This window comes from Helianthus annuus, chromosome 9 (assembly GCF_002127325.2).
Source record: "Helianthus annuus cultivar XRQ/B chromosome 9, HanXRQr2.0-SUNRISE, whole genome shotgun sequence".
Lineage (NCBI taxonomy): Eukaryota > Viridiplantae > Streptophyta > Magnoliopsida > Asterales > Asteraceae > Helianthus > Helianthus annuus.
The window spans coordinates 27,566,172-27,638,260 of record NC_035441.2 but is presented as its reverse complement, the minus strand read 5'-3'; the positions used below and the strand labels follow the sequence as shown (position 1 = coordinate 27,638,260).

At 38.2% G+C, this 72,089-nt stretch overlaps 4 protein-coding genes across 5 annotated transcripts; 2 read left to right on the top strand and 2 right to left on the bottom strand.

Moving 5' to 3' along the window:
- The first annotated feature begins 33,183 nt into the window (after positions 1-33,183).
- Positions 33,184-36,600, top strand: LOC110877353 (receptor-like protein kinase FERONIA). Its single transcript, XM_022125499.2, has 5 exons — positions 33,184-34,207; positions 34,409-34,638; positions 34,721-34,856; positions 34,948-35,102; positions 36,042-36,600. The coding sequence occupies exons 1-4, from the start codon at positions 33,211-33,213 to the stop codon at positions 35,004-35,006; spliced, it is 1,422 nt and encodes a 473-aa protein (XP_021981191.1). The 5' UTR covers positions 33,184-33,210; the 3' UTR covers positions 35,007-35,102; positions 36,042-36,600.
- Positions 36,601-46,568: 9,968 nt separating this feature from the next.
- LOC110877352 (receptor-like protein kinase FERONIA) lies at positions 46,569-54,339 on the bottom strand. 2 transcript variants are annotated; one of them, XM_022125497.2, is made up of 6 exons: positions 53,218-54,339; positions 52,790-53,055; positions 52,496-52,619; positions 52,263-52,414; positions 51,915-52,124; positions 46,569-46,929 (listed from the first exon to the last, which is right to left on the bottom strand). In XM_022125497.2, exons 1-5 carry the CDS (start codon positions 54,245-54,247, stop codon positions 51,942-51,944), a joined length of 1,755 nt encoding a protein of 584 aa, XP_021981189.1. In that variant the 5' UTR covers positions 54,248-54,339; the 3' UTR covers positions 46,569-46,929; positions 51,915-51,941. The 2 variants fall into 2 exon arrangements, with proteins under 2 accessions (XP_021981189.1, XP_021981190.1); XM_022125498.2 differs by having other exon boundaries at positions 52,790-53,046; positions 53,218-54,336.
- LOC110875433 lies at positions 50,436-51,197 on the bottom strand. The gene has a single exon (XM_022123631.1). It carries the CDS (start codon positions 51,195-51,197, stop codon positions 50,436-50,438), a length of 762 nt encoding a protein of 253 aa, XP_021979323.1.
- A 16,275-nt stretch (positions 54,340-70,614) lies between the features above and the next one.
- On the top strand, positions 70,615-71,262 carry LOC110875434 (putative receptor-like protein kinase At5g39000). Its single transcript, XM_022123632.1, has one exon. The coding sequence runs from the start codon at positions 70,615-70,617 to the stop codon at positions 71,260-71,262; it is 648 nt and encodes a 215-aa protein (XP_021979324.1).
- Positions 71,263-72,089: the final 827 nt, after the last annotated feature.

Genomic DNA, 72,089 nt, shown 5'->3' with positions numbered 1-72,089 from the left:
AATATTATCGGTCAACTTTATGAGTCTGACATAATGTCCATCGACCCAAGGAGATTATAATTTTGTCGGCGATTAGGTTGGTATCAATTAATTCTGAAATTATTTTAGCTTTAACAGTTGCGTGTGATGATATAATAGGCCAACCGATCGGTTAAGCTTTGACTTTTAGTGCCAACCGATTCAAGTTTGTTGTGTAGTATTCTCATACGGTTAGCCTAACCGTTCGGCTATACCAACCGATTGGCTAGCATTTCTGTGTGAAGCATTTTCCAATCGGTTAGCCCAACCGAACGAACAGCATCTTGTCGTTTTGTGAATCTATTCAATACGCCAACCGAACGGCTATCCTAATCGTTCGGCTACCCCAACCGATCGAACATCAAGTTGACTTTTTTGTTGACTCACTCGATCGAACAGCGTTCCCGACCGATCGAACAGCATTCCCGACCGATCAAACAACTTTCCCGTCCGATCGAACAACAACCTGTTCTGTTTGACCGATCAACCTCCCGTCAAAATTAGTTGTTTGATATTTTTAAACTAATCGTTTGTTTGATTGTTCGTTTGCAGGTGATCTGAGGTAATTCAAGGATATAAAATCATGAAAAAAATTGTTCGTTTCAAGGATACCAGAACAGAAGAAGAAAAATTCATCAACAGAAAAATAAAAGCTCAAACCAGGTTGCTCAGAATCTCGCGTACATTCAAAGAAGCTAAGGAGGCGATGAGATGGAATACTGATAGAAAATGTTACCTTGATCCCAATGGAAACATTGCAGTTGATCCAAATTCCATTATTATTGATGCTTTCATCCAGCAATTTGCTAAACAAGAAGAAGCAAATAAAAAATTATGGTGGGGTGGAGAAACAGAAAAAGTAGAAACTGATAAAAAGGACAAAGAGAAAGATGTTTCTTGGATAAAATTAGAAAATAAAGTGTTAAAAGAAAAAGAAACAAATTTCAAAATCAAATAAAATGTTAGAAAATGAAAAATCAGTTTTTGAAGAAAAGAAAATTGAAAATGAAAAGGCAATAAATTCTCATCTTGAGAAAATCACTCAACTTGAGAAAGAAATTGAGAATTCAAGAAATAAAATTGATGAGCTTGAAAAGAAATTGAAAGGCTTTGTGACTTCGTCATCATTACCAGATCTTGTATGTCCAAAACCGATCAATTATGTTCCAATAAGTGACAATGTCACTGTGACAACTCGGACTTTAGACTTACTTTGTGTAACGATACGTGTTTATGAGAACGTTATAAATTGAATGAATACTTGGTATGTTATGTTTATGTGCATTATGTGTGTATGTATGTTATGTGTTGCACGAGCCCAAACCACACACCAAAACCCAAACCGCACATTAGTACCGGTCACACAAGCCTTTTGGGCCACACCTTGTATACGGATCCATTAGGCAGCCGAGTGGGCTCGGCCCACTCCCCACTCGCAAACACTAAACCCTTTGGTAAGGGTTTGATTCTCATTGTTGTTACAAAACTTAGCACTATCACAACAAGAAAACCCTACTCTCTTTCTCTCTCTCTCGCTAAAACTCGACGGCACAAGGCAAGGCAACGGAAGATCATTCTCTTATTCGGATCACCCTCTTACTACCATTAATCGGTTAGTGTGTTTATGGTTATGTTCATGATAGATGTAACTCGTTGGTATGTTATATGTTTGGATTTCAATATGTTGTGTGTGCATGGTTAATCGGATTCTAGCTAAGATTGATTGTAAACTGAATGTTTGATGATCTAGACCAAATGCATGATTAACCGATTGGGATGTGATTGATTGTTAGTCGGCTGCTAGGGTCATTGGATGGGCTAATTCGATGATTGAAAGGGTTACAATCTTGTGTTTCGGGTTGAGTGTTATGGCACATGTTCGTGAAAATCATTATGTTATTGTTCATATGTTTAGGTTAGGGTTCATGTAAATTAGCAATAGATTGTCTTGTTTGATCGTTGATACGCTGAATGATTTGTTGGAAACTGTTAATTGATTGTTAATCATGGAAACTGATAATGATAATTGATTTTCTTAAAGGCGTGTAACTGTTGTGCATGAAATCAGGAAAGTTGTTGCAGATCGATAGACTTAGCATGGTTGCGAGTCCAATTGCGACTCGGAACCTCACACACAACAACATCAGCCGGAACCATGGTTGCGAGTCCCGTTGCGACTCGTAACCAGACCATGACGAGCCGAGACCGTCCCTTGCGACTCGTAACCAGCTGTTGCGACTCGCAATCTCCTGTTGCGACTCGTAATCTCCTGCTGTGACTCGTAACTCCCGGTTGCGACTCGAGATCCCTGGTTGCGACTCGAGACCACCTTTGCACGTACATCTGTTTGGGCCTACACTGTCACGGGCCCAACCGTTTGGGCCAAATGATTGAATTTGTGAACTGTTTGTTATTGGACTAGTATGCGTTTACTATTTGGGCCGGGTTATGTTGGGCCAGGGTTAACACGCACAAGTATGCTCTTGACTGCTAATTGGACTGCTTAGCTGTTTGGGCCGACTACTTGGACTCGTTATATGATTTGAACTGCTATACGTTTATGTGATTTGCCATGATCATACTCGATACCATACGTGATACAAACGTGCTATATACGAACCTGACTTGCATAATAACCATGATAGGACGTGGTTGACCATTTACTTGCTACCTGTACTCTTTGTGTATCTGCCGAGCAAACCAAGGTGAGTTCACACAGCCAAGGCATGGGATTCCCGGGTTGGGAATTGGGTTGGATATGTTATTGTTAAAAGAGTTACTCGTACTTACGCATTCTCTAGACTATAGACCATCGTCCTCAGGTAGTCAGAACACGTTACGTAAAGCCTACGTAACCCAGTATAATTGCCATTTGTCTCCCGGGTCGGGAGGACACGTTACGTAAAGCCTACGTAACCCAATACCATCTACTGGCTTCCAGGTCGGAAGGCCACGCTGCGTAAAGCCTACGTAGCCCCCACGCGTACCATGTCCTCGGGGAAGGGCACGTCACGTAAAGCCTACGTGACCCTGTACGTTTTCCTGTTCTCGGTAAAGAAGAACACATGGTCGGAAGTTAGTCTAGTAAGTACCACTGATGAGAAGCCCTCATTGGTAAGGATAATCGTGGGAAGCCCCCACCAGTAATATGAGCACAAGGTTTGGGAAGCCCCCACCTTCAGTACACACTAGTATGGGAAGCCCCCACTAGCATGAACTTACTTTCTGTGAACTCGCTCAACTAGTTTGTTGATTATTTGCTGCATGCCTTGCAGGACCTTAGGTACATTATGGAGCTTGCACAGGGAGGAGCAGGTCGTTGTGGGACTTGGATCATGAACGATATTTGAACTTATAACTATTTCGAGATTACATTACTATGCTTCCGCTACTTAAACAATGTTTGGTTTTGAAACATCAATCATGTCTTGATGAACTACCTTAACTACTTTTATTATCATTAAATGCTATGTTTGATGTGATTGATGGCTTGATCCTGGTCAGTCACGCTCCCAAGCGGTGATACTCCGCAGGTGGATTTTGGGGGTGTGACAGATTGGTATCAGAGCCATTGGTTATAGAGAACTTGGTTTTAATATGGGGAAACGTTTTTATTAAAACCGGACTATAACCAGTACAGTGCTCTCAACGATCCACAACGACACTTCGCTCCACGTGCAAGACTCGACATCCTAGGTAATAAGGTTTACGTTTATTGCCTGTTTGCTAGAACTGCTTAGAACTTTGCTCGCATTACGTTTAGATACACATGATACTATAGCATGAGAATCCCTACGTGCTTACACTTTTCTGTCATCGCCCTACTCGCGAACCACTCTCATTTACGTTACTTTTACTATGAAGATCATGTCTGGACGAATCAACATGACACAAGCCCAGCTAGAGGCTCTCGTTCAAGCTCAAGTTGCTGCGGCAGTTGCAGCAGCTCAAGCAGGTAGTATATCCTGCAGTATAGGCACACACTAGGATCTTTAGATCCTACATTAACTCTCGTATTTAACTCTCGTCCTATTCGTACACAATAGGTCAACACGCGCAGCAGCCTGTCTGCACATTCAAGAACTTCATGGACTGTCGTCCAAGTACCTTCAGCGGCACAGAGGGGGCAGTGGGACTCCTCCACTGGTTTGAAAAGCTAGAATCAGTATTCAAAATGTGCGAGTGCCCTGAGGCTCGCAAGGTCAAGTTTGCCACCGGCACCTTGGAAGGAATCGCGCTAACCTGGTGGAACGCGCAGGTGCAAATTCTTGGGTTGGCAGCTGCTAACGCCACACCCTGGAACGATTTTAAGGAACTTATAAAAAGGGAGTATTGTACACGTGAAGATATTCACAAGTTGGAAGACGAGCTGTATAATCTGAAAATGGTTGGATCAGAGATCGAAGCGTATACTAAACGGTCGAATGAGCTGGCCGTGCTATGTCCAACTATGGTGGACCCTCCATACAAGCGCATTGAGATGTATCTCAAGGGGTTGGCACCAGAAATCCAGAGCCACGTTACCTCGGCTAACCTCGACAACATCCAGGAAATCCAGCGTCTCGCTCATCGCATCACCGATCAGGCAGTGGATCAGAATAAACTGCCTAAGCGTGTCAACGCTACTGCTACAGTCACTCCTTCAGTTACTCCTGCTACTACTAACGACAGCAAAAGAAAGTGGGAAGGAGATTCTAGTAAAGGATCAGCATCCGTTCAGTCTCAAGCTCAGCAACAGAAGACTGACCACTACCAGAGCCCCAGTCAGCAATCATCTGGTGGTCACAGACAGAGGAGATATCAGGGAAGTCAACCTAAGTGCCACAATTGCCATAGACATCACAATGGCCCGTGTAACAAAGGTCGCTGTCAAAGGTGTCTTAAGATGGGTCACGAGGCCAAAGACTGTAGGAGCCCACGGCCTGCGAATCAGAATCAGTAGCCTCAGCTACCAGCTCCACAGAACCAGCAGCAGCCACAGCGTGGAAACCGGGGATGTTTTCAGTGTGGGGCTGAAGGTCATTTCAAACGCGACTGCCCTCAGTTGAACCAGAATCGCAACAACAATAACCAGGGCAACGGGAACAACAACGGTGGAAACAACAACAATAATGGCAACGAAGCTAGGGGACGTGCTTTTGTGCTAGGTCGAGGTGACGCAGTGAACGATCCCAACGTTGTTATGGGTAAGTTTCTCCTCGACAATATTTACGTTACTGTTTTGTTTGATTCGGGTGCGGATACAAGCTATATGTCTGTGAAAATGTGTCAACTGCTAAAACGTGCACCAACACTTTTACCCACCAAACATGTAGTAGAGTTAGCTAACGGTAAAAGTCTAGAAGCCACGCACGTAGTTCAGGGTTGTAATCTTATCCTAGCTGGCCAAGCCTTCTCTATTGATCTCATTCCCATAGTTTTGGGTAGTTTCGACGTCGTGGTTGGGATGGATTGGTTATCCCAACACCAGGCAGAAATCTTATGCAGTGAGAAGATCATTCGTATTCCACGTTCTGGTCAAGAACCTCTCGAAGTACAAGGCGACAAGAGTGGTGCAGTGGTTGGCATCATCTCTTTCTTAAAGGCGCAGGAATGTTTACGAAAGGGGCACACTGCCATTCTGGCACTCGTTACAAACGCATCAGCAAAGGAAAAGAAATTGGAGGATATTCCAATTGTACGTGACTACCCTCAGGTGTTTCCTGAAGACTTACCTGGATTACCGCCTCATCGTCAGGTCGAATTTCAAATCGAGCTCGCTCCAGGAGCAGCACCCATAGCTCGCGCGCCATATCGTCTAGCTCCATCAGAATTGGAAGAACTGTCTAAGCAGCTGCAAGAGCTCTTGGAAAAGGGCTTCATTCGTCCAAGCTCTTCGCCTTGGGGAGCTCCAGTACTTTTCGTGAAAAAGAAAGACGGTACGTTCAGGATGTGCATCGACTACCGTGAACTCAACAAGGTGACGGTGAAGAACCGTTATCCTCTTCCGCGCATAGATGACTTATTCGACCAGTTGCAAGGGTCGTGCTACTATTCGAAGATAGACTTGAGGTCTGGTTATCATCAGCTGAGAGTCCGGGATGAGGATGTCTCCAAGACAGCCTTCAGAACTCGTTACGGTCACTACGAGTTTCTTGTCATGCCGTTCGGGTTAACGAACGCGCCTGCTGTATTTATGGATCTTATGAACGGGGTGTGCAAACCCTATCTTGACAAATTCGTCATAGTGTTCATCGACGACATTCTGATATACTCCAAGAGTCAGGAGGAACACGAGCAGCATCTTCGCCTTATTTTGGAACTTCTTCGGAAGGAACAGTTGTACGCCAAACTTTCTAAATGCGACTTCTGGCTTCGTGAAGTCCACTTCTTAGGCCACGTAGTAAACAAGGATGGGATCCATGTTGATCCATCCAAGGTAGACTCGATCAGAAACTGGCCCGCACCGCGTACACCAACGGAAATACGCCAATTCTTGGGTTTGGCAGGTTATTATCGGCGGTTCATCAAAGATTTTTCAAAGATCGCGCAACCACTCACATTACTGACACAGAAGGGAGTTACCTATCGCTGGGGAGAGCCCCAGGAGACTGCTTTTCAGCACCTAAAGGATAGACTTTGCAGTGCACCTATCCTCTCTTTGCCAGAGGGCACAGATGACTTCGTGGTTTATTGTGATGCATCCATTCGGGGACTGGGATGTGTGTTAATGCAGCGCGACAAGGTTATCGCTTACGCCTCCCGTCAACTCAAGACTCATGAACGCAACTACACGACGCACGATCTAGAGCTGGGAGCTGTTGTTTTCGCGCTTAAGATATGGCGACACTACCTGTACGGTACCAGGTGCACGATTTACACCGATCACAGGAGTCTCGAGCATATCCTTAAGCAGAAGGATTTGAACATGCGTCAACGACGATGGGTCGAGTTACTTAACGATTACGAATGCGCTATCAAGTATCACCCAGGCAAAGCCAATGTTGTGGCTGATGCCCTCAGTCGAAAGGACACCTTACCGAAGCGCGTGCGAGCGCTACAGCTTACGGTTCAGTCTAGCCTTCCAACACAGATACGAAACGCTCAGGTAGAAGCATTGAAGCCCGAAAACGTCAAGGCTGAAGCCTTACGCGGCTCACGACAGCAAATGGAACAGAAGGCAGACGGCGCTTACTATGTAACGGGGCGTATTTGGGTCCCACTTTATGGCGGTCTACGCGAACTTGTAATGGGTGAAGCACACAAGTCTCGCTACTCGGTACATCCAGGGTCGGATAAAATGTACCACGACATCAGCACTACTTATTGGTGGCCTAGCATGAAGGCCCACATCGCTACGTACGTTGGAAAATGCTTGACCTGTGCGAGAGTCAAGGTGGAATATCAGAAACCAGCTGGCCTACTTCAGCAGCCTAAGATACCTCAATGGAAATGGGAAGAAATTTCCATGGATTTCGTTACAGGCCTACCTAGATCCCAGCGGGGGAATGATACTATATGGGTGATCGTGGATCGACTCACCAAGTCTGCACACTTCCTACCCATAAAGGAAACGGATAAGTTCTCTACCCTCGCAGACGTCTATCTTAAGGAAGTTGTTTCGAGGCACGGGGTGCCCACGTCTATTATTTCGGATCGCGATGCACGATTCACATCAGAGCTTTGGCAAACGATGCATAAATCTTTCGGCTCACGATTAGACATGAGCACAGCATATCACCCTCAGACGGATGGGTAGTCTGAGCGAACGATCCAAACGCTTGAAGACATGCTTCGGGCATGCGTTATCGATTTCGGCAACGGCTGGGAAAAACACCTCCCTTTGGTGGAATTCTCGTATAATAATAGTTATCACACCAGCATTCAAGCCGCTCCATTCGAGGCATTGTACGGGCGTAAATGCCGGTCACCCCTCTGCTGGGCAGAGGTGGGGGATAATCAGATTACGGGTCCAGAGATTGTAGTGGACGCCACGGAAAAGATTGCACAGATACGACAACGCATGGCGGCAGCACGCGACCGTCAGAAAGCCTACGCGGACAAGCGTAGAAAGCCTTTGGAATTTCAGGTCGGGGACCGGGTTTTATTGAAAGTCTCACCCTGGAAGGGTGTGGTTCGTTTTGGCAAACGGGGCAAGCTGAATCCGCGATACGTCGGACCATTCGAAATCATTGAAAAGATTGGCAAAGTAGCATACAAGTTGAAACTACCAGCTGAACTCGGGGCAGTTCACAATGTTTTTCATGTGTCGAACCTAAAGAAGTGCCTATCAGATGAAACCCTCATCATTCCTTTTAAGGAACTCACTATCGACGAGCGGTTGCAGTTCGTCGAGGAACCAGTTGAAATCACGGACCGGGATGTGAAGGTCCTCAAAAACAAGAGAATCCCTCTTGTTCGAGTTCGTTGGAACTCCAAACGTGGCCCAGAGTACACCTGGGAACGCGAAGACAGGATGACAGAAAAGTACCCCCAGTTATTCGAAACCAATGCTACCACTACTGAGACTGAAGCTACAACTTCGGAATTTCGGGACGAAATTCCAGATCAACGGGGGGAGGATGTGACACCGCAGGAAAACCAGTGAGCAATACAGTTTACCTAGCTTCCTCAGTGAGTGCATACCAAATTTCGGGACGAAATTTCCAATTAGTTGGGGATAATGTGACAACTCGGACTTTAGACTTACTTTGTGTAACGATACGTGTTTATGAGAACGTTATAAATTGAATGAATACTTGGTATGTTATGTTTATGTGCATTATGTGTGTATGTATGTTATGTGTTGCACGAGCCCAAACCACACACCAAAACCCAAACCGCACATTAGTACCGGTCACACAAGCCTTTTGGGCCACACCTTGTATACGGATCCATTAGGCAGCCGAGTGGGCTCGGCCCACTCCCCACTCGCAAACACTAAACCCTTTGGTAAGGGTTTGATTCTCATTGTTGTTACAAAACTTAGCACTATCACAACAAGAAAACCCTACTCTCTTTCTCTCTCTCTCGCTAAAACTCGACGGCACAAGGCAAGGCAACGGAAGATCATTCTCTTATTCGGATCACCCTCTTACTACCATTAATCGGTTAGTGTGTTTATGGTTATGTTCATGATAGATGTAACTCGTTGGTATGTTATATGTTTGGATTTCAATATGTTGTGTGTGCATGGTTAATCGGATTCTAGCTAAGATTGATTGTAAACTGAATGTTTGATGATCTAGACCAAATGCATGATTAACCGATTGGGATGTGATTGATTGTTAGTCGGCTGCTAGGGTCATTGGATGGGCTAATTCGATGATTGAAAGGGTTACAATCTTGTGTTTCGGGTTGAGTGTTATGGCACATGTTCGTGAAAATCATTATGTTATTGTTCATATGTTTAGGTTAGGGTTCATGTAAATTAGCAATAGATTGTCTTGTTTGATCGTTGATACGCTGAATGATTTGTTGGAAACTGTTAATTGATTGTTAATCATGGAAACTGATAATGATAATTGATTTTCTTAAAGGCGTGTAACTGTTGTGCATGAAATCAGGAAAGTTGTTGCAGATCGATAGACTTAGCATGGTTGCGAGTCCAATTGCGACTCGGAACCTCACACACAACAACATCAGCCGGAACCATGGTTGCGAGCCCCGTTGCGACTCGTAACCAGACCATGACGAGCCGAGACCGTCCCTTGCGACTCGTAACCAGCTGTTGCGACTCGCAATCTCCTGTTGCGACTCGTAATCTCCTGCTGTGACTCGTAACTCCCGGTTGCGACTCGAGATCGCTGGTTGCGACTCGAGACCACCTTTGCACGTACATCTGTTTGGGCCTACACTGTCACGGGCCCAACCGTTTGGGCCAAATGATTGAATTTGTGAACTGTTTGTTATTGGACTAGTATGCGTTTACTATTTGGGTCGGGTTATGTTGGGCCAGGGTTAACACGCACAAGTATGCTCTTGACTGCTAATTGGACTGCTTAGCTGTTTGGGCCGACTACTTGGACTCGTTATATGATTTGAACTGCTGATACGTTTATGTGATTTGCCATGATCATACTCGATACCATACGTGATACAAACGTGCTATATACGAACCTGACTTGCATAATAACCATGATAGGACGTGGTTGACCATTTACTTGCTACCTGTACTCTTTGTGTATCTGCCGAGCAAACCAAGGTGAGTTCACACAGCCAAGGCATGGGATTCCCGGGTTGGGAATTGGGTTGGATATGTTATTGTTAAAAGAGTTACTCGTACTTACGCATTCTCTAGACTATAGACCATCGTCCTCAGGTAGTCAGGACACGTTACGTAAAGCCTACGTAACCCAGTATAATTGGCATTTGTCTCCCGGGTCGGGAGGACACGTTACGTAAAGCCTACGTAACCCAATACCATCTACTGGCTTCCAGGTCGGAAGGCCACGCTGCGTAAAGCCTACGTAGCCCCCACGCGTACCATGTCCTCGGGGAAGGGCACGTCACGTAAAGCCTACGTGACCCTGTACGTTTTCCTGTTCTCGGTAAAGAAGAACACATGGTCGGAAGTTAGTCTAGTAAGTACCACTGATGAGAAGCCCTCATTGGTAAGGATAATCGTGGGAAGCCCCCACCAGTAATATGAGCACAAGGTTTGGGAAGCCCCCACCTTCAGTACACACTAGTATGGGAAGCCCCCACTAGCTAAACTTATGCACTATGTCATGAACTTACTTTCTGTGAACTCGCTCAACTAGTTTGTTGATTATTTGATGCATGCCTTGCAGGACCTTAGGTACATTATGGAGCTTGCACAGGGAGGAGCAGGTCGTTGTGGGACTTGGATCATGAACGATATTTGAACTTATAACTATTTCGAGATTACATTACTATGCTTCCGCTACTTAAACAATGTTTGGTTTTGAAACATCAATCATGTCTTGATGAACTACCTTAACTACTTTTATTATCATTAAATGCTATGTTTGATGTGATTGATGGCTTGATCCTGGTCAGTCACGCTCCCAAGCGGTGATACTCCGCAGGTGGATTTTGGGGGTGTGACAGTCACAAATTTTGACAAAGTCAAAATTGAAGATTGTGATGATAAAACTGATGATGAAAAAGAGAAACTAGAAAATATTTTTGGAATTAAAAGACAAATTTAAAGATACTGTTTTACATTCTCCAGAAGTAGGTGAATGCTCAAAGCAGAAACCTGTTAAGAAGAATGTAGAACAAAAGCAAAATGTCAAAAATTCTAAAAATTCTCAAAACAACAAGAAAAGTTCATCAGTTCAATCATCCAATCATTCTAAAAATTCACAAAAAGTTGGTAATATTTGGTGCAGGTTTGACCACAGTGCTCAAAAGCCAAATCCAGCTTACAGGAGAAGATGGGATGTAGATTCCTCAAGGACAAATCATTACAATGATAGAAAACAGAGAAATGGTGATTACCACAAGGCAACTCAATGCTATGATCTAAGTGTGTGGTATGAAAATGGTGTACGATATGAAAGTGAGAAAAGGTATGATAACAGAGTGTGTTACACTTGTGGCTATCAAGGACACATTGTTGTTAATTGCCAAAGTCAGTGGTTTGAGACGAGAAGATGCTTTGAATGCCAAATCAAAGGTCATGTTGCCAGAGATTGTCCAATGAGATCAAAGGGAAGATCGAGGGTTGTTTCTCAGAAATTGGCAAAGAAACTAGTCAATGTCAAGCCCAAAGCACAGAAAGTTCAAGAACCTAAAGTTCACGAACAGAAAGTAAAGCTTTCACAAGGGCAGAAAGACAAACTGAGGAAGAAAAGGAAGAAGGCAAGAGAGTATCTGGAAAGGATTTTGTTCTCGGATACAACAAGAAAATCAGAGAAGAGTTTTGATAAATCGTCTTGCTCTCCAAAGAATAACAAATCAAGCAAAACGAATTCATCAGATACAAATCTGAAGACACAATGGAGTATTAAGAAAGAAAAAGTTCCTGGCGATGAATTTGTTTCTTCAGAAGCAAAGGAGCCACGTGTTGGCGATGAATCTGACTCATCAAAGTAACACAAGCCACATTCAGGCAATGATTCTGGTTCGTCAAAACCAGAAGAGCCATTTGTTGAGGTAAAAACTGTCAAACCCAAGGCTGGTCAAGCTTGGGTGAATCTGTTCAAGTAAAATCCTGACTTGCCGGAGTTCCCAGGTTGGTAAGTGTGGAACAGGAATCGGCATTTTTCTTGTGAAATTCACAGGTTAGTAACTGTGATATTTCTTAGTTCAAAAGACTAATCAAGAACATTAAGTTGTACTTGATTTATATTTCCGAAAAGTGATTAAAGGAAAACAACGTGATGAAAGAACCCCAAGATTGTGAAAAGACAAACAAAACTAATTTTCCAGAAAAAACCATTTTAATTAAAACAAACTTAAGTGTTTTGAAATCTAAATGGGAAAATAGTTTGTTGTCAGGGGGAGTTCTGATTGTTTATGCCAAGTGAATGGCGAATTGAAGCGATTTGATATCAGTTGTCATGTTTCGTGTACAGTTTGTTTTCAAATTTTCCTTGAAAATCAAAATTGAAACATATTTTGATTTTAGGGGGAGAAAAAATTTTAAAAAATTAGAAAATTTGAAAATGACAAAAACATTGAAAAAGCAAAAATGAGTTTTGTTGTGAAAAGAGGAAATGATAGTACATCAGTGGACTATCACAGCATGCTAAAGATATGAAATGTCAAATGTGATAAACGATCTCACTAAGGATGTGACGATAGGCTCAGCTAGACTAGTAGATTTGCGATAACGATACAAACTAAATGAAAAAGCCTAGTTCTAGTGGGAAACATGGTTGAAAGCATAGTACTTAGTTTTGTCCTTCTTGATTGTGTACGTACTCAGTAATCGCTGAATGCTAAAAGAGCATAAAAACCGGTCAGTTTGTGAACTTTCACAACTTGCTGAAAAAGTCGTTGTGATTGTGCATTTTATTTTGCAAAGATTTAAACTTGTTTTATTTCTTTATTTTGTTTAAGCATTGGACATCCTCTGCGTATACGTGAGTATCGACCTAGATGTTATTGCCTAAACGTTCTGCTTTATTTTCTTTGGTGTTTCGTTTAAGCTTTGGATCACCTCTGCGTATACGGAAGTATCGACCTGGTGGTTAAAGCCTAAACAACTTCAACTTGTTTTATTTTCTTATTTTGTTTAAACATTGGACTTTCTCTGCGTATACGGAAGTATTGACCTGATTGTTAATGTTTAAACATTCTACTTTGTTTTCGCACATATCACAGTTGATGAATGTTTAAAGGCATTACTTGAGTTAGTGTATTGCATGATGAGGGGATATGCTGAGATCATGGGGTCCATAAGAATTTAGTGCAAAATTAATATACCTTAACATATCGGTAAGCATTTTGAAAGTTTTTAGATTGAGCTTAAGAGGACAACTATATCGTCAATCCACGTGAATCGTTTAGAACTTAAAATGATTAAAGCTTAACGGTGCTAGTTGTTTGTCTCAAAAACTGATATGATCCTCTTACGCAAACTCACAAAAATATTATCTGTATATATTTCTTTACTGCATTTCTATTAAAAAAAATCCAAAAAGATTTTCGGAGTGTTTTAGCATAAAATTTTGAAAATTCAAAAAGATTTTCGACAACTGATGTTGAAGAGCTGATATTCAAAATTCAAAGTGCTAAACATAATGAATTGGATTGGGAAAGTTTGTTAAAATCTTTGAATGTTATATACAAATGTTTTGTAAGATTGTGTGCTTAGTTAATCAAGGTCATTCATTTGAATTTGATGTAACTTTACAGATTAATGAATGAATGATTTCTACCAGTAAGTTTCTTAAATCTAAGTGTTATAAATTTGTGAAACTTATGTTGAGGTAGAGGATGTGCAGGTTAGACAGGTTTTGAATCCTGAGCAGATGCAGAATAGAGCCATGAATTGATTCTGAACTTATAAACCTGTGAAAGCCAGACTACGATCCCGACAGCTGAGTCTAAGGGGGAGTCTGAAGACGAGCTCAACGCAAGAGGAAGCGTGGATTCTAAAAGCCAGATAATTATCCTGGAGGAGCTTGTATTCGGAAATCCAGGTGTCGATCCCAAAAGCACGGAAGCTTGACAAAAGGGGGAGCCTGAAGAGTTTATCGAAAGGGGGAGCTGAAGCTGAATACAGATCCACCAGGATTCTGTTCAAGCAAGAGGGAGTCTGTGTTTGCTGAAGACGTCAAATCTTCAAGAAGACTCAGAGAGAGAGAGAGAGAGAGAGAGAGAGAGAGAGAGAAAGACCAGTCGCTACGAGTTTGACTACGGATTGACTGCGGCAATATCCAAGGGGGAGTCTGTTAGTGCAGTAATGTCTATCGCCTCCGTCAATCCACTTCGTAGCAGAATCTGAAGAAACAAAGCTTTATATTGTTATATTTTACTAAAAGGCAAGGTGGCATTTGTGTAAATAAGAGGGAATCTCTTATAAGCCTTGGCCTATAAATAGGAGCCTTAGGGTTTAGATTTAAGACTTTTGCCACATTTGAGACATGGAGCTTTCAAGGTTAGAGAGAGAGTCTAGAGAGAGAAAGTGGCAAAACGTGATTCTTGGAGCTTGTAATCGTCAGATCATCAATAGAATCACCGATTATTGTACGTCTCGTGTGTTCGGTCACGCACGTTCACGGATTCCGCACGTCGAACGTGTCGTTACGCAATCGTACGGTGTCAAAACCGGGACCTACAAGTGGTATCAGAGCATAAAAAATTAGAAAATTTGAAAATGACGAAAACATTGAAAAAGCAAAAATGAGTTTTGTTGTAAAAAGAGGAAATGATAGTACATCAGTGGACTATCACAGCATGCTAAAGATATGAAATGTCAAATGTGATAAACGATCTCACTAAGGATGTGACGATAAGCTCAACTAGACTAGTAGATTTTTGATAACGATACAAACTAAATGAAAAAAGCCTAGTTCTAGTGGGAAACATGGTTGAAAGCATAGTACTTAGTTTTGTCCTTCTTGATTGTGTACCTACTCAGTAATCGCTCAATGCTAAAAGAGCATAAAAACCGGTCTGTTTGTGAACTTTCACAACTTGCTGAAAAAGTCGTTGTGATTGTGCATTTTATTTTGAAAAGATTTAAACTTGTTTTATTTCTTTATTTTGTTTAAGCATTGGACATCCTCTGCGTATACGTGAGTATCGACCTGGATGTTATTGCCTAAACGTTCTGCTTTATTTTCTTTGGTGTTTCGTTTAAGCTTTGGATCACCTCTGCGTATACGGAAGTATCGACCTGGTGGTTAAAGCCTAAACAACTTCAACTTGTTTTATTTTCTTATTTTGTTTAAACATTGGACTTTCTCTGCGTATACGGAAGTATCGACCTGATTGTTAATGTTTAAACATTCTGCTTTGTTTTCGCACATATCACAGTTGATGAAAGTTTAAAGGCATTACTTGAGTTAGTGTATTGCATGATGAGGGGATATGCTGAAATTGCGGGGTCCTGTTAGTGCACCTACGTCTGCTTACTACATCTTCCATCAAGTCTTGAAGATTGAACTGATCAGAAATGGCACGGAATCCTAGAATAGGTTGTTTGTATAGGAATTGCTTATATGTACCTATTCAGGGTCGCTTTTGTGTCATGTTAGATCTAGGATCGCCTATGTGTATATGTTAGGATCGTTTATTCGGTAAATGTGTAGGATCGCTCATACGGCATGTCGTATGAGCGACCCAAGCTTGTCTATAAATACTAGGGGCGATCCAACACATAGTTAAGAGGTGTATTCTTCCGGTGAGCAACGAAGTGCTGCCGAAGTGCTGTCAGAACTTGTAATTGTGCTTGAAAATCAATACAACAGCAATATTAGAGTGAATACGGCTTCAATTGCACCAGATTATTAGTTTCCGCCTCTTAATCTGGACGAGAGCTTCTCTGAACGACTCATCGGGTTAGCAAACGATCCTACAAGTGGTATCAGAGCTCAGGAGGATGAGTTCTTGCCATTGTAGCTGCTATTCTTCTGTTCTTCTACACTTTCTTCACTTTTTCAAAATTTTTTACGGTAAAACAAGCTCAAAATCACACAGTGCACTCGGAAACATGAATTAACAAATCCTTGAAGTTTTCAGAACTAAAATCAAAGTAGAAACAGAGATTTTAGGTGATTTGTTCATTCAGGATCGTTCAAAAGATGATGTCAGCATCTGGACCGCTCCAAGTTACTTGATTGAACCGCTCCAAGAATCAAATTGGTCTGGATCGCTCGAAATTTTCAGAATTGGATCGCTCATCAGTACACTATTGAACCGCTTTTAGTGACATATCTTGGACCGCTCATCCGTTAGTCCGCTCGTACAAACAAGTTTTGGACCGCTCGAAATAGACATTGTGTTTGGATCGCTCCAAAACCAAAAGGTTGAACCGCTTAAAAGGATCTTGTCTGAACCGCTCGAACGGATCTTGTGAACCGCTTGAACGGATTGTGTCTGAACCGCTCGAACGAACTTAGTCTGAACCGCTCGAACGATCAACTGTCTGGATCGCTTATTTGGAACCGCTTATTTGGACATTTAGTCATTTATTGGACCGCTTTTGTGAACTGATTGATAAAAATTGAAAATCATTGTGAAACTGTGAACAATTTGAACAATGGACTCGGAATTTTATAATGCTTTTGCTACCCCGGCCTCGATTACCCAAAGTGCTTTGATCGAAAATGAAACTGGAACGTCTCAAAAACCACCGAAACTTCTGGATATTGATGATTACAACGTGTGGTCGGAACGATTCGGAAATTGGGTTGAAGCTTATCATCTTGATGCGTGGGAACATACTGAAGTACCATATACTAAACCCACAAAAGACAATGTTGAGAATGGTACTCCGCTAACACTTAGAGAGATGAGTACTGCAGACAAGAAGAAATATCGAGATGAGAAACTTATGGTAAGTCTACTTCAGCAGGCGATAAAAGAAGATATTCTGATCTTACTTCAACATGACGGAACTGCATATTCAATTTGGACAGAGTTGGAAGCAAAATTTACGGGAAGTGATGACATGTTAAGGAACAAAATGTCTCTCATGAAAAAGGAATTTGATTTGTTTCGAGGATTGAAAAATGAAACCACCAAACAAATCATTGATCGATATTGTAATTTGGTGAGAAATATGACAAAGTTGGGTGTTAAGAAAGATACTGATGAATTAGTTGAAAAACTTGCAGATGCGCTTCCATATGAAATCTGGGGAACATTTTTGATGATGCTGAAGTCCAACAAAGCAGAATACAAAAAGATGAAACTAGGAGACTTCATAAAGCATTTAGAAGCCCAAGAGATGGAGCAGAGAAAGATCGCTAGGATGAAGAACTACGATGGAGAGCAGGATATAAGTCTGTACTACAAACATGGTGCTACTGATTCAACAAAATTTTCGCCTAAGATCGAAACTGCTTACAGTGTTAAAGATTCTACTGAAATGAAGACATCTCAAGGATCAAGCAATAGCACAAGATTCTCATCTTTTGATCCTAACATCTCTGTAACAAAGAGTGGTAGAAAACTTGAGTGTAATATAGTGTTAAGTCTTGAAAATGATCAAGATTACACTGAAGATATTGCTAAAAATCAAATGTCTTTGTTAGGGATGATTTTAGAATCTTTAGTTGTTTTGTTGCAGGAAAGATCGGAAATCCAATGCTCACAAAAGAGGATTACGATCAAATTGATGCTGAAGAAATGGAATTAATGGATATAAAATGGTGTATGGCGAGTGTGATGAGACGCGCTGAAAAGTTTAAACAAATTACCGGCCGTGATGATTTTCGTGATGCAAATGTTTCAGCTTTAGGTTTTGATAAATCTAAAGTTACGTGTTTTCGTTGCAGGGAGAAGGGGCATTTCAAGAGGGAATGCAAAAATCGTGAAGCTACCGGTGCCCAGAATCCTTTCGGAAACAATGATTATCACAAGAAGGCCATATATCATCAAATCACACAACCAGCACAGCAGCATCAGGCACAAACAGCTCATGGGAGAGATGTGGTTGATAAAAAGGCATGTGTTGTTAGTCAGGGAAAGTATGATAATTTCACATGGGAAAAGTATCTTCTGAAAGAAAACAAAGTGTGCTTAGCTGAACAAGATGACGAAAAGTTGGCTGAAGGATTTACTTGGGATGATTTTTGTCCAGATCAAAACTTTATGGCCAAAAATACTGCTCATGCTTTCTATGCTAATGCTTATGATTTGAAATGTGCAGAAAGATGCAGAAAAGTCATAGAAGCTGCTGAAGAGAGACGAAGAAAGATCCAAGAGGAAGCTGAAGAGGAAAAGAGATTGAAGGAAGAAGCAAAAGCTGAGAAATTGAGAAGAGCTCGTTTTTTAAATTCAAGCAAGACAGTCAAAGAGGTTCCTGGATTTGAGATTAAAGTAGATGCTGAACCGGTCATGGTCCAAGAGAAATGCATGAACTGTGATTCGCTGATTAAACAGAACAATGAGCTGTTGCACAACATTCACAAGTTGAAAGAATCGTATGATACTATGAACAGAGAAATCAACAAATATACAGATTCTGATGGTGAACAAGCTGAAGCTATGAACACTTTGAAGATAGCTTATCTGAGACAGCTTGATACAGCGAACTATAACATTAAGAAGTGTGCAGATCTCGAGCTTGAGTTGGCAACACAAAAGACAGAAACTGAGAAAGTCAAGAAATTGTTGGATAGTTACTCATGTTCTACCTTTGTTGTTGACAGGATTTATCCAGTGGTGAAAGATTTGAAGATTTTTGAAGAAGTGAAGATTGTTGAAGAAGAACAATCTGTGACAAAAATTGAAGAATTATTGAAGACTTCTGGTAAGAAAACAAGTGTGGCTTATAACAGATGTCCGCCCCCAGTCGAAAATGGATATTCACCTCGAAATCCAAATTCCGAAAGAGTCAGTAAAGCAATCAATTTGAAATGGGAGTCTGAGTCATCGGTTAACTTGCCAGAAAGTATTGATGTCACGTACACTTCATCAGACACTGATCATGAATCAAAGTTGATAAAAAGTGTGGTTGATCAGGTGTTAGACAAAGATGACAATGAGGAATCAAAACCCGAGTCAAAGTCTGGGTCCAGTGCGTCAAGGCAAACAATCAAAAAGGACAAACGGGTTTATGATAAAGAGTTTTTACTTTCAAAATCTAATTTGAATAATGAATCAGTCAAAGTAGCTTATACTTTGAAAGGTTCTGACAAATTATATTCAGATGAAAGTTTTCCAATAAGAAGTGTCAGAATTGAAATGATTCAAAAGGTTTTCAAAGTCACAGAAATTGATATTTCTGAAATAAAAGATTTAAATCTTAATGGAAAACCTAAACAATACACTTCAAGAGACCAACAAAGAATTAACAAGAAAATGGGTTACAATTGTGGTTATAGTTTCCAAAAGAAATCAAACCATAATCGTAATTTCAAAAAGAAAGGTCTTGGTTTTATTCCACCGAAAAATTATAAAAATGAGAAAATATATAAACCAAAAAATGTGTTTGTTTCAGGGAAAACTTCGGAAGCTGAAAAAGAACAATCATTCAGAAAGCAGACAAATCAGGAATTCCTTGCCAAGAAGCAAGAAGAACTAAAGAAGAATGAAGTTCCGAAGAAGATTGAAAAGAGATCTTGTTTTCAGTGTAAAGCTGTGGGTCATGTTGCGAAAGATTGTCCGAAGACATTTCGACCAAAACAAGAAGTCTCAAGAAAAATGAAAGAAAAAGTTGTTGAGAAAACTGAACTGTCAACCCGGAAGTTCACAGGCTTTGAGAATTCAACTTTTGAAAAGGGAGAATCTTCAAAGAGTGCTTCCAAAAGAATAGTCAATAGCACAAATCAGAAATGGGTTGTGAAAGGTTCAGGTAATAGTTCTGGTGATGAATCTGATTCCACAAAATCAGAGGAGCCACATGTTGAGAAAAAGATTGAAAAGAAAGTTTCGATAGTGGACGATGTGAATTTTCCGCCACTAAATGCTCAAAATTACAAATCTAAAATCGGAAAAGTTGAAATTTCAAATCAATTCTTTCCTCAACAGAAAGAATTAGATGTTGAAAAGACCTTTAACCCTGCTGTTAAAAATATTTTTGGGAAAATGATTCAGGGTAAGTCTAAAGGGGTAAAAGAATTTTACCAGATTAAAAGAGAAACTGAAACCCCGGTTGAATCTGAAAATGTTACACCCAAGGAAGGTCAGGCTTGGGTGGACATATTTTTCATTGATTAAGCATCTGACTTGCCGGAGATCCCAAGATGGTATTGCGGATCATGAATCGGCATCATTCTAAGTCTGTGTTTGAGAAATTGCAGGACTTGCCGGAACTCCCAGGTTTATAAGCGAGGAGTAGGAATCGGCATCTTGAGAATTCAACCAAAAGATGGTAATTGGTTGAAAAACAGGTTTAGTATGAGACCAGTTGATCTTACAAGTGGTAAATTTACAAGTGGTTAAATCAAGGTCATTAATTTGAACTTGAGTTAACTATCATTCATGAAATTGATAAACAATGTGATGATTTTGCCCCATTTCTATAAAAAGTAAAAGCAACTAAACTTATTTTCCGGAAAAACCATTATGATTAAAACAAATTTGAGTGTTTTGAAATCATTATGGGAAAATAGTTTGTTGTGAGGGGGAGTTCTGATTGTTTATGCTAAACGGATGGAGAATTGAAGTATTTCGATATCAGTTGTCAATTTTCGTACAGTTTGATTTAAATTTTCGTTAGATGTATTTGAATTTTAGGGGGAGTATAGGAATTTTTAGAAAATCCAAAAACATCAGAAAAATTGAAAAACCAAAAACATGATAAAATCAGAAAAATGAGTTTTCGTTGCATAAAATAGGAAATGATAGTACATCAGTGAACTATCACAGCACGCTAAAGATATGTATTGTTAAAAGTGATAAACAGTTTCACTGATGATGTGACTATAGGTTTTTGTATATTTAGTAGATTTATTCGGGATATAAACTTAAATTTCAAATTTGTGAAATTTGTGGGGAACACTACTTGGATATATAGGTAACCCCTGAAATCTCGTTTGAAAGATTTCGTATTCTGATATACTAGGTGTTAATACTCTATGATGTCTGGGGTATTATTCCGGGACTTTTGCTGAACGGTGGTTCTGACCTAGTCCCTGGCTAATACTTTCTCGAAATGCTTGAAACATAGCATAAAGCCCTCAGTTGATTAGACAATAAAATTGATAATCATCTGTTGTAGCTGAAAAGATCCTCTAAAGGGGACACACTGCTAAGTCGAAGCTGATATCTCTCTGCTGAACGGAAGTTCTGACCTGAGATCCCTCAGTTTTCGCATATTATCCCCTAATTTATGTACAGATATCATTGTAGTGTTCATACCTGTAAGACTGAATATTGAAATTCTGGATACGGGAGTATATTCAAGAGGTGGGACACATGAATTGAACAAAGTTAATAAAACACCTAAATAGTATCCTGAATAGATTGAAAATTATATGAAAATTTAAGAGGACAAATATATCGTCAATCTACGTGAATCGTTTAGAACTTACAACGATTAGAAGCTTAACGGTGTTTGTGATATGTTTCATAACTGATATGATCCTCTTGCACGGACTCACAAAAATATTGTATGTAAATATTTCATTTTCTGCATTTCATTTCATTCAGAAAATCCAAAAAGATTTTTGGTGTGTTTTAGCATAAATTTTTGAAAAATCAAAAAGATTTTCAACAACTAGTGTTGATATGCTGATTTTCGAAATTCAAAGTGCTAAACTTGAAGAACTGGTTTGGGGAGTGTTTGAGAGTGAAATGGTAAAGTTGTTTTTGATAAAAACCAGTAATGTTCTTGAATGCAAAATCATTATTATTGATTGGTTCTATATAGTTTCTAAAATTGTTGAAAAGTTTAATTTTTGTAGAAACTTATGTTTGGGTAGAGATTGTGCAGGTGGTGAAAAGCCAGGTTTCGATCTTGAAACCTGATGAAAGCCTGTTAAAGATCTCAGAACCAGTAAAAGATTGAATTCCAGACTACGATCCCAGCTGTGTGAGAGGGGGAGTCTGAAGACACCAAGTCAACATTCAAGAGAGAAGAGTTTGTTGATGATGGAGATAGAGAACAAGGATTCTTGGAACGACAGATATTTCAGAGGCAGATTGTCGACTGATGAAGATTGTGGATAGTCATGTGCGAATGCAGACTGAAATGATCTATGAAGACAGTGATGAAGATTCCGTTCAACATCCGAGGGGGAGTTTGTTAGTGCACCTACGTCTGCTGACTACATCTTCCATCAAGTCTTGAAGATTGAACTGATCAGAAATGGCACGGAATCCTAGAATAGGTTGTTTGTATAGGAATCGCTTATATGTACCTATTCAGGGTCGCTTTTGTGTCATGTTAGATCTAGGATCGCCTATGTGTACATGTTAGGATCGCTTATTCGGTAAATGTGTAGGATCGCTCATACGGCATGTCGTATGAGCGACCCAAGCTTGTCTATAAATACTAGGGGCGATCCAACACATAGTTAAGAGGTGTATTCTTCCGGTGAGCCACGAAGTGCTGCCGAAGTGCTGTCAGAACTTGTAATTGTGCTTGAAAATCAATACAACAGCAATATTAGAGTGAATACGGCTTCAATTGCACCAGATTATTAGTTTCCGCCTCTTAATCTGGACGAGAGCTTCTATGAACGACTCATCGGGTTAGCAAACGATCCTACAAGTGGTATCAGAGCTCAGGAGGAGGAGTTCTTGCCATTGTAGCTGCTATTCTTCTGTTCTTCTACACTTTCTTCACTTTTTCAAAATTTTTTACGGTAAAACAAGCTCAAAATCACACAGTGCACTCGGAAACATGAATTAACAAATCCTTGAAGTTTTCAGAACTAAAATCAAAGTAGAAACAGAGATTTTAGGTGATTTGTTCATTCAGGATCGTTCAAAAGATGATGTCAGCATCTGGACCGCTCCAAGTTACTTGATTGAACCGCTCCAAGAATCAAATTGGTCTGGATCGCTCGAAATTTTCAGAATTGGATCGCTCATCAGTACACTATTGAACCGCTTTTAGTGACATATCTTGGACCGCTCATCCGTTAGTCTGCTCGTACAAATAAGTTTTGGACTGCTCGAAATAGACATTGTGTTTGGATCGCTCCAAAACCAAAAGGTTGAACCGCTTAAAAGGATCTTGTCTGAACCGCTCGAACGGATCTTGTGAACCGCTCGAACGGATTGTGTCTGAACCGCTCGAACGAACTTAGTCTGAACCGCTCGAACGATCAACTGTCTGGATCGCTTATTTGGAACCGCTTATTTGGACATTTAGTCATTTATTGGACCGCTTTTGTGAACTGATTGATAAAAATTGAAAATCATTGTGAAACTGTGAACAATTTGAACAATGGACTCGGAATTTTATAATGCTTTTGCTACCCCGGCCTCGATTACCCAAAGTGCTTTGATCGAAAATGAAACCGGAACGTCTCAAAAACCACCGAAACTTCTGGATATTGATGATTACAACGTGTGGTCGGAACGATTCGGAAATTGGGTTGAAGCTTATCATCTTGATGCGTGGGAACATACTGAAGTACCATATACTAAACCCACAAAAGACAATGTTGAGAATGGTACTCCGCTAACACTTAGAGAGATGAGTACTGCAGACAAGAAGAAATATCGAGATGAGAAACTTATGGTGAGTCTACTTCAGCAGGCGATAAAAGAAGATATTCTAATCTTACTTCAACATGACGGAACTGCATATTCAATTTGGACAGAGTTGGAAGCAAAATTTACGGGAAGTGATGACATGTTAAGGAACAAAATGTCTCTCATGAAAAAGGAATTTGATTTGTTTCGAGGATTGAAAAATGAAACCACCAAACAAATCATTGATCGATATTGTAATTTGGTGAGAAATATGACAAAGTTGGGTGTTAAGAAAGATACTGATGAATTAGTTGAAAAACTTGCAGATGCGCTTCCATATGAAATCTGGGGAACATTTTTGATGATGCTGAAGTCCAACAAAGCAGAATACAAAAAGATGAAACTAGGAGACTTCATAAAGCATTTAGAAGCCCAAGAGATGGAGCAGAGAAAGATCGCTAGGATGAAGAACTACGATGGAGAGCAGGATATCAGTCTGTACTACAAACATGGTGCTACTGATTCAACAAAATTTTCGCCTAAGATCGAAACTGCTTACAGTGTTAAAGATTCTACTGAAATGAAGGCATCTCAAGGATCAAGCAATAGCACAAGATTCTCATCTTTTGATCCTAACATCTCTGTAACAAAGAGTGGTAGAAAACTTCAGTGTAATATAGTGTTAAGTCTTGAAAATGATCAAGATTACACTGAAGATATTGCTAAAAATCAAATGTCTTTGTTAGGGATGATTTTAGAATCTTATAGTTGTTTTGTTGCAGGAAAGATCGGAAATCCAATGCTCACAAAAGAGGATTACGATCAAATTGATGCTGAAGAAATGGAATTAATGGATATAAAATGGTGTATGGCGAGTGTGATGAGACGCGCTGAAAAGTTTAAACAAATTATCGGCCGTGATGATTTTCGTGATGCAAATGTTTCAGCTTTAGGTTTTGATAAATCTAAAGTTACGTGTTTTCGTTGCAGGGAGAAGGGGCATTTCAAGAGGGAATGCAAAAATCGTGAAGCTACCGGTGCCCAGAATCCTTTCAGAAACAATGATTATCACAAGAAGGCCATATATCATCAAATCACACAACCAGCACAGCAGCATCAGGCACAAACAGCTCATGGGAGAGATGTGGTTGATAAAAAGGCATGTGTTGTTAGTCAGGGAAAGTATGATAATTTCACATGGGAAAAGTATCTTCCGAAAGAAAACAAAGTGTGCTTAGCTGAACAAGATGACGAAAAGTTGGCTGAAGGATTTACTTGGGATGATTTTTGTCCAGATCAAAACTTTATGGCCAAAAATACTGCTCATGCTTTCTATGCTAATGCTTATGATTTGAAATGTGCAGAAAGATGCAGAAAAGTCATAGAAGCTGCTGAAGAGAGACGAAGAAAGATCCAAGAGGAAGCTGAAGAGGAAGAGAGATTGAAGGAAGAAGCAAAAGCTGAGAAATTGAGAAGAGCTCGTTTTTTAAATTCAAGCAAGACAGTAAAAAAGGTTCCTGAATTTGAGATTAAAGTAGATGCTGAACCGGTCATGGTCCAAGAGAAATGCATGAACTGTGATTCGCTGATTAAACAGAACAATGAGTTGTTGCACAACATTCACAAGTTGAAAGAATCGTATGATACTATGAACAGAGAAATCAACAAATATACAGATTCTGATGGTGAACAAGCTGATGCTATGAACACTTTGAAGATAGCTTATCTGAGACAGCTTGATACAGCGAACTATAACATTAAGAAGTGTGCAGATCTCGAGCTTGAGTTGGCAACACAAAAGATAGAAACTAAGAAAGTCAAGAAATTGTTGGATAGTTACTCATGTTCTACCTTTGTTGTTGACAGGATTTATCCAGTGGTGAAAGATTTGAAGATTTTTGAAGAAGTGAAGATTGTTGAAGAAGAACAATCTGTGACAAAAATTGAAGAATTATTGAAGACTTCTGGTAAGAAAACAAGTGTGGCTTATAACAGATGTCCGCCCCCAGTCGAAAATGGATATTCACCTCGAAATCCAAATTCCGAAAGAGTCAGTAAAGCAATCAATTTGAAATGGGAGTCTGAGTCATCGGTTAACTTGCCAGAAAGTATTGATGTCACGTACACTTCATCAGACACTGATCATGAATCAAAGTTGATAAAAAGTGTGGTTGATCAGGTGTTAGACAAAGATGACAATGAGGAATCAAAACCCGAGTCAAAGTCTGGGTCCAGTGCGTCAAAGCAAACAGTCAAAAAGGACAAACGGGTTTATGATAAAGAGTTTTTACTTTCAAAATCTAATTTGAATGATGAATCAGTCAAAGTAGCTTATACTTTGAAAGGTTCTGACAAATTATATTCAGATGAAAGTTTTCCAATAAGAAGTGTCAGAATTGAAATGATTCAAAAGGTTTCAAAGTCACAGAAATTGATATTTCTGAAATAAAAGATTTAAATCTTAATGGAAAACCTAAACAATACACTTCAAGAGACCAACAACGAATTAACAAGAAAATGGGTTACAATTGTGGTTATAGTTTCCAAAAGAAATCAAACCATAATCGTAATTTCAAAAAGAAAGGTCTTGGTTTTATTCCACCGAAAAATTATAAAAATGAGAAAATATATAAACCAAAAAATGTGTTTGTTTTAGGGAAAACTTCGGAAGCTGAAAAAGAACAATCATAAGAATTTAGTGCAAAATTAATATACCTTAACGTATCGGTAAGCATTTTGAAAGTTTTTAGATTGAGCTTAAGAGGACAACTATATCGTCAATCTACGTGAATGGTTTAGAACTTAAAATGATTAAAGCTTAACGGTGCTAGTGGTTTGTCTCAAAAACTGATATGATCCTCTTACACAAACTCACAAAGATATTATCTGTATATGTTTCTTTACTGCATTTCTATTAAAAACAAAAATCCAAAAAGATTTTCGGAGTGTTTTAGCATAAAATTTTGAAAATTCAAAAAGATTTTCGACAACTGATGTTGAAGAGCTGATATTCAAAATTCAAAGTGCTAAACATGATGAATTGGATTGGGAAAGTTTGTTAAAATCTTTGAATGTTATATACAAATGTTTTGTAAGATTGTGTGCTTAGTTAATCAAGGTCATTCATTTGAATTTGATGTAACTTTACAGATTAATGAATGAATGATTTCTACCAGTAAGTTTCTTAAATCTAAGTGTTATAAATTTGTGAAACTTATGTTGAGGTAGAGGATGTGCAGGTTAGACAGGTTTTGAATCCTGAGCAGATGCAGAATAGAGCCAGGAATTGATTCTGAACTTGTAAACCTGTGATAGCCAGACTACGATCCCGACAGCTGAGTCTAAGGGGGAGTCTGAAGACGAGCTCAACGCAAGAGGAAGCGTGGATTCTAAAAGCCAGATAATTATCCTGGAGGAGCTTGTATTCGGAAATCCAGGTGTCGATCCCAATAGCACGGAAGCTTGACAAAAGGGGGAGCCTGAAGAGTTTATCGAAAGGGGTAGCTGAAGCTGAATATAGATCCACCGGTATTCTGTTCAAGCAAGAGGGAGTCTGTGTTTGCTGAAGACGTCAAATCTTCAAGAAGACTAAGAGAGAGAGAGAGAGAGAGAGAGAGAGAGAGAGAGAGAGAGAGAGAGAAAGACCAGTCGCTACGGGTTTGACTACGGATTGACGGCGGCAATATCCAAGGGGGAGTCTGTTAGTGCAGTAATGTCTATCGCCTCCGTCAATCCAGTTCGTAGCAGAATCTGAAGAAACAAAGCTTTATATTGTTATATTTTAGTAAAAGGCAAGGTGGCATTTGTGTAAATAAGAGGGAATCTCTTATAAGCCTTGGCCTATAAATAGGAGCCTTAGGGTTTAGATTTAAGACTTTTGCCACATTTGAGACTTGGAGCTTTCAAGGTTAGAGAGAGAGAGTCTAGAGAGAGAAAGTGGCAAAACGTGATTCTTGGAGCTTGTAATCGTCAGATCATCAATAGAATCACCGATTATTGTACGTCTCATGTGTTCGGTCACGCACGTTCACGGATTCCGCACATCGAACGTGTCGTTACGCAATCATACGGGATCCAAGATTGATAGTAAGAGTTCTTGACAATCAAAGGCCATGTTTGCCTAAGTCTCTTACATCACTTGGTGAAGACAAACATTTAATGTAATACTTTTGATTTTAATCTTTTCGCACATTTTATTTGGTTTTTGTATTAATGACTTTAATAACTAGTTTCTTATGTTGAAGGTGAAACTTCCTTATCATTTGTCCGTGGTGTCTTGGCATTATTTTATTGTCTATATAAAATATAAGATTTTTACCATTCATATCTCTATGGTCTATATAGAGATATGTTGGCTACCTGGTCGGGGGTTAAGGGAATGGTTTGCTAAGGTTCTTGCCTTGTTCAGTGTATAGATCTGCAAGGACCTGGGCCAAGCTTACTAGGACCTCCGTTAATACCCACTAGTATTGGATAGCGGGGTTGCGAATGGCTTGATCTCCTCATATGTAAACTACTATTAATACATTAACCCGGCTACTTGGGATTGTATCCCTGCTGAATTAAACCACTTAGCCGAAGGTAACGTCGCCTTCAAAAGAGGGGCCTACCACATTACGCATTAATAACTTAATTAATTATCTTTCAATATTCCGACCCTTTGGGATTGTATCCTTGCTGACTCAAACCATTGCGTTGAGGGTAACGTCACCTTCAAAAAAGGGGCCTACTACTATAACTAAGATAATCTCTTAAAAAGTGCAAAAGTGCGGAAATCATCAAAGGTTACATTAAAGGCGAGTCGAATCCAAGTGATTCATCTTGTCTATCTGTTTTATTTTATTTTTATTTTTCAGCATTTTTTAGTTTTTATTTTCATGTTTAAAACCTTTTCTAAAAACTTTTGATTTGATTATATGTTGAGGATAAACCGATACTAAAAGCTCTTGTGTCCTTGGATGACCTCGGTATCTTACCAACGCTATACTACGCTCACGATGGGTGCACTTGCCCATATGTGTGTTTAGTGTTAGTAGAATATCGTGTTTTATAAATTTAAAACTTGACTAACGTGTTAAAAATGGGCTTAAAATATCAATAAAAATATAACACACTACACACGCATCAAAGACAATGACGAAGCTTCATAAGTCTTCATCGCCACAAAATCCCCACAGGAACAAAGGACAATAACAAAGAGATAGAGCTTACCAACGCCATCTAGGAGAAGAACAGGGACGTTCGTGCTAGTGCTCGGCCACTTATCGCTCATACCAGTGGTGACGAGTACCTGTTCGCCAAAATCCTGTTCGCAAAATCCCTCTTTCGGGATAGGCACAGGGTCTCAGAATTCCATTGCAACCGAAATCACCTACTCGCGTATATAGAAGAACTTACCCTTCCAGCCATGGTAGCTCTTGGGTGGATTGATGAGTAGCCTCTTCGCGCCGTTAGTAGCAAACGAATAAAATCCAAGATTTCTCTCTAATTGACAGAAGGCGCGGTACTTGTCAATAGTAGGCTCCACCCCCTGCTTAATGGGCTTAGTTAGGAGACATGGAAGTGATAGAAAGAGAGAATTTCGCCAAAAAAGTTACTCGCCGGTAACCAAAAGTTACCCTCACCGAAAAAGTCAGCAAACAACGTAATATACCCCAGCGGGGAATAAGCGGCGGTTTGGCCCTGGGCCGGATATCGAGCATCCCACTCGCGCGTGAACTGATGACCTCGAGTGATTTTCTCGAAGAGCCCTTCTTCCCACTTTAACGGTGGCATTCTACCACCGGCTTCTTCAACACTCACAACACCTTCTGCACGCTCAGACATAGTGAAGGAAGACAATCTTGAAGAAAAGTTAGGTAACTGAGGAAAGTCGTGAAGAAATCTGGAAAAAAGATGAAGAACACTTGAAGATCTTCAAGAACACCTTGAAGATTCAAGAGAGAAGGGAGAGAGAATTCAAGGAAACGTGTTGAACCGTTTGCCTTCTTCCCCTATTTATACCCGTCGCAATTAATGCAATGGGTAACCGTGCCTAACAACTTGCAGCGTGTGCCCAATCAGAGATCGACAAGTCAGGCAGTAAAACCGGAGTGACAATTATCACGCGCGCGTGAAGCCCACACGCCTGACACATTATGAAACGCCGCGCCTGACACCGTGACAGCATGCTCGTCCCTATATCAGCAATCACATCACACGTCGCTTTCGACACCTACTTGTTAGAAGATGCTCTTTTCTTTTGAAATTTTGCCGCGTAAAAAGAGAGATAACTTCAAAAGGAAACTAGATAGCCGCGTCGTATAAGCTGTGACACAAATGTACGCACACCAGCTTTCTACCACACATGATGTTCCCTGAAAGCCAGATAAAGGCGCAAACACCTAATTTTTATTTCTAGTCTAGAGCTTCAAGCACTTGCTTTGTACATGGAAGCCACATTGGACTGGGGGACTTGAAGGGGTATGGTCCCAAATCTTGCGCCGACCATATGTGTTAACCTCAGGCCGCACGCGAGGCCATACCCAAAGTAAACCAAAGTCTTGACTTTCCAGACCGTGCGCTGACTACAATGATGTACTCCAAGTCGCGCGCGAGATCAGCACCAAGTCAGAATCAACTCAGACACTTAGCTCCTTTGAAAAAGACCTAGCTTCCTTGACCTTGCGTCGACCACACAGGTCTACCCCAAGTCGCGTGGGTACAAGAAGCGCAAGGCAACATCGGATAGTACAGAAAGTACAAATGGCAGAGCAGTGGACCAATAGGCGCTCAACAGGTTGTATTCTATAGTGTTGCACGATGAGCAATCACGCAAGAGACAAGAAGTACACAAGGACACATACGTGGCAACAATCAGTTTGTGCCGACCACTGCTCCATGATCTCCACCTAACTACTGACAACAGACCAGACAATAAGGAAAACCGACAGGACACATGGATCCATTCAGCGTGCGTTAAATACCCTCCCGCCTAGAAACACTAACGGTCGTGACAGGGGAGGCAAAATACATATTCCTTGTTGTCGATCTCAAGCGCAAGGCCCATCAACCCATCTCCTTCACAATTCACCTCAGCTATAAATAGAGAACTTCACCTCCAGGTTTAGGGAGCACTCTCTTGCTCTCTCACTTAATACACGCACTTTTATCCTCAAAGCAAGTTCTTATGCTCACGCCGGAGGGTGGCTACAAGGAGAACCCTTTATTCTCCTCCTTTTAACGAGCTTCATGGTGTGTTGATTGTTTTGCAGGATCGACGTAGCTGTTTATCGAGTTCAAAAGAAGATTAACCTCATTTGGACGAGACACAAACCACAAGCTAATCACCGAATTGATTTGATGTTTCTTGATATACACACATCAACTTTCTTATATATGATACAAATACACATACACGACAACAATCACAATTCTTAAGTTTTAAGTTTTATTAATATCATATATATTATAATTAATTTAATTGTTTTAATAACTAATTCAGCTCCTTACCTTATTTTTCTCAAATAACTTTTAAAATGTAAAGTTCTACAAACTTATAAATATACTATTTGAATGAACTTATTTTTCTCTACATTTTGACGCAGGTTTCATTTAAATGAAGCATGGTCAAACATAATATATTTTATTATTATAGATAAACACTATCTTAAGACACTAAATACTCGTTTAGGTATCTCATATTTGGTATACACGTCACTCGTTTGACAATAAAAGTTCCATACATAAATTTTATTTGATCACAAAATAGAGGTTACAAAATGTTAATATTTAATTTTATATTATATATTATGATTTTTAAAATTTTCAATAACTATAACATCAAAAGTTAAATTTTCCTTTTAAACCCTTTCTGACACCTCTTCACTTCCAATGTGTTTATTTTATTAGTAAGTACCTATATTATGATCATTCCCATTATCTATATATTATATTATATTATATTATAATAATTATAATTGAATGAAATGAACAGTAACTATTTAAGGTTTTTTTATATTAATAATTGAATGAAATGAACAGTAATTATTTAAGTTTTTTTTTTCCTTTTTTAACACATTGTAACTAATGGTAACCAATCATAATGAACATAAGTGGTAACTAATAGTAAACCGTACAAGACATTTATTTTTGTCGGCTGCAAGTATAAGGCTATGCAGTATGGTGATGGTCCTCCCTTGGAGGATGATCCGCCACGTAGGATGGGTGTGAGGATGGGGCAAAGAGGATGAAGGTATGGAAATGAGGGGATGGACCTAAAATGTATATGTATATATTGTATGTATAGGTGTGTGAGAGAGAGAGAGAGAGATGGTTTTTGTCTTCTTGTGGATCGTCACCATCGTCCCATACTTGACGCCGAGGACGAATCCGGGGGGGGGGGGGGAGGGGGGGCAGGATGGTGTTCCCACCTGCGTCGTTCCGAATCATCCGGGGACGGTCCCCATACCCAGAAGCCTAAGCAGCACTATGTTGAATACATATTAAACCGTAATTAACTATTACAAACATAACTAATCCACTTTAAACACAACAACAAAATCGTCGCGCAACGCGCGACAGCCAAAACCCCTAGTTAGCTTCAAAAGGTATAAACCAAAGTTTATAATTGAAAATGATATAAATAAATAAATAAACAAAATCAATCAATTAAACGAAATTAACTACAAAAAGATTTCATTTGAATCGAAGTAATTGATTGTTTAAATTGTTACGAGTTCATTAGGTATTTATTACAGATATTCACAAACAAACATTAAATGGGTTGACACATAGCATGATCCGAACACGACATGGTTTTAGATGAGTTCAACACGATGCCACATGACTAAATATATGGGTCGAGTTTACTTAAAGAATTTAATCCGTCAACCCAAAATCCACCAACCCGTGAATTAATTAATCAAAGTTTGAATGATAAAAACTCAAAAATAGCTCTGTTTTCATATTGTGATGCACTAGCCAACTCCTATGCCCCTATGCGCAATGAGCGGAAATGAACCCCAAGTGCCTAAATGGCTAAATTGAAAGAAAAAAACAATAGAAATGAAAAAAAGAACAGAAACACTCAAATTAGACATTGATCACTTGCATCAAAGATATACCCAAATTCGAATAATTGAAACCAAGCAGCTTTAGGAAGCAATTAAGGATATTAAGAACAAACAAAAAACCTAAACATACGCAATTAGCAAATACCAAATGCCAAAAATCCAAATGCTACAGATGGGAGAAAGGACAAAAAAATAAACTATAAATAACCAGTGAAGGTGAAAAGAAACTGTTGTGCTAATGTTCAATAAAAAAGTCGGCTAGGGATATAAAAAGTAAAAAATGGACCGTTGACTTTGGGGAGAAGACTTGGCCATACCTACCGCATTTGAACACTGACTTTGTTTGATCTCCCCTGCTTGTTGTATCTAAAATACTAAGACTAATCTGATCTCTGCAATCGGAGAGGGAGAAAAGCTGTCTACAATGACTTCATCGCATCCATGTCGCCTTTTTTCTCTTAAAGATATTAAATCTGTAACCAATAACTTTGATGATGAACTGGTTATTGGAGAGGGGGGATTCGGAAAGGTATATAAAGGTCAAATGTCTAGTGAAGATGATGGTCATGTTGTGGCCATTAAACGGCTGGATTCTATGTCCGACCAAGGGGAGCTTGAGTTTAGAGCGGAAATCGACATGCTTTCTAAGTTGCGTCACTGTCACTTGGTGTCTCTCATCGGTTATTGTCATGAAAAGAAGGAGATGATCCTTGTTTACGACTTTATGCCGAATGGAACCCTTTACCAACATCTACACAAAGCAGATAGTGCTCCTTTAAGTTGGTTGAGACGGCTCAAGATAGCGATAGGTGCTGCACGTGGTTTGGACTACCTACACACTGGTGTAGGCACCCAACATGGAGTCATACATCGAGATGTGAAAAGTTCAAACATTCTTTTAGATGAGAGCTGGGCGGCTATGATTTCGGATTTTGGGTTGTCGAAAATTGGCCCAACCAATCAATTGATATCTTACGTTGATGCAAGTGTGAAAGGCACATTCGGGTATCTTGATCCAGAGTATTTCTATACTAGAAAATTAACAAGGAAAACAGATGTGTACGCATTTGGAGTCGTATTATTTGAATTGATATCTGGAAGGCTTCCAGTAGACGAACGCTATGGGGAGGACCAATGTAGTTTGGTAAGGTGGGCTCAAAAGTGCGTTAAAGAAAGAAAATTAGATCAGATGGTTGATTTTAGTATCAAGGGAACAATTTCTCCCAAATGTTTAAAACGGTTCATTCACATTGCACATCGTTGTGTGCATAGTGTTTTGAAAGAACGACCTACCATGACCGAGGTAGTGGCCTCACTTCAGGCTTTATTAGAACTACAGGAGAAATCTAACCAATCTTCTGAGTCATCAGGCATAATGGGTTTAACTTGGAAGCTGCCTAAATATTTTTCTTTAAACTCTGGTACGCACTTATATACTTTTCATTAGTGTTGCAATGCACTTTTTCTTGGTCATAACTATTTAGAGCTCTTATAAGAAGGCATTATATGATAGAATACCCTTTAATTTTTCAAGTCTTCAAATTCATTTGTCCACTTAATTAACAGGTTCATTTTTTTTCTCTCTCTAAGTGTTGTTTACCTTTTTCTGTTCACATTCTTAGACCAAAGTGGATCAAGTTCACTAAAGAGGCTTGAAAACAACATGAATCAGCCTGAGGAGTTGGCAACCAGAGATGTAAAAAAGTTCACTTATGATGAATTGAAACTTTCTACAAGGAACTTTGTAAATGACACATTCTTGGGTGATGCTATTTATGGAAAGGTTTACAAAGGTTGGGTTGATAATTCTGAATTGCCCATAACAGTTAAGAAACTTAACCGCTACACACATGTAAGTCCTGAAATGCTGTTTCATCTGGAAATTCTTATCGAGTACACTCGAATGTAATTCTTATGATCACTATTGAATGCAGTTTGATCTGGGAATGTTGCAAGAATTTCATCATCCCAACCTTGTTAAGTTCATAGGATACTGCTTGGAAGGTAAACAACTCTTCCTTGTCTATGAATTCATGCGTAAAGGAAACTTTGAGGATCTTCTTCGCAGCGGTAAGCAGTATAATAAACTTCAGACATAAACCAAGCTTAATTTCACTGAAAATAATGCATGTTTAAATAGGTTGAATTTTATGGGTTGTAGGAGATGTTGCAGAACTTCCATTGGTTACAAAGGTGAAGATCATAGTAGGAATTGCTTGAGGGATCGTTTTCTTGCAAGCACCACAATTTAACCCAAAGTCGCAGAATGGAGCAAGTGGTTCGCAACTTTATAGACATAAGATATTGCTGGATGAGGTACGATATGAGCTCTTATGATTTCAGCATCAAAAACGGACTATGATCAACTGTGATCCATGGTCTTCATTTTCCTATAAACCCCACCTCAGAGAGCACATTAACCTATTGTCTTGTGTGTTTTAGCTAATAAGGGAAGTGGGGGTGGATCGGTGATGGAAGCCCATCACTCGTGATGGCACTTTGCATACCGCCGCCACTATATAATATCACGCGTGGAAAAATAAACGCGTTGATTTCTTCACGCGTTGAAGGGTTGTGAGTGATGGGTATTGTTGAGTGTTGTGAGTGATGGGTATTGTTGGGTGTTATGAGTGATGACCACCGCCACTAAAAAAGGTTGTGAGTGATGGAATAATGGTTGATGACATGACGGAACTTGATTGGATGTTGCGAGTGATGGAATTTTTGCAAGTGACAACCACCCCCTCCCCCTAACACTTGACATTTTTAATAAATGCTTTGTTTTACAAATTCTTGACCCAACATAGCACATGCACACAAGGACCTTCGCGGGTTTATGCATGTTTTTTTTCTTAGTTTGCCTTGTGTTCATGAGTCCACTAAAGGTCTATGCTTTATGATCCATATAGAAGCAAAGGGTTTGCAACTTTGTACTTTTCTTTATGTTGATATAGAAAATACTTTGGGTAACCAATTGCATTTGGGTTATAAGTATCAATGATAACCCACCAACCAAGAGGTTGTGAGTTCAAGTTCCAAAAAAGGCTAACGGGTGCATATTGGTCGATTGAAAAAATAATATTAGCAGTATATATTGAATACAATGTTATACTTGAGCTTTATAGGTCATTTAAGCAAGTACCAACAAGTAGCGCAACTCCGGATACGATTCCCTACCATTCGAAAAGAGCGTATATATTTGTACATTCTATTCATGGAACTGGTTCTAACCTGTGCACCATTACAAATTTACAGGATTTTACTGCAAAGCTTTCAGATTATGGCATTAGTTTGTTAGTAGAAGGTTACTATGGCATGGCCTTTCCAGATATTGATGGGGTGGAATTAGTGCTAAGGTGCAATCTCTCTGGTTATAAAGTAATATTCGCGGAGGTCTTGACAGGGGAACGTATAGACAATTCATTTAGAAAGTCGAAGATTAATCGTTTGTTCAGTGTATGTGGAAGAGAGTCCCTGGATCATTTTGCAGAGTTATGTTTTAAAATCTGCAATGAAGTGGATTCAGAATCAAAGATGCTAACAATGTTGAAGGACCATGACAGCTTGATAAGAACCAGATTGAAGAGCTGGTTGAGTGATGGCTGATGGATATAGATAGGATTGTTAATGTGTATGTAACCTGTCAATTTATGTCATGTTATGGGTCAACACACTTATCTATCAGTTCAAGAGGCCGACCTACTTTGATAGAATGGGTTGATTCTTATAAATTGGAGAATGCTTCATTAGTAGAACTGGGTTGATCTATTTTAATACCAAGAATATTGACCCATCTAAGGGGATTCCATTTTAATATAATGAAAACCTCATTATACTTGTTAATTTATAAGAATCATACTACTACTTATTAATTCTTACTGTGAATAATATGTAGTTTGTACTGTGTAGGAAATACGAATAGGATGTAAGCCAGTCTGACTGCTAGTCCAGTTGCCAGCCCAATAACCGAGACCAGTTAACAAATAAAAACTATATATGAAACTAAAGCCCCATCAATAAAAACCTGTAGTGGGTTGTCTTCTTCCCAGGTTCATTTTTCCTAACTGGATTCCAAAACCCCCCACCAATTTTTCAATCTCATATATGGAGACAATAGTACCGAATGGTCCCGAAAGGTCTGCAGGGTCAAATGATGGTACACGATTGCAGCGAGTCGGAAAAGATGTGTCGGGCTATGTTGGAATCCAGTAGTTCATCAAGCCGTAAGTGTGATGGCAACGAACACCGGAGTGTTTACTTCATTGCTACCGGTTTGCAGATTCCGCAGGAGAAGAAACAAAAGGGAACCGGGATTTACAGAGTGAGTAGGGAGTTGAATATCAATTCACTCAACCAAAACTTACCCTGTAACTTAAATCTCAGTTTCCTTCTATTTCAAAAATATTATTTATTAGCATTTTAGTTTTTATTTATCAAAGTCAATAGGCTATTATTATTTTTAGTTAACATTTAAGTTTCAAAAATTTTGAGTGTTACACCAATAGTGATGATGTTGATAACTTCGGTAAGAATGATGATCCTTTCGGGTGAGAGATACATTGAATATTTATCATCACCATTATGGCTTTATTCTGTTGTTTCTTAGAGTGCATATCAGCGGAATTGTACATGATGTTTGGCTTGGTTTGCATGATGTAATGAGAATGAATACAAGCCAGATAGATAAAAGAAGATGAATTTGATGGACAATTTGTATTATATTGAAATTGTCTTGGTGATCATCAAAGTTTCCGATGATTTACTATATATACATTTACATTTGTGACGGTTATTGACGGTTAGAGTTTTGGCGGGAGTAACTGTCCATGACAGTTCATCGTAGCCGTTGTAACCATTCACTATCATATAAAAACTAAATAATAAGTATAATCATCCTAGTTACATAATATTGATAATTAAGTTTAATAATCCAATATACTCCCCTAATCTTAATTCAGTTTAAGAGAATGCTTGAGCACACTATTGTTAGCCTCATCCAACGCCTTCGCTGCTTGCTTGAAATCAAAACGTCTTCTCTTCTGCCATTTCTTCATTCCATGCCAATCACCACCTGCAAATAGAGCATAGTGCCGTGCTGCTTGTTCATCATTCTCAAGTACATCTCCATCTCTTCTGCATCTTCCTCGTATTGTTGTGGATGGACCTTCATCTTTCTTCATTGCATCCTTTGCTATAGCCTTCTCTTGCACACTTTTGAATTTGTAATAGTTTTCCAGTACATCCAGGTACATAGCATAAGCAATTCTCATTAGTTCACCATCATTGTAGTCAAAACCAATGTCCTTAGCCACCACAGCCCAAGTGTTGTTAGACGTCACAATCCTATGGCCACCATCTCGCTTCACAACCATGTGTAAACCAAGTATATCGATTTTCTTGTTATCCTCTGTGTAGGAAGGAGCCGATCTAGTAGTAATACCCAGATTGTTTATAAGAAACCACTTTACCATTTCTTCGAGTTTGATTTCTAATTCATGTTTATATTTAAGAGCAAATTCAGCATCCTCTAACATATCTAATAGCGATTTACAGTCGGAGAAATCATGAAATTCAATTGCTCGAACTATCATGATAATCCCAATCTGGTTCTGTTGATGACATGTTTAGATTCTCGAAATAAGCATTCAAATAGTCCGCCTTATATCCTTCATACACAGAACTATCAGAACTATCGTTAATCACTATTCTCCTTTCCCTTTCTCCTATCCCCTCTTCTTTTTGTCAAACCAGTAACATTCTTTATATTTGAAATAGGAGTACTGAACTTCGGGTAAATTTGACATTTCTCACCATTTACTTTAACGGTATAACCTTATAACATTAATTGATCCATACTTAAAACATTCCTATCTAATTCAGGGGTATACAAACACTTTGAACCCGTATTGATTCATTCCTAGACTTTACTTCTACAACCCGTATAAGAAATCATCTTCCCTAGTTCGAGTTTCTACTCCACATGAATTTTTAATTCGTTTAAAGACATCCAGATTTCCCGTGTAATGATGTTTAAATGTTGTACTTACTAACCACATATTGGCCCATGATCCACCATCTGTGCCGGTAACGATTAGTTCTTTGGAGAAATTGATCTCTTCCCTCTGTTGTTGAATTCCGGTATTAATTGTCTGTCCGATTAATTGTGTTGCTTCATCGTTTACTTTTGTCTTGCACGAACTGATTCGGTGACCGGTCCCATGACAATAATAACACCATCCATTGAATTTGTCCCTCCTTCGTCTTTTGTTCGTTTTGTTTCATCGGTGCAGTGTTCGCATAGCATCATTGTTGATGTCGGACACATGACATCCTCTCTCTTGACCGTGGCTCTGATACCACTATGTTGTTTCTCAGAGTGCATATCAACGGAATTGTATATCATGTTTGGATTGGTTTGCTGTTGATTATATCTATAAACATGGGTCAAAATATAGAACCTAATCATGTTTATTCAATCATAACGTAAATATAGATACAAAGTTAGAGACACTTACTTGTGGGATTGGTCATCTTTGAAGACGAAGATAAGGTCATGATTCCCGTTATGGTACCTTGAGTTGATGGATCACCTTAGAGATAATTTTAGTATTTTAGTATTGGTGTTCTTAATGAGTTTTTGATCACTTATCACCGATATATAAAGATCAATGAATAATGGTCATGAATAGTGATCCGTTATAAAAACTCTATGTATTCTCTTATTAATGGTACCTAAAGGGAAATCTTAATTGCCCCTTGAACTAATCAATATTTACAATTACTACCATCAAGTAATTGTCGGGGACTAGTTATGTCATATTGGTAATGTTACCAAATGATCCGTAAGGCCACATCAACGGGTTATTTCTAACATTCTCCCACTTGGCCGAGTGATCATTTGTGATAAGTATAAGTAAGTTTGGCCAAGTTAAAACATTAATCAATGTTTCAAATTGAAATTGCAACAGAAAAATACAGTAATTGAGTTATTGTCAACTCAAGACCCCCATTAATCATGTTACAACCCCAAATCAAAACATACGTAAATTTAAGACCAAAATGACTGAGGTAAGCCCTTTGAAATTAATTTGTATAATTCTTGTCTATATGTCATTAGGTGCACATACGTATTTATAGACAAACAAATTGTGTAATTGAGGAAAAAATAATAACTAATCATTCATATGTACGATATGCTATTATGTAAGGCCTTTAGTAAAACCCGTCTTTATTATGAGCTCTTAAAAAGACTTTGGGTGTAGACCTTAGTTATCGGATCCACAAACATATCATGAATGTAAATGTATTCGATAAAAGTATTTAGGTTCCTCTTCTTGTTCATAAATGAACAATAATTTTGTATCGAAGTTTAATGCAGCACATCTCGAACTGTTACTGTTCGAGGAAATAAGGTAGCTGACTTTCACAGTAAGTCTTCAATATAGTATTTATATGGAGTTAATAAGTTTATGAGTCCACTGATAAAATTTCAACAACATTTAGAGACAATTGCGTTCTTAATTAACAACATATTATGTCATTATAATTTAGGTTGTTGTTAGCAGTTTCTCATGACTCCTCCATGAGATAGATTTGTCCGCAGACATAAGGATTACCCCAAAATTGACTTTTAGTTTCTTTTGAACATCATAAAATTAAGGTAAGAATAATCAATCTCTTCTTATAGTCTTTCTCGTTTCTTAAAGATATTGTAAGATGCTTCACAATAATCTAGAGTGATCTAATGTTCATCAATGTGAGCAATATCTAAACGAGTATAGACATGAACCTTCATAAGGCTTCTAATTAATGAAGCATATGGAAGTAATCTCTTTTATCATTTTATCCTCTTAATGCGAGCAATATTGTTTGTTACATATGTAAGGACCCACTTTAGAGTAAAGCTTATGGTATGAAACTAATGCCCCAATGGGTCTATCTCGGTATATTTTGATATCTCTCACGTAAGTGGTATCTTCGACCATTATATCAAAATATGTGTGAGAAATTATTTAAGTTGTGTAACATATACTTATCCAATGAGTGCCATCTATATATGGACAAGTTTACATTAGTTGCTCCCACTCATCTTGAGTTAGGTACATAAATACACTTATATGAACATGTAAGTCTTTTAAGGAAAGTTGTTTTAATGTTCATATAATACAGCTCTAAATGATTATGAGCCACTAGAACAACAATGATCCTCAAAGAAACATCTTGTAAGAAAGATAAGGTGATTCTTTGATAAATAATTCTCTTCTGAGCATAACCTTTAACAATCAATCATATTTTTAGCGTCTTAATGTTTGCATTCAGATTTTGTTTAGTGATGAACACCCTTAGGTAATTCAACCAAATCCCAAACGTTATTTTAACACATAAAATCAAATTTGCTAATAACATTTTTTATTCCATTTAGAAAATTGATTGATGCTAATGGCTTAATTAGAGAATGCAGGACCAGTAAACTTTCCAATATCCATTTCAACTTCAGTTAAGGAGGATACATAATCATCAAAGTTAGTAGGCTTTTAAAACTAGATGGCCTCCTTAGTTGATTATTAGGTTTATTAAGAGTTTCAGTTTTATGGATTAAATCTTGCCTAAGTTGCTATCACTTTCAAAATTCTAAGTGTGTGCAAGAGGTGTAATCGGAGTAAAATTTAATAGGTCTCTTCCCCCTGCCTCTTGCACTTCTGGCAAGTCCTGATAAGGACTTTTACTGCTCCCACTGACTTAGAAATCCTTAACAATTTAGCATGCTTATGGTCAACATTAGAAGACCAATAAATTCTAATAGAGAAACAAATTAATGAAGTTACTCATTGTAGTTTCTCTTTTTGAGGATTACAATTTTGGCAAGAAATCTGAGTGTGCCCACGTTTAAGCAACAATGAAACTTTTGTTAGAGTAGCAGTATATTTCTTAAAGAGAAAAGTTGTGAAGGAGCAATGTCTTGTACAAGAGGTACAAATTGAGGTAATAACAAGTTTTCACTCCCCTACCTCTTGCAACTCTTGCAAATTAAGATTAAGACACTTAATGCTCCCACTAAACTTTTAGATCTTTAGGAATGCTATAAGATAAGTTTCAATGATGTATGTGTTGTGGGAACATGTCATATATGTTAGACTTGATTTCCTTAATGTCCATATGTTATAAAAATTTTGGGGACATATTTAGAAGGAATCATACTATATATGAATTAATTTCTTTAATACCTTTATTCATATAAGACATATTAAATACAAGTAAATATTATGATACATGAATTATGTCTAAATATTCCATTTTGGGATAAGTTCCAATGAAATATAACTTCTAATGGAACTTAATTTATTCCCTTAGCCATTTAAATATTAAGGCTTATAACACATGCTCATAAGTCACTAAGAATAAGATTTGATAATATTTCATCCTTCATTAACCTAGTCATGATTTCTCATGAAATTTGGTCTTAATGGATGGAATTTGTAAGTCCCATTTTTCTTTTGTTAAATTTTCGTTTTCATGGTAACAAAAGGTTGTGAAAAAATGTAGCATCACCTAGTTCTATCTTATAAGGTTTCTATCCAGATTGAGATGACAAATAATATAAGAGTTTAAGGTAAGAGTGACTTTGTTTTAACCATGCAAACCTCACAACTGTCATAATGTAGCTTTTATATTGATACTAAATTCTGAATAATCTACAGAATATATAAGGTATCATAAAGCCCAATTATAAAACAGTTTATTATGGTTCTTATAGTCTTAACATAAAATTTTGCCACTAACTTTCATATTAATTATTTGTTGATTTCTGGTAAGGAAACAGATAGAACTAGAGTCAACCGGTCATGTGTTGGTTAGAATATTACCATTAGCAGACATAAATATCATATATATCTTACTACTTATCTTAGCCAGCTGTTCCATAGAATTATGGATTGTCTCGATGCTCATGCCTAGTATAATGGCATAAACCTGTTGTGAGACTTTCCTTTGAAGAAACTTATAGCTGGAAGTAGTAGTTGTACACTATCTCTGAATCTTAAAAGTATCCTCCTTTCAGGTTTAGTGGCGGTGAGATGAACAACATCTAATTTTCCAGTTTCATGCATTCCTTTTCCCGTACATATGTTGCTAATCAACACACTCATTTTCCTTTGGTACTCTGGAGTGTTATAGTTGATTCTTAAGGAAACTTATGGTATTAGTGGAAAAGTTATATGTAATGCACCGGAAAAGTGTAATGATTTCCATGTGTAAACCTTTAAATTATGGGTCATGGTATTGTACATCATGATGTATTCACATATGCCACAAACTTTATAGTAAGAATCTAGAGTGATGCATGCGGCTTAGGAGTTACTTTGATTCTTCCAAAGAAAACAAATTAGTCTTAGGAAATTTAGAATCTAGAATAGCTCCCATGATAGCAATAATGAAATGAGTTCTTGATTATCATAAGAGATATAATGGTTGACTTATCCCACTAGTCATGCTCTAGTTTTCTTCTGTAATACTTTTATTAGAAAAGAGCAGTAGGATTATCATATCTTAAGAAATAATCAAGAATCCAACAAGAGAAAATTTTGTAGAAACTCTTTAGTAAGCAAAACATTTTAGGTTTTGAAATTAGAGTAGATAAAATAGATGAGATACAAACCTAAGAAGAAACTTGGAGTGATTTACATTATGGGGTAATCGAGTAAGGCAGACACAAATTATTAAATTGAAGATATAGTCTACTATAACACAAAAATAACAGACTAATTTAAGGTTCTACCTGAAATTTGTCTTCGCTTTGGCTTTGACCAAAATTCAGACATTATGAACGTACATAAATAATAATTGTCTTGATGTTCTACATAAATTTGGCTCTGCTTTGGCTTTGACCAAAATTTTTGCATTATGAACATACATAAGACTTACTTATTGTTCTACATGAACTTTAGCTTCGCTTTGGCTTTGACCAAATTTCATGTATTATGAACATAAATAAATAAAACCAACTTAATGTTCTGCCTGAATTTTGGCTTCGCTTTGGCTTTGACCAAAATTCACACATTATGAACCATATAAAATAATAAACCTCGGCTTAATGTTCTACCTAAATTTTGGCTTCGCTTTGGCTTTGACCAAATTTCAGGCATAATGAACGATATAAATAATAGACCGTCTTTAATGTTGTACATGAACTCTGGCTTCGCTTTGGCTTTGACAAAAATTCATATATTATGAACACACATAAATATAGACTATCTCAATGTTCTACATGAACTTTGGTTTCGCTTTGGCTTTGACCAAAATTCATGTATCATGATCAACATACATAAATAATAAGGTAAAACACATAAATATAACATAACACCTTTGGGCCAGAAATGAAATATTTATGTACATTATGCTAATAATTCACTATGTGTATTATCAAACAGTTAGTTGTTGGGTTCATTATCCAACAATACACATAATAATAGAAAATGACATAAATTAAAGTTGGGCCATTCGCAAGTTATACTCATACGAAACCAAATAAAATATGGCTTCCAAAAGTTAAAATAAGGCATATGAAAGGTATATATTTCGTATAAACATTATGCAAAAATTATATAAAATAATTTATACGAAAATATCACATGAGGTATGGACATGCATCAAATATATATAAACATTAATTTAACCTAATTTTCTTGGAAGGAAACAAACGTAGAGAATCAAAATGTCTCATTAATTTTCATTTATGCAATTGTCAATATATATTAATATGCCTCCATAACTTTAATCAAATATTCTAAAAGGCATACTGTTTTGCAATAAGGATTTAAAAAATAAATAAATTATTCTACATCACCGGACGCGAACAGAAAGGGTTTATGAAACTTTAAAAAAATTTCATATAATCTACCTTTTTTGATATTTATTACTTGCCATAATATAAAGGCAATAAACTTTGATGATATCAATGCTAAGGAAGTACAATCCATTTGTAAAGTCATTCATTTAACAAATACATAAACTCATAAATATGATATTATGAATTTTACTTTTGGGAAATGGATTGACGTAAAACCATTCATAGATTATAAAATTAAATTAATTCATTGATGTTGTAAGTTGAAAAATGGTTCATTGATCTTCAATTCCAGAAAATGCAAACTCATTATGAAGATCAAATAGAATCGAATTAAGATATAATCAACATTGCTCTGATACCACATGTTGATTATATCTATAAACATGGGTCAAAATATAGAACCTAATCATGTTTATTCAATCATAACGTAAATATAGATACCAACTTAGAGACACTTACTTGTGGGATTGGTCATCTTTGAAGACCAAGATAAGGTCATGATTCCCGTTATGGTACCTTGAGTTGATGGATCAACTTAGAGAGAATTTTAGTATTTTAGTATTGGTGTTCTTCATGAGTTTTTGATCACTTATCATCAATATATAAAGATGAATGAATAATGGTCATGAATAGTGGTCCGTTATAAAAACTCTATGTATTCTCTTATTAATGGTACCTAAAGGGAAATCATAATTGCCCCTTGAACTAATCAATATTTACAATTACTACCATCAAGTAATTGTCGGGGACTAGTTATGTCATATTGGTAATGTTACCAAATGATCCGTAAGGCCACATCAACGGGTTATTTCTAACATTTGCATGATGTAATGAGAATGAATACAAGCCAGATAGATGAAAGAAGATGAATTTGATGGACAATTTGTATTATATTGAAATTGTCTTGGTGATCATCAAAGTTTCCGATGATCTTCTATATATACATTTACATTTGTGACGGTTATTGACGGTTAGAGTTTTGGCAGGAGTAACTGTCAATGACGGTTCATCGGAGCCGCTATAAACCGTCGTAACCATTCACTATCATATAAAAACTAAATAATAAGTATAATCATCCTAGTTACATAATATTGATAATTAAGTTTAATAATCCAATATATTCAACAACATTCTTTGCTACATATAACTTGAACTGCCTTGCGGATTGCTTGTTTGATGCTATATATTGCTGACCGAATCCCCAAAATGGCTGGACTTATGTAAGTGACAATGATGTCGGAGCATGCTTTCCTTGAATGGGCCATTCTTCTTATTAGAATATATCAACCTACCTCGCTTGTACGATTCATTCTCGAATTTAGATTGGATAAATTTGTTGATCTGTAGCATGATATAGATGGAATGACATTAAAACTTGACACATTAACAGTTCTTGTTCTTGTTAGCGGAAGCTGATATCAGCGTCATCTTGTTTATCTTTGTGATTCTGTAGGTATTTGTATATAACAGAATGTATGCAAAAATGGATAAACAATTGTAGAATGGTAAATTGAATATCTTTATTAAACAAAAAGTTACAATAGATTTGATATATATACAAATGAAACGACCAGTTGTGTTGGTTGTTTATAAGCTGGTAACTAACGGTATTCCCATTACAACCTTAAATAAACAACCGAATGTTTCCAACCTAGAATCGCTAAATAATAACACAAATGAAACTATACAATAAGAAGTTTTAATTTATCGTCGAATAGTTTTGTGGATCATTCAACCAGCTCCCCAGTTTCTCTTGAATCAACTCGTGGTGCTCCTTCAAGATTGTTAGCATCTTTGATTCTGAATCCACTTCATTGCACATTTCAAAACATACCTGTGCAATATGATCCAAAGACTCTTTTCCACATTCACTGAAGAAACTATTAATTTTTGTTGGCCCGAACTTGGATCTTGATCTCTAAATGAGCGTGAATAACTTGAATAACAATAACTTGTAATAAACGAATGAATGTTTACAAATCGAATTGAGAGTATGTTACAAATGAATCTACAAGTCCCTATTTATAGTTTTCTACGGGTACGAGTGAATAGTTGCGTCTCTTCGTGAAAGGACACGTCTCTTGGATATGTGGTTGAGATTGAATCTTGAAGAGGTGCGTCGAATATTGTCCACTCGATCAACAGTCGCGTCCCTTTGTTCTTTTCCTTGCACCGATTCGAAATGGTATGTGTGTAGAGACACACCCATTCGGTTATTAGGGTAGTTTCCAACTTCCATGTTGTCAACTTTGGTCCTTCAACTTCATAACCGCCATATGTAATATTAATTCTAATTATCTAACTAAACTATGAGATGTTAAGAGATTAACCGGTTTCATTCACCCCCTTAATCTCGAACATCCATGAGTTGCTTCAAATCTTGAATTCCGAGCAGTTCCCTCATTGTAGCAAACTTGATCCTTGCTAGTGCCTTTGTTAGTATATCTGCCCGTTGTAGTTCTCCGCTTATGTGTTCCACAGTGATATCTTCGTTTTCCACGCATTCTCTTATGAAGTGATAGCGTGTGTCAATGTGCTTGCTTCTTCCGTGAAAGACTGGATTTCTCATAAGTGCTATTGCTGAAACGTTATCTACTCTGAGTGTTATCTTCTCTTCCTTCCAGCCTGTGATTTCACTTAACAATCTTTTAAGCCATAGTGCTTGACATGCTGCTGCAGTGGCTGCCATGAATTCTGATTCGCATGATGATAGTGCCACTGTTTGTTGCTTCTGTGTACACCAGGTTATAGGTGATTCTCCAAAGTAGAATACCAGACCAGTTGTTCCTTTTCCTTTGTCTGTATTAACTCCAAAACTACTGTCACTATAACCTGTGATCTTACATCCTCCTTGTCTTCTGTAGATGATTCCATGCTCTTTAGTTCCTTTGATGTAACGTAGTATTTGCTTTACTGCCTTCAGGTGTTGTTCTTTTGGTTCTTGCATGAATCTACTAAGTAGACTGACTGGGTAACATAGATCTGGTCTTGTATGCAATAAGTACCTGAGAGATCCTATCAGGCTTCTGTAGTGTGTTGCATCTACTAGATCTCCTTCTTCAGTCTTTGTTAATTGTGTTCCTGGAGTCATGGGTGTCTTCGTGTCGTTGCAGGATAACATATCAACGTCTTTGAGTATCTTATTGATATATCCTGTCTGCTTGATGCCTATCTCACCCCCTGTTTGAATTACTTCTATTCCCAGATAGTATGCTAGCAATCCTAGATCGCTCATATCAAATTTGTTCTTCATCTGAGATTTGAAGATGTCTATCTCCTTCTTTGATGTTCCAGTGACTATCAAGTCATCAACGTAGACTCCAACTATTATTGTAGAGGCTTCACTCGTTCTTGTATAGATTGCGTTCTCTAAAGTACACTTATTGAAGTTAAGTGACTTTAGGGTTTGATCTAACTTCGTATTCCAAGCTCTTGGTGCTTGTCTCAATCCATACAGTGCTTTTGATAGTCTGTAAACCTTTCCTTCATTTCCTGGCTTTATAAAACCTTCTGGTTGTGATACATATACTTCCTCTTTGAGGTCTCCGTGTAAGAATGCAGATTTCACATCTAGATGATGTACCTCCCAACCTTGATATGCTGCTAAAGCCAACATTAGTCGTACTGTTTCCATACGTGCTACTGGTGCAAAGACTTCGTCAAAGTCTATTCCGTGTTGCTGAACATATCCTTTTGCAACTAGCCTTGCTTTGTGTCTGACAATATTTCCGTTTGCATCTTTCTTAGTCTTGAATACCCACTTTAAACCTATTGCTTTGTGATCTCTTGGCAACTCCGTCAAATTCCAAGTGTTATTCTTGTTTATTGAGTCTAATTCAGCTTTCATTGCTTCAATCCACTTTCTGTCACTAGATGCTTCCTTGTAATTCCTTGGTTCTTCTTCAGCGAGTAATAATTCATGTGGATCTAGTTGAATTTCTTCTGTTTCTTCATACAGGTCTTCGAGACTTTTTAGTCTTACTGGAGTGTCGCTAATATTTCCTGTTGTACTTTCAGAGGTGGATAGACTTCCACTTGATAACCTGCTTGAACTTCCTGCTGAGTTCTGATTGTATGAATATGCTGGCGGGGTTACATAGGAGTCTTGTTCTTCTGTCTGATCTACTCCTGAATTGTCATGTTGTGGCCCGCTACCGCCTGGACTACTTGGCTCATTCTCTTCTAATTCTGGTGGCATGTCGTCTTCTTGAATGACAAAGTTTGTCCATTCGGGATTCCCTGAATCTACCGTTTCCATATAACTATTCCAGTTCCATGGTTGACCTTCCATGAACTTTACATCTCTACTGACACATATCTTGTTTTTTGCTGGATCATATAATCTGTATGCCTTTGATCCTTCTTCTATTCCAAGGTAAACCATAGGTGCACTTCTATCATCTAACTTCTTTTGTTGAAGTGGTAGTACCTTAGCGTAAGCAGTGCAGCCAAAAACCTTCAAGTGTTCTAAATTTGGCTTCCTTCCTTTTAGTGCTTCATATGGTGTCTTGTTCACCAGGGCTTTTGTCGGAACCCTGTTTAGTACGTATATCGCGTGTCGTATTGCTTCACCCCAAAAGTTCTGTGGCATGTTCATTGCCTTTAGCATACTGCGAGTAGTGGATAACATCGTCCTGTTTCGCCTTTCTACTACTCCATTTTGCTGTGGGGAATATGGTGCTGTAAGCTGTCTTGCTATGCCGTTGTTTTTGCAATACTTGTTGAATTCAGCCGATGTGAATTCACCTCCCCTATCCGTCCTTAACATCTTTAACTTGGTCTGCGCTTCCTTTTCCACCTTTTCTTTGAACTCCTTAAATGTTTCGAATGCTTGATCCTTGGAAGTTAGTAAATACGCCCACATGTAGCGAGTACAGTCGTCTACAAGTAAGAATATATACTTCTTCCCAGCATGTGTTGGTGGAGTTATAGGACCACACAAATCTCCATAGACTAAGTCCAGAGGTTTTAAAGATCTGAACTTTGCCTGATTTGGAAATGGTGCCCTACTATGCTTTCCTAATAAGCATGCGTCACAGACTTGACTAGCATGACTTATTTGGGGAACTCCATGTACCAAGTTCTTACGAGTCATTTCCTTAATAGCGTCGAAGTGTAAGTGGCCTAACCTTGCGTGCCATAACCATGCTGTGTCTTCGGTCTTTGATAGTAAGCAGATTGGTTTTCCCGTTTTCAGTTTGACTTTGTACAGCCTGTTCTTCATTCTCTTGACTCGCATTAGTAGCTTTCTATTTCGATCTCGGATAGTAAGTAAATCTCCGTCCATAACCACTTTGCAACCGATTTCTGTAAGTTGTCCGAGGCTCAATATATTGGTTTTCAGACTTGGAATGTAGTAGACATGTGAAACAATCTTTTGTTCTTGGTTCAGACATTCAAGTAGTATTGAACCTTTGCCTTTAATTTCTACGTGTGACCCATCACCAAATCGTACTTGCCCTGTCACCGTTTCATCTAACTCCTTGAAGTGACTTCGCACTCCTGTCATGTGGTTGCTGGCCCCGTTGTCTAAGTACCATAGATTTTCATTTTCTGAGGCATAACTTGTCGGGTTTATATGTTCCTCGTTTAGCAGAGCCCTTTCTTGAACATTTTCTTCTTGTATTGTCATTAACAATACGGGTGCTTCGTCTTCCTCGACGAGGTTTGAATGTTCTTGTACATCGTCTTTCTCTGAACAGTCCTTCTTGTAGTGTCCAAACTTTTGACACTTAAAACATTGGATTTTACTTAGGTCGGTTCTTGCAAACTTCCTCCAATTTCTAGAATTCCCATTTCTAGGTCTAGATGTAGATCCTTCTTCTGGGACTTTGCCTATTTCCGTTGTTACGCCAATTTCCACGCGTCTGGTTAAATCTACCACGACCGCGGTTTCCAGATTGCCTTCCTCTGTTGTTATCCTGATGTGTGAACATAAGCCTATCTTGGCTTTCTCCTTGATTTCCTTTCTTTAACTTGAGACGTTCTTCATACGTCTTTAGTCTTCCGACCGCTTCCTGTAGCGTCATGGTTTCTAGATCGGAGTATTGTTCCATAGAGGCAACGATTTGAGTAAACTTATCTGGTACGCCATTTAAGAGTTTGCGTACTAGAGTCGGTTGACTCATTGTCGTTCCTACTTCTGTTGCTCGGGTAACGATACTATTAATCTTTGCGGTAAACGAATCAATAGTGTCGTCATCTCTCATTTGCAACAATTCAAATTCTGACATTAGCGTGTGCATACGCGCCTTTTGTACCCGATCAACGCCAACGTGTCTAATCTTTAGATTATCCCAAATCTCCTTTGCAGTTTTACAACTTGCGACTTGCAATACAACGTCTTCTGGTATTGCTTGAAACAGATATGCAATGGCAGACTTATCTTTCTTAGTGTCTACCGTTGCATTTTCTGCCGGTTCAATCGTTTCCCACAAACCATTCGCTTCAAGAATCGTCTTGATACGAATAGCCCAAACCGTATAGTTTGTTGGTTTCAGAATCGGACACTGAAACTGGGAAAGAGAATTTCCATTTATCGTACTTTGCCCGGATGATCCTGCCATATCTTCCTGCCGAATAATCTTCACTTCTAATAAACTTTCTTTTGGTTTCAATATATCTCAACAACCCCGATTACCCGAATCGTGTAATAACCAAATAACCAAAAATCAAACTAATTCGCACTATAACCCCGGAATAAAAAACAAACGAACCCTAGATTCCTAACCGTTCGGTTCGACCGACTTTCCTAGAACCGAAAAAAAATTCTGAAATGAAACTTTTGCGAATTTAAACGAAATTGAAACCTGATCGCGAATTCCCTGCGATGCCTTGCGATTCCCACGCCTAGAGCCTGATGCTCTGATACCAATTTGTTGGCCCGAACTTGGATCTTGATCTCTAAATGAGCGTGAATAACTTGAATAACAATAACTTGTAATAAACGAATGAATGTTTACAAATCGAATTGAGAGTATGTTACAAATGAATCTACAAGTCCCTATTTATAGTTTTCTACGGGTACGAGTGAATAGTTGCGTCTCTTCGTGAAAGGACACGTCTCTTGGATATGTGGTTGAGATTGAATCTTGAAGAGGTGCGTCGAATATTGTCCACTCAATCAACAGTCGCGTCCCTTTGTTCTTTTCCTTGCACCGATTCGAAATGGTATGTGTGTAGAGACACACCCATTCGGTTATTAGGGTAGTTTCCAACTTCCATGTTGTCAACTTTGGTCCTTCAACTTCATAACCGCCATATGTAATATTAATTCTAATTATCTAACTAAACTATGAGATGTTAAGAGATTAACCGGTTTCAATTTTCGCTACTCTATTAGAACTGAAGATACGTTCCCCTATTAAGACCTCCATGAATATCACTTTATAACCAGAAAGATTGCACTCTAGCGCTAAGTCCACCCTTTCAATATCTGGATTGGATAGCACATAATGATTGCTGTCATAATCTGCAATCTTTGCTGTAAAATCCTGCAAATTTATAATAAAGAAACAAACGTTGATCACTTTTGAATGCAAAAAATAGCATAGCACTACAAATCGATGCTATTTTGGAAAGCTAGGGTATCATATCGTGTTATATGAATCATAGTTGATCTCGTGTTATACCTCATCCAGCCATATCTTGTGTCTGTCAAGCATGGAATCACCAACTTTCAGCCATGTTTTCTTTAATTGTGGTTTTTTCAAGAAAACAGTCCCTCGAGCAATTCCTACTAAGATTTTTACCTTTATATCCAATGAAAGTCGTGCTACAACTCCTACAATACATAAAGATCATTTTTCTAGTTAAACATGCATTATTTTCGGTAAAAATGTTTGATTTCGTTTATTCTTCTTACCACTAAGAAGGAGATCCTCAAAGTTCCCATTACTCTTGAATTCATACACAAGGAAGTGGTAGTACTCTCCTAAGGGCTTAACAATGTTGGGATGACAAAATTCTTTCAACATTTCTAGTTTATTCTGCATTCAACAGTGATCAACTTTCAGAACATACCTCCTTCCATGAAATTAATGGCAGGACACCATAAGAATTACAACAGAGGGAACTCACACATCAACAGAACATGAAATTTCATGCCAATAAGCTACATATAGAATGGTAAAATATATTTCAGGGTTTCAGGGCTTACATGACTGTAGGGAAGTTTCTTAACTACAATGGGCAATTCAGTATTATCCTTAAATGGGGTATATGTCGTTTTATCAACCCATCCTTTGTAAACCATTCCATAATGACTCCTCTCATCCAAGCATATTTGAAATCCAAAGTCCCTTGTAGCAAGTGTTAATTCATCATATGAGAACGATTTTAAGCCTCTGGTCACTGATTCCTCATGCTGATTCAAGTTGTTGTCAAGTCTGTTTGGTGAACTTGTTCCACTTTGGTCTAAAAATGCTAACAAGAAACAAAAACTTATTTTGACATGTGAATTCCTGATCGTGAAAGATAAGTGAAACGAATTATTTTGAAAAGTTGAAAAATGAAAGCGAAGGCTGCACAAGTCAAGTTAATTGGGTATTTAATCATATACAACACTAATGAAAAGTTTGTGCATACCGGAGTTTGGTTTACTCCTGGAAACAAGATACTTATGAACTTTCCAGTTGAAACCCATTATGTTTGATGACTCGCCAGAATGGTTAGATTTCTCCTGTAGTACACTTAAAGCCTGAAGTGAGGCCACTACCTGAGTCATAGAAGGACGTTCTTTCGGATCATTGTGCACACAACGATCTGCAATTTGAGCGAACCGTTTTAAACACTTGGCAGAAATCGTTCCCTTGATATTAGAATCAACGATTTGATCTAATTTTCTTTCTTTGACACATCTTTGAGCCCACCTTACCAAACTACATTCGTCCTCCTCATTGCGTTCGTCTACAGCAAGCCTTCCAGATAGCAATTCGAATAATACAATCCCGTATGAGTAAACATCGGATTTCCTTGTCAATTTTCTGGTATAGAAATACTCTGGATCAAGATACCCGAATGTGCCTTTAACACTTGCGTTAACACAAGAAATTGGTTGATTATCTGGGCCGATTTTGGACAAACCAAAATCCGAAATCATAGCCGCCCAGTTCTCATCTAAAAGAATGTTTGAACTTTTCACGTCACGATGTATGACTCTGCTGGTGTGAAGGTACGCCAAACCACGTGCCGCACCTATGGCTATGTTAAGCCGTGTCAACCAAGTTAAAGGAGTGTCGGCTTTGTGTAGATGATGGTAGAGGGTTCCATTGGACATGTATTCATAAACAAGGATCTTCTCCTTATTTTCATGACAATAACCGATTAGAGACACTAAGTGAGAATGGCGCAACTTAGAAAGCATGTCGATTTCAGCTCTAAACTCGGGTTCCCCTTGGTCGGACATAGAATCCAACCGTTTGATGGCTACAACATGACCAACTTCTTCACTTGAAATATAACCTTTGAATACCTTTCCAAATCCACCCTGTCCAATGACCAGTTCATCATCAAAGTTTTTGGTTGCATATTGAATTTCAGCAAGAGAAAAAAGCCGAAATGGATGTGCAGACGTCGGTGAAGATGAATTTCCCCCCTCTTCGTTTGTAGTATCCATTAACCTGCTTTATATTCTAGTATCAAAGTACTAGCTTTCAACTTATCTGGCAACAAGCAGGTTGATGATATGTGAAGTTTGGTGCAAGAAAAGCCTCACTGAGTGAAGGTGCCAAGAAAACAAATAGATAAGCATTGACTGATAAGTCAGTCAAGTGAACTTTTTCACTACAATTATTGTAGTGAGAATCACGGGGTGTCGGCAAAAAGAAAAAAAAAACGCTGATAGAATATCCCATTTACATATATAAAGTTGATGTACTCAGACTTTTGTGATCAATGAGACAATGACGTTGCGATAGCAGGGGTGGGGTGCTCCACTTTTCATCACTCATCACACCCAATCATGTTCCGTCACAATATCGAACTTTGTTTCATCACTAATGATGGATTTAGTGGGGGTGCCCATCACCAAATCACACCCAACAATTTCTCTCCTTAACGGTAACTTTTAACTTTAAACACGCGTGGTCACAATGACCGCCGGCGGTGTTCCACGCGTGGTCACAATGACAGTTTTATATAGTATACAATATTCGACTAATCTGAATACTTTATTAGCCCAGGACATGTTCTTGTATAATAAAAAACCCAATTGGCAGATAAAATACCTAGATTAGTCGAATATCGTATAAAAGAAAGTGATAACAAAGTTAAAAATATTTATGTTCTAGAGGTTTTCTTGTATTTATTCTTTAACGGAAGAATCTTTCTTCCTATAACTTCCCTTTCCTCGTAACTTCCAACACCTAGCTTTTATTGGTCACCTATTAAAAAAAGAAAAAAAAAAAGATATTCCTTGACTTTTCAGTCGATCCTTATCTAATTAATTTTTTTGGCCACTCACAGTGAGGCGTAAATTTCCTCCCACCTACCTTCACATAGTTAAAAACTGGCTATTGTTAAAATAGTCATCAACCTCCTTGTTGCCAGATTAGTTGAAAATCAGTACTTTAAATCTAAAATATATAGAAGGATAATGAGTACTTCAACCGGAGAGGGGGTAAACTCGTCTTCTCCGACGTCTGCACATCCATTTCGGCTTTTTTCTCTTGCCGAAATTCAATATGCAACCAAAAACTTTGATGATGAACTGGTCATTGGACAACGTTAGTTATACATTTTATAATTATTTTAAAACTAGTCTGCTAACAGTTTTATATAGTATACGATATTCGACTAATCTGGATACTTTGGCCGGACATGTTCTTGTATACAGGGGCGTAGGTTAGAAGGGCGCGGGGGGGGGGGGGGGGGGGGGGGGGGTGGGGGGGTTAGTAGTGTTATATATGTAGCTTTGGAATAGAAATTTTTGGGTATACACGTTTTCGACCCCCGTCGGAAATCTCAAGCTTCGCCGCTGCTTGTATATATAATTTCATAACCAAATCGTATTTAAGAACTTAAATCCTACTTGATCGGGTCTAATGTTTCATCAGGAGGAATCCTAAAATATGTGGACATGGAGTCAAAAGTCAACAGCAAATTTGTGGTTATGGTTATGAATACTGGTATGACAGGCATTTTAGAATGATAGTGAATATGAACACATTGATGGTTAGCATATGGGATCTTGTTATGGGTACATGATTATGTGCATCAAATTGCTAGTTGGGATAGTTGGTTGGGTTGAGGGTTAACTTAATACGTATTCGGCGAGGGAGGTTCATTTGGGCCATTTATGTACTGTTGGAATTCTGTCACAATAGTTGGGCGGTTCTAGCAGTTTATTTGGATTGATTTTTTTCATCAATTTGGAGAATGGGGGGCCAGTAGACATTGTTTATTTGACTACGGGCTTGGCAGGAAATGTTAATTTGGGTATGAGCCTATTATATCTTTAGGCTAGGTGTTTGGACTGAAAGTGTTATGTGGAAGTTTGATGGATTTGGGCTTAACATTGCAACCCATACTTGGGGAGTTGGGGTGTTAGGCTCATGATAACAGGCTTATCCAGAGTACACCATGACCATCCTATGGACCAAGTGTTTGATGGTAGATCATTACTAAAGGGGAGTGTTTCGGCTTGGGCATGGCAAGTATTGTATCATAGTTGGATGCGGCCGATGGAGTTGATGCTGAATAAAGAATTGAATGGGCCGCTAGTGCAAAGGTTTAAACTAGGGCCCAAAATTATGTGTATAGGGAATTGTACTATGATGTAGTTTGATGAGCATATTATGTACATTTGAATTTATGTCATGGGTCTATGTTGGCCCATGGGATATAGATGTGGGCTTAGAAATAGTTTGGATCGTAAAGGTTGGCCAATTTTTTCCTTTTTCTTGTAGGGTTATCACAAGCCTTAGGTCCCGCGTTTAGTTAGTGCTTTTTAATTTTGAACTGCAAATTTGGATCACTGAGAGACCTCTAGAGTGTTATCGTGCCACTAGTGGAACTACCCGGTCATATCCATCTCCAGATTTTCACTAGGAAATAATGCCTATACACCAATTTAGACGAAAATTCAATAAAGCTGAGAAAAAACCACCTTGTGGAAATCGAACCAGAACCTAATGGTCTTTAAGCCTTCTCACACCACTAAGATGCCACAAGGCTATAGTGCCATGGGCAGTGCCTTTGTTTGTAATACTTGGCCGATTATCTTTTGCAGTAGTTGGTAGGTTTTTTTAACCGTAATATAGAATATACTTAGCAGTTTTCCTTTTTATAGCTATTGGTGAACCACTACAACTGATTTAATCTAGCGAGTTTATTCTCTTTTTTAAAGTGGTTCATAAACCATTACAATTAATAGGGATTAAAATTGATGGGTTACCGTTTACAATAGCGGTTGGTGAACCGCTACAATTGAGATAATCTGATAGGTTTATTCTCTTCTAGTTTTTTTAAAGTGGTGAAGGAACCGCGTGAAAAAGATATTTATTTTTTTATATCTCGTTTAAAGTGGTTTGTTAACTGCTTTATAAAATATAATTAACTGCTTTAAAATGGTACTTTTTGGATGGGTCAAAGCCAGAGCCGGCCCTGAGAACTCGTGTACTCTGTTCGAGCTTGAAAAAAAGTGCTCTTAGGCATTAACGACACATATACCCGGGTATACCCTATTAAACTGTTTTTTACATATACATATTGAGGTTTTTTTTTTATTTATTTTTTAAACGTACCCTTCAAAATATCGGTACTTTCCCGGTCACCCAGGGCTGCCCCTGGTCAAAGCGGTATGTTAACCGCTTTATAAAATGTAAATAAGTGCTTTAATATGCTAGTTTTCTATATAGGTGTCAATTCATGTTGAAAATTCATCTAACTAAGAGAATGGATCAATAGAAGAAATCCTTGGGTTCAAAATGTAAAAAATGTCTAATCTCTTCTTTATGTCGATTCTTTTGTAGCTAGTTTTAGGTTGTCTAACTAGTACAAGTACATTAGCTCGTGGATAACTTCGTATCAATTATGAAACACAATTACCTTGTAGTGACGTATCCGACTCCATATTATTATTCGGTGTAATTGTGCGGAGTAGTGATCCTTTATGGTGTGAGACAAATAGAAAAAATATGTATTCTCAACACTAGCGGCCATGTGCTATTGTGGGAGTCCAAAAGTGTTATTAAATAAGTAACCAATGAAATTTCTTTGGATAATTTTCTCTAAACTATTTATTATCTTCTTTATTCATTTTTACTTTACTAGTTTTATACACCGTGCGCATCGCGGCACGCTAAACCGAGTCATTCTTGGTGTGATAAAATGTACGTTTTATGTTACAACTCTTAACACGATCTCGCTAAACAAAATAATTGTATAGTCCTACAAAAAGCAACTTAGGTTGCGTTTACACACCATTACAACGTTCCGTTTAGAGCCACCGTTTGATTTTAAAAACCCATCGTTTCATTTAAAGGAACCGTTTGATTTTAACAACCGCCAAAAGATAACGGTTCAACCGTTGGCTTTCCACCGTTTGAACTTATACAAGTAACACCTGCCTCCCTTCCGTTAAATAACCGCTCTACCAACCATCACAAAACCTTAAAGCAACCGTCGTATCTCCTCCAAACAGGCATCAATACCATCATATATATACATACTCACGGGGACGGTGGAAATCACCAGTAGATTTTATTTACCAGAAAATTGTCAAAAAAGTAGATGAACCACCAATTTAAAATGACAACACAGCGGCGGTGGACCTTGAGGCTCGAGGGCTGGCGCGGCTGGGTTTCCTACGAGTACGAGGCAGAGGACGGGTCTGCATGTCTCGATCAAACCATGTTTCGGTGGCAAAAAACGAAGTCGGGATGAGTCCGGTGTAGATATAGGGCTTCGACGCTCCGGCGACCATGGATCTGGACATGATGGATGGTTTCGGAGGATGCAATGGAGATGTGACGGTGGCGGTGCCGTGGCAGATATGGAGGTGTAGGGATCGGTATTTGGGTTTAACAGAATTACATGAAGAGAGAATTTTTATATTTGGGTTTTTGGGTTTGCATAAAATGGTTTCTCAAACTTTTTGTCTTTTCATTTGCCTTCACGCATCGAAGAATGCAATTATTATTTTATCAATAATACACACAAACGGACAAGAACATTATTGATATTATAATTGAAATTGAAAAATAACCTGATTGATTAATATGAAATAAAAACACATTATTGCTACAATATAATGCATTTTTAGTAATAAATACTAATTCAGGCATTAAATATGATCCATTTTTATTATTTTATGTGATTACATCTTCTTATTCGAGTTTGTAGAAGAGAAGTTATGGAGAACTAATCCATGTATTTTTTTTTTTCAAATTTGATCTTCAATTCTATATCAGATTTGCTTAATTATTAAATCCTGCATATTTATTAAAAAGATTGTCATTCAGGTTTTATCTGATTTTGTTTTCTTTTGATTTGTTGAGGCTCACTTCAATTTTTTCATATTATTAAAGACAAATATTCATATAGATTATTAATGCCTCAAATTTAATAATATTTTGTAGTAAAGAGATATACTATGTAGTAATGCATGCCACTTATTAAATAAACTGTTATAAGAAACTCTTATAATGTGAATGAATACATTAAAACGTGCAAGAAATACATCATATAATACTAGTGTGATGCCCGCGCGTCGCGGCGGGTACCCAAGTGTTGCCAAGAATTGTAAAGAGATTCGGAGAAAAAATCTTGAACGTAATCTGTGGTGTAACAACAATCTATAAAAACAACTGAAAACAAGATTAAAGTCATACGAGCAAAGTTTTCGAAGTTCAGTCTTAGACCAAAAGTGATTATTATAGAAGTTGAGCTGATGATCACCAAATGCAAATTATGTACATTACATATATACAACCCGACAAGACAAGTGAAGCATTCACACATGATTAACACTCTTAAATTAGTACATAACTACATCTAACATGTTCCACAAAACAGTAAATTTCAACATTAGTCCCTGAGGTTATACAAAAGTTACAAATTAAGCCCAAAAGTTTCATCTGTGTATATCAAATGAAATCTCAACTATAAGTTACTGTCCAAACCTTTTCTTTTCAATGTATCTGGCATCATTGAAAATCAGAGCGGGTGAAAGAGTGCAGTACCGCAGAAGCTTCATTTGCAGCACGATTACTTCCAAAATTCTTGCGGTTTGAGGACACGCTCACACTCATGCAGTCGTTGGTAGTCTAAGCCTCTTGCGGAAGTCCTCGTCCATTGGGGGGAGTCCATAGCGTAATTTGATTGTTGGTTCCCAATGAAGCACCTCCTTTGGCTTGGTTATCAATGGCTTTCTTTGTCGAGGATCATCATGCGTGTTTTCCACATGTATTATTTTCACTTTCGGGTTTATCAGCTACCATATGTGGTTTTCATACTCATATTGAACGCCAAATTCAAGGGCATTTTGGACATAACAATAAAATTGTTAAAAAACCTTCCAAAACTGACCTCTTTCACATTCTCTGCAACTTCAAGCATGGTGAATTCATCTGAGTGAAGAAGAAAACATAAAATTAGCCATCCAGTACACTACTAAAAACCAGCAATAGATATTCACATAGTAAGATATGCAATACCATAATGTTGACCTGGATTTCCAAAGCTGAATACAGAGGTGTTTGAAGGATCGCTCAGCCTGGCCCGTTTTAACTTTTAACTCAAACAAAAAACTATATGACCCGTTATGCAACCCGCCCTTTTCATCGTTTATCAAAAAAAAGTATTAAAAGAGCATGCAAGAACTGACATCTTCATCCTATTTCATGGTTGCTTTGAGATAATACATGGCATGCTCAGTTTTCGGAAGATCCTCTGCTGGGATCCATATTCTCAGGGCAACTTTACGAACCGAACACGTTGTGAACGTATCGTCTCGGCTCGCTAACTGGCCCACAACTAACGCGAACAGATAGCATGGTTTCTTGAACGGGTCCTACCAAACCGCAAAAATGGCCCACAACATGTTGTTAAAGCAACAATTTGTGACGATTAGGACTGTAAAAGAACCGGACGAACACAATTCGTTCGTGTTCGTTCGTTAAGAAAACATGACATTTTATGTTCGTGTTCGTTTGTTAAGAAAATGAACGTGTTCGTGACCGTTTATTAATTATAGGTAGTGAACATTCATGAACACAAACGAACACCAACAAGCGTTCATGAACAAAATATATAATACAATAATACTTATTAGATGTCATATTTGTCGGAACTTTAAAGTATTTAGATAAAATATAAAAACTAAAACCACTAATGAACTATTGAGCATAAACGAACACGTTATCAAACGTTCACAAACATAAATGAACGAACACGTCCTTTGATCATGTTCGTTTATTTAAATAAACGAACTAAATTTCTTGTTCGTGTTCAACGAACGAGCACAAACGCACTTCCTGCCGAACTGTTCGCTAAACAGGAAGATACGGAGTAGGAGAACCCTTTAACTTGCTCTGTCATAACACCTTCTTTCAGCTCTCCAACTCTTGAAATGGTACCATCAACAAGACTGATCTACAGTTTTAAAAGTAATCATGTTCATACTTGTACGTAGGCATTGCAATTTCAACATATTTCCTTAAGAATTGAGTTTAGTTCAGTTCTAATTTTTTTCCAAAGATATAAACACGTTCATCTTAGGCGCAACACAGTTTTTAAAAAAGACGGGTGTTTTGACTCATTAACGACCCACCATTTCATTACTTTTAAATAGGGGTGGCAAAATGGGTGGGTTGGGCATGTTTGGGTAATGGGTTAGGATGGGTTTTTTTAAGAAATGGGTCAGGATGGGTTTAGGTCAAGATGGATTTGGGCATGATAGGCTAAAAATAAAAAAAAAATTAAAATATTAAAAAATTAAAAAAATTAAAAAAATAAAAAAAAAATCAAAAAATTTAAAAAATAAAAAAATAATAAAAACTTACAGCAGCCTATTATCGAATACGATGTATATGCCTACGACCCAAACTCGTTTTGATCCGTTTGTAAGAGACAATAAAAATCTACTAACCGATTTGTTAAAAAAGGGTGACTATTTTGACCCATATCGACCCAAACTCGTTTTGATCCATTATCAAACACACCCGACCTACCCATATCGACCCAAACTCGTTTTGATCCATTATCAAACACACCCGACCTACGCTTTTTGCCACCACTAATAAGAAAGCAAAAAACGTTGACGGTCAGCAGGATGTTATTACTTGTTTCCATTATAGATGCAACCCCAGTGAAGAATCCAGGTTTGTGAATACTTCTGAAGTTGAAATTTCACTTTTGCATTGTGGCCGCTTGAAAACACAGACACATCAACCTGTTAGTACAGAACATAATTTCCAAAATTAAAGATATATATATTTACCTATACATGAATGTTGATGTTAGCTTTGTGATATCATTTATACATGAATGTTGGTTATTTAGTTGGACTAAAACGAAGGCGGCAGGCTAGCGGCGATGGTCGTGAGCAGAAGCAACGGTGGAATGGAGGTTGTAGGATGGTGGTGATTTGGGTGATTTGGGCGTGGGAGATGAGAAAAAAAGAAGAATGCGTTGGTTTTAGGGTTTACCCAGAGAAACCCATACTGACCCATTATGTTATTTTTTTAAAAGTTACTCATCTTGTCCCTCTTAACAATTCTTGTTAACCCAACTTAACCCATCAACTACAAAAATAATACCCATCCTAACCCAAAGTTGAATGTACGGGTTGATTTTGCCGGGTCTACTTTTAAGCATGTATGAATCCAAGTCAAAACAAGAATTATAGTTGAATTGCCGCTGCAAAAAAAAAAAAAAAAAAAAAAAAAAAAAAAAAAAAAAAAAACATAAAACAGTTAATATAAGTCAAGATTTAAGACGAATTGCGGTTATGAAATCAAATAAGAGTAATTACCTAGAACCAAAGGAACGAAGCTAGCTCAAACGCGTTCTGCATAGAAGTTGGTCACAAGTTAGACACCCATATTAACCAACATTTTGGATTAGTCAAAACAAACAAAAATCCAATGTGCTTTTTGACAATGGGGAAAAATATGACATTATGATTATTCTCTTTCACAACATACATCTGAAACACTACCACACTCATCCATTTATAATAAACACATGAATAACTTAACCTGTGCAATGAGCCAATGACTGCTGAGATATATATATATATATATATATATATATATATATATATATATATATATATATATATAAACCCACTTATTTGGGCTCCATATTATCTCTTAAATTATCCTCTGAAAATTTATAAATTCTCTTATCTTCTAGCATACTAAAAGTACTATATACCCCTTCGCAGTAAACTATATAAGTAAAAACCACTGGTATGTTAAGATTTTGATTATCATTTGTTACTCTAAAAAGCTTTAGAAAAGTAAACAAATTTTTACCATGAATCCAACACTTCCCATGGTCAAACCATATTTGTTATAAAAAGCATATATTTTGGTTATAAAAAAACATAAGCGATCTCTTTTAGTTAATCGGTTATTGGTGATTATTTCGATTCGGTTCGGTCAATTTACGATTAAGGAGCTCTATCATTTCATCCCAGCCCCTGACATATTCCTCAGTGAGGTTTTCAACAATTGTCCCTCTCTTTTATAACGATCAGCCATTTTTCACACTGAAATAAAAGATATATTAAATGAAATTTTTAACAAACCTTACCTTTGGATCATCTAAAAGACCTGCAAATCAAAATTAGAAATTTTCCCATCCACACTTGCCATTTATTCTTCTCTAAAGGAAAATGTATTCTACATTAAAAACTTAAATTTCTAACGTATTTAGTTAAATTACATCAACCAAACCCTAGTAACTCAACATGAAAAAAAGGATTATTCAACCTAAAAAATCATACCTCTAGTAAGTAGTAACTCATCAATCAAACGATTGACGATCCTTTGAGTAAGCGATTGCCAATTGAGTACAAACAGTAACTGCAACAAAACATTAAGGATCAAATTGAATGATTATCACCAGTTGTGTTTTGTGAGGATAGAAATTGGGTTTTTAAAAGATGAACACTTACTAATTTGGGTGCAAACATCTTGTCCAGATTGACCGACCGCAAATCCCACGTCGTCATCGGTGGTACCCATTTCATCACCGCTTCCACCTTAGAGGGATCCACCAAAATCCCTTACTCATTAATTACATGGCCTAAGAACTGCACTTCCCTGAGCCAAAACGCACATTTAGAAAACTTAGCGTATAACTTTTCCTTTCGAAGCGTTTCGAGTACCTGACGTAAATGACTCGCATGTTCAGACTCGCTACGAGAGTATACTAGAAAGTCATCAATAAATACTATGACGAACTAATCTAGCATATTTCGGCATACTCTATTCATTAGATCCATAAAAGCGGCCGTAGCGTTAGTTAACCCGAATGACATTACTAAGAAATCATAATGTCCGTAACGGGTTCTGAACGCGGTCTTAGGTACGTCCTCTTCCCTTACTCGTACTTGATGGTAACCCGATCGCAAGTCGATTTTTGAGAACCAACTTGCCCCTTGTAATTGATCGAAAAGATCATCTATTCTCGGAAGGGGATATCAGTTCTTTATCGTGAGTTTGTTGAGCTCACGATAGTCAATGCACATTCTCATCGACCCATCCTTCTTTTTAACGAACAAAACGGACGCTCCCCACGGAGACACGCTAGGGCGTATGAAGCCCTTGTCAAGAAGTTCTTGTAATTGGACCATTAATTCCCGTACTTCCGCAGGTGCCAACCGGTAAGGGGCCTTGACTACTGGTTTGGCATTTGGTTCCAACTCGTTACGGAATTCGACTTCTCGCTCGGGTGGGAGTCCCGGTAATTCATCCGGAAACACATCCGGGTATTCGTTCACAATCTTAGTATCTTCAATTATTAAAGCACCACATTTTGTGTCGACAACATAGGCTAAGAATGCCTTACTCCCATTCTTTACATACTTAACCGCTTCTAAGATAGTACAGAATTTTGCCTCTACCTTCCTTTCCCCATGAATACTTACCCGCCTTCCCCTAGGAGATGTCACGTGAATAATTTTGCTTTCACATAAAATTTCCGCATGATGGCGGGATAACCAAACCATTCCTACTATTACCTTGAATTCTCCTAAGACCATGGGAATCAAATCAATATCAAAATCTTCGTCCTCTATAGTAATTTTATAGTTTCTACATATCTCGTGTAAAAGGTAACTCTTACAATCAGCTATTTCTACCTCAAGTGGTGTAAGCATTCTTTCTATCGTGAATAAAGGGGAACGTACAAACTTGCTAGAAATGAATGATCTACTAGCCCCGGCATCAAACAACACATAGGTGGGTATAGAGTTTATCATAAAGATACCTGACACCACATTCGGGTGAGCTCTAGCTTCTTCCGTAGAGATTTGGAACATTCTTCCCTTAGCTTTAGCGGTATCTTCCATCTTTACTTCTTTCTTCGCTCCATGTTTGAGCTTTGGGCATTCGGCCTTCACATGGCCCGATTCGTTATAGTTGTAGCACACTCTCTTGGGATTTGGGCAATTATAATATGGATGCCCTTCTTGCCCGCAGTTGTAACATCCTTTCTTCCCCAATAAGCATTCTCCCGAATGGGGTTTTCCACACGTTTTACATCGTGGAAACCCTCCTTTAGAAGCTTCTTTCCTTCCTTGATCGTGTGTCTTAGGTTTCTTGGAAGAACCTTGTGTTGATCCTTTCTCAACTTGCCTTTTCTCCCTGCGTTCAGCCTGTCTCTTTAGCTCAATTTCCCTATCCCAGGCCAAATCGATAATCTCGTCCAAAGTTTCACATTTAGAAGGAGTTATGAACTCCCGATATTCGGCCTTTAGCATGCCATGATAACGGATAATCTTCTTCCTCTCTGTTCCGACTATTTCTCCGCAAAACTTCAGCTGATCAAGGAAAGTATTTGTGATCTCATCAATTGATTCATCCTTTTGTCGGAGTCGGAGAAAATCTTCTTGGATTCGATCTACGGCTGATTGTGACAATGGTATTTGATAAAAGGTTGCTTGAATTCTTGCCAAGTCAGAGTTTGAATTTTATCCTCGCTGGTCTCTTTACTATACGTATCCCACCAATCTTTAGCCCTTCGTAAAAGTTGCCCCGTGGCAAACATGACTTGATCTTCTTTATCACAATGACTTCGAATGAACATTCCCTCCATATTGGCTATCCATCTTTGACATTCAATGGGATCAATTTCTCCATTATAAGTTGCAGGCTTACATGCCATGAAATCCATATATGTGCACCGTCGTGCATCCTTCTTGCCTTGAATCCCGGTTATCATTTCTTTCAACTCATCTACCTTACTTGTCACCATAGTCTCCACCCTAATCAACAATTGGATCTCCACTTCTTGCGCTAGCTTTGAAACATTTGCATCAAACGCCTTCATTACTTCATCCGAAATTATCTTGTTTAACTCGTTTCGAGTTATCCGTTCGGTGGTGTCCGTGTTTCCTCCACTTGCCATCTACAATTAGATATTCGTGTTAAACATTATTACATTCATTCTCCCCGTCTTTCTATACATCAATCATTATTAATAATTCATTCTCGTAAGTCATAAATTCATCCAATCTTTCTCTACAAACATTCTAGATACACTTCTTACTTCATTTATTCGTGTACATGACTTCCCATTCTTTTACACATTCATCATTAAAACATGTTAACTATGAGTACTCTTAGTTTCATAGGGAATTTGAGGTGTTCCTAGAGTTTAACAAGTGTTTGGAACGGGTTTGGGAGCCTCGGAATCATAAACAAAACAAATCAGCAACGCAGCTCAGGAGAGGGTGTCGTCGACGGCACAAGGCTGCGTCGGCGACGGTGCTCAGAAACGTGCGTCGCTGAAATTCTTCCGTAGGTAGGAAATTAAGCCATCGGAACCTCCAGGTGCATCGCCGACGCCCTTAAGGGTCGTCGCCGACGGTGCTTCTGACCTGCATTCGCTGTTCAACCCATCTTTTTGCTCAAAACTTCATTCCCGAGCCCCAGTTTAACTTGAAACGGTTCCGGGAAGTCCCGAATTCCCTCATAATATTTTGTAATGTACCTAATCCGTGTCTTTCTAGAGAATTAACTATATCTCTCCCTCCCGATTCCAACTTAGAGTATATGTATCCACAATTTATAATTTACTTACTTGTTTGACGCTTCAGAACGAACACACCTTCATACGAGCTTTTGGTTTTAGTTCAAGCGTTATAACTCCAATACTTGAATCCCTCAAACCTCGGCTCTGATACCAACTTGTAAGGTCTAAACTTTTGAAAGAAATTAACGAGCTTTCATTTGACAAAATAGCAAACGGGTCGAATAGTTCATAACAAAAATTTTGCATTTAACTTCGTGATAACTAACGAAGTAGTTACAAAAAGAGTTTACAACCCAAACGTTTCATAAACAACTAACATAGTCTTTTAACTACAAGTTCAACATCTATCGACTACCAGGTTAAGTTACTTACAAAGACCCGTTTTAACAAACAAAAACCATTTAACAAAAGTTTAAACCGTAACTAGTATTTTCGCGGAAGCGTGCACCATGAGTGTGTTCGATCCAAGTAGCGCCATTATCAAGTTGCTTTACCTACATACAAACAATCCATTAGACGATTTAAATTCATGATTTATACCACATCGAATTGTTAGTTAAACTTCAAGAAAACATTAAAACCTTCTTCCAAACATGAATTTCTCAACTTGGTACATTATCACTTCAACTCATTCAACCCATATTCTTATCATATTTCGACTTACACTAACTCATTACAAGTGTACTGTCTCAACTTAAGATGATATCATTTTATATTAATGCATACTAATAATACTTTGTAAGCAAAGGAACTTACCTTTGTCATTGTTAGTTTGTGATCCGGAACGACTTGAACTTTCTTCCTTAACTCCTACAATCCAAAATCATTTGCTTTAATCTTAAGTCATTCTTTTCATTCCATTCTTAAGACAATCAAGTTAGCAACTAAAGTTTCCAAATTCTAATCATTTAACATAGTAATGACATATGATAATTTCATTCAAGCATTTTAACAAACACTTGGCGTGCGTGCCATTTTTAAAGCATAAAGTACAAGTATCATATGCATAATTTCAACCAAATCATATCAAGATTAACAAGAACATCAAATTAAATCGAATCTCATATATCATTCCATCTAAATCAATTCCAACTAACAAGTTCTCATTATAACATCATCATACATGATCCGTATACTAATTTACACAAGAATTTCACATTATACCTCATAACACCCCTACTCTAAGTGGGTTTTTACTTCTAATGTCAATTTAGTCAAACTCAAGCATTCATTATGATCTAAATGATGTTCTTAGTTCATCATCCTACTAATTTCATACTAACTCATGGATTTCTTAAGACCCATAACATACAAGATCATCCATAATATGAAATTCTACTTACCTAGTGCTTTAGTATGCGTGGATGATTAAGAAATCAAGGACATGCATGAGTATTAGCCAAGATTAGAGCTTCAATTGCTGAATTTGAATGATGAAAAGGGTTCTTCCTTGTCTTTCTTAGCTTCTGGGCAACACACACACACTGTTTTGTGTGTGTTTGTGTTTTAATTTCAATTTATCATTCCTACTTTCTATTCATGTCACATTTGCCCCCTTAAGATTAAGTCTTTATCATTTACAGCAATTTCTTTTCTTCAGGTTAAACTTACTCATATACTAACCAAGTTCATAATTCATAAATATTATCCTAAATACAATTATTCCTACTTGTAGCCTTGTTTATAACATGAACACAACCATAATAAATTATATGTGTTATAACTTACTTGTAGCATATCATATTAACACGAAAATGACCATAATTTTTCTAACTAGATTCACTCCCTAATTATTTCTTAAAACATATTATAGCAATATAAATATGCACACACATAAATAAATTCGGGGTCGTTACAATTAAGTAAAATTCGCCTACAATATAGAAAACTAGTTATTAATGTCATTAATACATACCCAAATAAAAAAGGAGTCAAAGGTTGGAAATCAAAAAGTAATACATAAAAGATTTGTCTTCACCAAGTGATGTAAGAGTTTAGCCAACCATGGCCTTTGTTTGACAAGAACTCTTACGATCGATCTTGGATCCTAAGACTACTACACACTCTAAAAGATGGAAAATGGATGATGGTGGTGGGTGTTAGTGTTGTAGTGGTGGTGGAGTGATGGCAAGTGTGAGAGAAGTGGTTTGCAAAGTAATGGGTTGGAATGAAACCAAACACCCTTATTTATAGCTGGAAACAGAGCATCAACACGGCCCCGTGCCCACCTGGCATGGCCCCGTGGCCTTCATTCTCTCTCATCTTCATTAACTGTAGTGTCAGATCATGTACTAACACAGCCCGATATGTTAACGGCACGGCCCGTGGCAATTGTACTTGCTGTACTATCTCAGATTCTACGAATCTTAGAGTCGACCATGCCTCGTGTTGTGTCGGCATGTCCCCATGTTGCTTTGTCTTTTCTTCTTGTCTTTTTATGCAGGGAATCTTGACTGGGCACGACCCCATGCAACAGCATCTTTTCTTGTTATTTTTGTTGATTTGGATGTGGATGGGGGCTTGGCGAGTCATGTCAATCCTTCTTCTTTGTATTTGCTTCTTTTGTGCGTTTAAGCTCTTTGACCCTGTAAATTAAAAAGGAACAAAGAAACACAATTTTTCCAACATTACTGCCGAAAAAGGGTTGATTTTACGCGGTATTTGATATAATGTATATGTTGTATTTTATGCACATCATACTCCAAGTCATGCGTGAGATCAGGAACAAGATAGAATCAATTTGGACACTTAGTTCCTTTGATAAAAGACCTAGCTTCCTTGACCTTGCGCCGACCACACAAGTGTACCCAAGGTCGCGCGGGTACAAGAAGCGCATGGCAACATCGGACAATACAGAAAGTACAAATGGCAGAGAAGTGAACCAATAGGCGCTCAACATACTATATTCTATCGTGCTGCACAATGGGCAATCGTGCAAGAGACAAGAAGTACACAAGGACACATACGTGGCACCGAACAGCTTGTGCCGACCACTACTCCATGATCTCCACCTAACCGTTGATGACAGATAAGACAATAAGGACAACCGTCAGGACACGTGGATCCATTCAGCGTGCGCCAAATACCCTCCTGCCTGGAATCGCTAACGGTCGTGACAGGGGAGGCAAAATGGATATTCCTTGTTGTCGATCTCAAGCGCAAGGCCTATCAGCCCATCTCCTTCACAATTCACCTCGACTATAAATAGAGAACTTCAACTCCATGTTTAGGGATCGCTCTCTTGCTCTCTCACTTAATACACACACTTTTATCCTCAAAGCAAGTTCTTATGCTCACGCCAGAGGGTGCTTATAAGGAGAACGCCCCTATTCCTCATTGAAACCAATAAGGAATCTTGATCATACGCTAACCTAAAGTAGCTTTAGGAAGCAATTAAGGATATTATGAACAAACAAAAAACCTAAACACAAGCAACTAGCAATACCAAATACCAAAAATCCAAATGCTACAGATGGAAGAAAGGACAAAAAAAATAAACTCTAAAAAACCAGTGAAGGTGAACAGAAACTGTTGGCGATGAAAATTAGACATTAGTTGTGCTAATGTTCAATAAAAAGGTCGGCTAGGGATATAAAAAGTAAAAAATGGACCGTTGAATTTGGGTATAAGACTTGGCCATACCTACCGCATTTGAACATTGACTTTGTTTGATCTCTGCAACTGGAGAGGGAGAAAAGTTATCTACAATGACTTCATCGCATCCATGTCGCCTTTTTTCTCTTAAAGAAATTAAATCTGTAACCAATAACTTTGATGATGAAAGTCGTTATTGGAGAGGGGGGATTCGGAAAGGTATACAAAGGTCAAATGTCTAGTGAAGATGATGGTCATGTTATGGCCATTAAACGGCTAGATTCTATGTCCGACCAAGGGGAACTTGAGTTTAGAGCGGAGGTCGACATGCTTTCTAAGTTGCGTCACTGTCACTTGGTGTCTCTCATCGGTTATTGTCATGAAAAGAAGGACATGATCCTTGTTTATGACTTTATGCCGAATGGAACCCTTTACCAACATCTACACAAAGCAGATAGTGCTCCTTTAAGTTGGTTGAGACGGCTCAAGATAGCGATAGGTGTTGCACGTGGTTTGGACTACCTACACACTGGTGTAGGCACCCAACATGGAGTCATACATCATGATGTGAAAAGTTCTAACATTCTTTTAGATGACAGCTGGGCGGCTATGATTTCGGATTTTGGGTTGTCGAAAATTGGCCCAACCAATCAATTGATTTCTTACGTTGATGCAAGTGTGAAAGGCACATTCGGGTATCTTGATCCAGAGTATTTCTATACTAGAAAATTAACAAGGAAAACAGATGTCTACGCATTTGGAGTCGTATTATTTGAATTGATATCTAGAAGGCTTCCAGTAGACACGAACGCTATAGGGAGGACAATGTAGTTTGGTAAGTGTGAAAGCACCGGATCGATGACATACATCAAACATTGCACTTGATTCAAGACATGAAGATCAAAATATGAACAAGATAGAAATATGTAGAAGATGAATCTCTTTGTTGATGAATCAGTCATCATCACAGATTACACAAACCAAAGGAGTATACATCATCTACAAGCTGGATTTAGATCACAAAGATCTAAACCCTAGCTTTCTCTCACTAACACATAGTCTCTCTGGAGAGGTGCACAAAGCTTCTTTCTTTCTCTCGATGTGTCTATCTATCTATTTGCCCTAATCCTATACAACACATATATATAGACTAGGGACTAAAGTTCGGACAACACAATCTACAGAAAGCTCTGACTTTTGCCCTAAACATAAAACTCAGACAAAAGTTTTCCTAAAACTTGGACAAGTTGTCCAAGGATAAACCTTGGACTAACTTTCAAGATATGTACAATAAAGACCCTAACAATTGGAAGGCATGCACTTTTCACCCAAAGTGCATTAACAACTCCCCGTTGATCAATGCATGGTCTTCATGTGGTCTTGAATTCTTCATTATGGTTGACTTTAACTTGGACTTCTGCTTTGGTTGACCAGAACTGATAAGCGACAGTTACCCGGCAGGAACTGCACTTACAGTCTCCCCCTTAACTGTTGCATCAGTTCTGTGTGGCATCGATAATCTTCAATCACCGGATACTGCACTTAGAGACTCCCCTTTAACTGAAGATATCATGTCAGCTTTCAACTTTGGCTGAGAGTTGATCTTTTTGGTAGAGCACAGTGATCTTCAACCCTTCTAATTAAAAACTTGCTGACGA

Bases quoted from the DNA above. Each gene is read 5' to 3' on its own strand.
- LOC110877352 (XM_022125497.2), bottom strand. From the start codon at position 54,247: ATGGATACTACAAACGAAGAGGGGGGAAATTCATCTTCACCGACGTCT. The intron at 52,620-52,789 runs GTAAGCCCTGAA...TGTTGAATGCAG, and splicing joins AGAAACTTCCCTACAGTCAT to AATAAACTAGAAATGTTGAA. The intron at 52,415-52,495 runs GTAAGAAGAATA...TATGTATTGTAG, and splicing joins TGAGGATCTCCTTCTTAGTG to GAGTTGTAGCACGACTTTCA.
- LOC110875433 (XM_022123631.1), bottom strand. From the start codon at position 51,197: ATGGCAGGATCATCCGGGCAAAGTACGATAAATGGAAATTCTCTTTCC.
- LOC110877353 (XM_022125499.2), top strand. From the start codon at position 33,211: ATGACTTCATCGCATCCATGTCGCCTTTTTTCTCTTAAAGATATTAAA. The intron at 34,208-34,408 runs GTACGCACTTAT...TCACATTCTTAG, and splicing joins ATATTTTTCTTTAAACTCTG to ACCAAAGTGGATCAAGTTCA. The intron at 34,639-34,720 runs GTAAGTCCTGAA...TATTGAATGCAG, and splicing joins AACTTAACCGCTACACACAT to TTTGATCTGGGAATGTTGCA.
- LOC110875434 (XM_022123632.1), top strand. From the start codon at position 70,615: ATGAAAGTCGTTATTGGAGAGGGGGGATTCGGAAAGGTATACAAAGGT.